This window comes from Culex quinquefasciatus, chromosome 2 (genome assembly GCF_015732765.1).
Source record: "Culex quinquefasciatus strain JHB chromosome 2, VPISU_Cqui_1.0_pri_paternal, whole genome shotgun sequence".
NCBI lineage: Eukaryota > Metazoa > Arthropoda > Insecta > Diptera > Culicidae > Culex > Culex quinquefasciatus.
The window spans coordinates 189,189,171-189,261,259 of NC_051862.1; the positions used below are offsets into that span (position 1 = coordinate 189,189,171).

At 38.1% G+C, this 72,089-nt stretch overlaps 3 protein-coding genes across 14 annotated transcripts in view; 1 reads left to right on the top strand and 2 right to left on the bottom strand.

The window, feature by feature from the left end:
• The first annotated feature begins 552 nt into the window (after nt 1-552).
• LOC6035285 (lamin Dm0) lies at nt 553-2,660 on the top strand. Its single transcript, XM_001845454.2, has 2 exons — nt 553-714; nt 771-2,660. Exon 2 carries the CDS (start codon nt 814-816, stop codon nt 2,515-2,517), a length of 1,704 nt encoding a protein of 567 aa, XP_001845506.2. The 5' UTR covers nt 553-714; nt 771-813; the 3' UTR covers nt 2,518-2,660.
• Nucleotides 2,661-3,179: 519 nt separating this feature from the next.
• On the bottom strand, nt 3,180-28,656 carry LOC6035287 (peroxisomal acyl-coenzyme A oxidase 3). Of its 11 annotated transcripts, none has more exons than XM_038255081.1 (6): nt 28,636-28,656; nt 14,952-15,122; nt 13,966-14,889; nt 13,429-13,906; nt 4,414-4,591; nt 3,180-4,350 (listed from the first exon to the last, which is right to left on the bottom strand). In XM_038255081.1, the coding sequence occupies exons 2-6, from the start codon at nt 15,084-15,086 to the stop codon at nt 3,978-3,980; spliced, it is 2,088 nt and encodes a 695-aa protein (XP_038111009.1). In that variant the 5' UTR covers nt 15,087-15,122; nt 28,636-28,656; the 3' UTR covers nt 3,180-3,977. The 11 variants fall into 11 exon arrangements, with proteins under 11 accessions (XP_038111009.1, XP_038111004.1, XP_038111007.1 ...); XM_038255076.1 differs by lacking the exon at nt 28,636-28,656 and adding an exon at nt 28,390-28,589; XM_038255079.1 differs by lacking the exon at nt 28,636-28,656 and adding an exon at nt 25,073-25,207.
• Nucleotides 28,657-32,633: 3,977 nt separating this feature from the next.
• LOC6035288 (leupaxin) overlaps nt 32,634-72,089 on the bottom strand; it is a 59,198-nt gene continuing 19,742 nt past the window's right edge. The window contains exons 2-9 of one of the 2 annotated variants that reach the window (XM_038255083.1): nt 64,046-64,170; nt 62,558-62,792; nt 62,360-62,492; nt 62,188-62,297; nt 57,458-57,555; nt 44,176-44,586; nt 43,836-44,066; nt 32,634-33,820 (exon numbers count right to left, since the gene is read on the bottom strand). In XM_038255083.1, the coding sequence (XP_038111011.1) occupies nt 33,554-33,820; nt 43,836-44,066; nt 44,176-44,586; nt 57,458-57,555; nt 62,188-62,297; nt 62,360-62,492; nt 62,558-62,792; nt 64,046-64,170 (1,610 nt within the window). In that variant the 3' untranslated portion in view covers nt 32,634-33,553. Of the gene's footprint in view, nt 33,821-42,809; nt 43,520-43,835; nt 44,067-44,175; nt 44,587-57,457; nt 57,556-62,187; nt 62,298-62,359; nt 62,493-62,557; nt 62,793-64,045; nt 64,171-72,089 lie in introns of those variants that run through there. The other variant, XM_038255084.1, reaches the window with a different exon arrangement.

A 72,089-nucleotide genomic window follows, 5' to 3' on the forward strand; every position in this document is an offset into this window, starting at 1 on the left:
TTTTTGAAAAAAATCAGTTTTGATTCAAAAAATCATAACTCGGTCAAAGATTTTTTGCCCATTCTGGAAATTTCTGAAAAGTTGGCATTTTATGTCCTCTAAAACATATCAAAAAATAAAAAAAATTAAAAATAGTGTTTTTTTGCAAATCAAGTTTTAGTGACAAAAAGTTAAATTAAAAATCACCATTTTTTTTTACCGTGTATCATTTTTTTTCAGTGTAGTCCATATCCATACCTACAACTTTGCCGAAGACACCAAATCGATCAAAAAATTCCTTCAAAAGATACAGATTTTTGAATTTTCACATATCATTTTTGTATGGAGCTGCCAAATTTGTATGGAAAATTATATGGACAAACTGATGATGTGAAATGGCTTCTTTGGGCATACCGAAGACACCAAAAAAGTTTTAGCCGGATTAAAAAATACAAAAATTAAAATTAAAGAAAAAAGACCGATTCCGTAGAGAACTGCTCAGCTATAATAAACGCTTCTGCAATCGTTCCATCAGAAGCCATTGCAAAGCAATGCAACAAAGGCTCCACAAAACAATAGCTTTACCCAAATTGCGCGCTGTACTGGCCAAATTGAGAAGTAGCTTAGCTGATGTGCTTATTCTGTTAAAATATTACAAAACACATTTTTGGAACAATACGTACTTACGTACTTAATAACGAAATAAGTTGCTCCTGCAGATCCTGTGCTTGCAGAGTAAGTGAAATTAGTCTTCTAATGAACTATGAAATCAAAATATCTACTATACACAGATCTGCACCTCCCGCACGTGATCTCCCGCAGCCATCTTCAAAAATGTCGCAGCGATCGTCCAAAAAAGCGGCCAAGCCGAGCTCCACCTCCGGCGCCCAGTCGGTGTCCTCTTCGGCCAGCACCGTGTCCAGCATGACCGAGGCATCGGACACGGCCCTCAGCCCGTCCCGGCGCAGCCGTCTGCACGAGAAGAACAGCCTGATGAACCTGAACGATCGACTGGCGTGCTACATTGAACGCGTTCGCTACCTGGAACAAGAAAACTCGCGACTCTCGCTGGAAATGGCCGCCTATCAGGAGACGGCCAGCCGCGAGGTGTCGAGCCTGAAGTCGATCTACGAGGGCGAGTTGGGGGATGCGCGGAAGCTGCTCGATGAAACGGCCCGCGACAAGGCCAGGGTTGAGATCGATGCCAAGCGGTACTGGGAGGAGAACGATCAGCTGCGGATGAAGCTGAACAAGAAAACCAAGGAGCTGACGGAGTTGGAGCGCGATGCCCGAGCCAGCGAAGCCAAGTGTATCGAGCTGACGGCAAACTACAACAGCGTCTGCTCGGAGCGGAAGAAACTGCAGGAGGAGCTGAAGGAGTACGAGAAGGAGTCGACGAAGCTGCGGAAAACGTTTGAGAATATGAGAAAGGATCTGGAGCACGAAACGCTGATTCGGGTAGATCTGGAAAATAACATCCAAAGTCTGCGGGAGGAGCTAACGTTCAAGGAGCAGGTGCACAGTCAGGAGCTGTCCGAGAGCAAAATTCGTCGCCAGAGTGAGATCAGCGAAATCGATGGATTCCTCATGGAGCAGTACGAAACGAAGCTTCAACAGACATTGCAGGAACTCCGCGAGCAGTACGATTCTCAGCTGCGTCTGAATCGGGACGAAATATCCGAACTTTACGACGCTCGGATCCACAACCTTGAGAGTCGCCTGTCCTCAGATCGTATCCAGTACGAAGATGAACGGCAAAAGCTGGAGAACGAGATCACTCGATTGCGTGACGAAATGTCCATCCAGCTGAAGGAGTACCAGGACCTGATGGATATCAAAATCTCGCTCGATATGGAAATTGCCGCCTACGACAAACTGCTCTCATCAGAGGAAACTCGTCTAAACATGACGCCGAACGTGACCAGCACAACGGCCACGGCTTCGGTGCTCAGCTCAACATCCCGCCTCTTCCGAACGCCCTCTCTAAAGCGAAAGCGCAACGTGCTGGACGAGTCCCTCGACTACTCAATAACCTCCACAGCCAAAGGCGACCTCGAGCTGTCCGAGTGTGACCCGGAGGGAAAGTTCGTCAAAGTGCACAACAAGTCCAAACAGCAGTACAAACTGGACGGCTGGCAGATCCAGCGCAAGACGGAATCTTCCGAAGTGACCTTCAAGTTTCCCAAAAACAGCAAAATCGAAGGCAACGGCACGGTCTCCATTTGGTCCTCCGCATGCGGCCAGAAGCCCGATCCACCAATCACGCTGGTCATGACCAAGGGGCAAACGTGGACCACCGGGGACAGTACGGTCACGGTGCTGGTCAACGCCGACGGTGGCGAGGAAGCGCACTCCGAGCGGATGAAGCTACGCACGATGAACATCTCCGGCCACAAGGACAAGTACTTTCTCGAGGAGGGAGGTGCACGGCTAGGGGTGAGCCATTCGATGCCAGTCGGAGGAAGCTCCAAATCACCACGAGGCCAGGGGGAACCGAGCACGGGCGATAAGAACGACGAGCAGTGTGTGGTGATGTAAGGTGGGGATGGAAGTGGAAGGTGTTTAAAAATTTGTTTATTTTTGCAATCATTTGTGGAAAGTGTGTAAATAGCGTAAGATTTGTATCTATGAAGATGAAAATGTTCCATTTCAAAAATTGAAAATAAATACATAGCATTTTATGTTTCTTCAAGTAATCTGCGTTTACTTAAGTGCTCTTAACACCCTAGATATTAATCAATTTTAGACATTCCAAGTGGAATGTTTTAAATTCATCTTTTATTTAGATAAATCACTATAAAATGTTTGCTCCGGAAATTCATTTCCTTTCATTTTTCTGCCGTTCGTAAAGCTGTTTCTTGACCCCTTATCTTTGGTGGAGCAACTTGGCCCCAAATAAGTCGAAAAGCTAACATCAACTCGCTGGCCATAACACACTCAATCGGGACGGGGCGGTTTTTTTCAGCGTTGCAAGCGCGACCAAAAGTAGTCACGATCGTAGAAATTACAAATTTGATCAAATTGAGTTCTTCAAAGCTTTAGGATCATCTGGACAACCTTACAAAACGAATCGTCCCGATTGATTGAGTTATGGCCAAGGTCCAGCAGACAAACGTCAACCAAACAATTACACACCAAAACGATCGAGGGTTGATGACTTCTCTACCCTATTACTTCGGAACAGAAAAAAAACAATAGCCTTCAGTGTACACATCGTTTTATTTGCTTAAGGTAAACGCTCAACATGACATCATAGATATCTCATATCGAAGAACAATATGAGCAATATTTTCACACAGTCAGATTCAGAAGTGCTTTTATGCGTTTAGGTAATATGGAACACATTAATAAAGGATAAGGATAAATTATACAGAGTTTTTCTTTCTTCCTGGGGAAAATCTGTTCATAAAGCAATCGTGTAGTTAAAATATCAATAATCAGCACTATGGTAAACCTCTTGTAGAGGAAGAAACAGGAAAACATTTATTCTGCAGTAACAGTAAGGATGTAATAGCATGTAAATAGATTTGTTTTATAGATTCAATAGTATCATACACACTCGAGCAACTAACTGACAACAAGTATAAGGGAACATTTAGTCGCGCGTTCTCTACGATAAAACATACATTCAACATTAAAATGCTTCAAGTCTCTTTAGGTGTAGATATAGAACGGGGTTTTCTACTCTGGTCACTAATATTTTATTTACGTTCGTATAAATATCTAGGTTTCTTTAAGATAAGACACATGTTTTATGATTGACGCACCATTTCTCAACGGTGCCGGTTGATACAGGAAAGGAAGTCATAGACTTTTCTCGCACAAAGTCGTTGTCGGTTGGAATTGTGCACGTCACTATTGGTGGGGCTGGAAACGGGGGACGCTCGAATACTGTACAAAGGGTTTGATTGCACTATAGACACTCATTTACACACTTGATCGGTTATCCTAGGTTTTCGATTTCTTCGATTTTCTTCTCTCAGCACAGCGCAAACCCCTTACAACTTGGCCTTCATCTTGCTCGGAACGATGTCCTTCCACCAGGAGGCACGCTCCATCGCCCCCGGATTCGTCATCATGACGTTCTGAATGTTCTCGTACAGCCGCCCGTCGGACTTTGCTATGACAGAGTTTAGCACCCAATCGGGTGGGGCGATCGCATCAGCGACGGCCACGGCCGAGTCCTTCAGCTGGCCACAGGCTCCGAGCAGCGCACTCCGAATGGCATCGGCAAAGCGTGGTCCAACGGCAAAGCCACCCGCGTAGAAGGTGGCCAGGTGACGATCGATGCACCACATGCCGTAGATGAGATACACGTTGGACAGGACTGGTTTCAGGTTTTCGGCGATATCTTCGCGTAGGCAGCGTTTTCTAAAAAGAAGAAACAAATTGCTTAAAAATGTCCCATTGAGTATCTCAAAAGGCTCAAAATACCTGAAGCATTCCAGGGCGTAGTATTCGGAATAGGCACGACTCAGATCTCGAGCACGATACACCTGCGAGTCATTTCGTGCCTTAAACCGGTCGGTTCCGTCTTTATCGGCATGCTGAAGCTGCTCGGTTGTCGAATGTAGCAGCCAGCACATGAGCCACTCGTAGCAGTTGGTGATGACTGGAATTAAGTTGAGACACATATTATATTATTCAAACAACTAGAAATGTTATTTAAAAAATACTCATTTAAGAAGAACAAAGGCAAGCTGTTTGATAAACCACAGTATCTCAACCTTCTAACGCCCATGGTTACTCCAGAGCACCACTAATTTTTGTCTTCAAAATTAAATGTCTCTGCAACCATGCATTTTTTCAACCTGGTTCAACCTGCCGTTGTTTAAATAGAATGTTAACTTATAACCATTAAAATTTCATCTAATTTGGTCGATCCAATTACGAGTAATTTAGAGAAACGTAAAAAATCTCGATTTTGCTCTGAGCTCTGGGTTTTCCAAATTAAGTACAAATTTGTCCCTCGGCTCTGATCGAAGTCATGGGGGATGTCAAAAACATACAAAATAAACTAATTTTTAGATTTCAAGCCTGATTCTCGAATTTTGAGACAAAAAATTAAAAAATATCATTGCAGATAGGCTACTATTAAAAATTTGCGGAATTTCAATTAATGATTTGTTTTTTCTTAAACTATCAAGTCTTTTACCGATGTGTGGTCCCAAAATTCAAAATTTGTTAACAAATCTAAAAATCTGCATTTGATTAAATAAGCGTTATAAAATGTTTTCTGAATATGTAGTTTACAATTAATTTTACCAGTTTTTTTTTTATTGCAACATTCAATTTCAGTCAATAATTATTTTTTTGCCGCTTGATTTTTGGGCAAATTTTGAAGAGGGGGAAAAAAAATTTCAGATGAAATTTTCAATGACCTTCCAAAATAATCATTTTATAAAATGTAAATTTGTGTTGCTCTCTTAAAAATATTTACGATTTTTCCTCCAAAACCGACTGACTTGACTAAAACTTTCCAGGGTACTTCCCTATAACCAAAGAAGTCACCGATCAAAGGCTGTGGTGTTTCCCTTATCAACAGCATGTATGAATGCGCTGAAAAGACAAAACACCAAGATTGCTAAAACTAGATCAGTTGCGAATAGGTTACAGTCATTGGCCACCGACGGCGCCCGCCATGTCAGTTTGTAGATATCGATTTTAAGGGACGGGAATGTTAGTTAGCGCAAGTTGCTACTAGGGCAGCTGGTTTACCCTGTTCTTACACCCCACAAGCGCCAGGAACCTGAAAATTTGTTAGTATGGTAGGGTTATTGGTCAGGATTCATCATAGAAGATGATGATGCGACCCAAAATCATACTGTTTATTTTTGAAGAGATTAAATTGAATAATAATTTCTAAATGTAATTTTTGATCTAATTTTTTTGTCCAAATATTGTTTTCTAAGAGATCAAGATTTCTCGAAAATTTATTTTTTGACAATGATAATTGGACTTTTAGTTATTTGGGATAACGGCATTTGTAAATTGAGTGCTGTTTACTGCCATTCTACACGTAATTGTCCCATGTTCAAAAAAGTGCAACTGTGAAAAACGCGATTAAAATTTTCAGCCGATTTCTGTGTTTCTACGCATAAGTGGGATCGAAGCAAACTGTGCCTGTGGTCGGACGTGTTTTTTTTTGCTGTAATTTTTTACCTCCCGTTTTTTTTTTTTTAATTTTCTTAAAAATGTGCGAAATTAGTTAAAATAAGAAGACTTTGTTACTATTTCGGGTGCCAAACACTAACAGCGGAACTGGTGGAAGTGCGTCGGAAATTATTTTCGAGGAACATTGGAAATTCGACTTCCACGACTTGTGTGTCCAGTTCCAGTTCCAGCCACATAAGATCCAGGACGGCGTTGGGGGTGTTTTGGATGGCCTTGCCGTCAACAGCGTCAATCAAGAATGACTGAAGTAGGTGTGGGTGATGTTCATCGTCTGGCCACTTCAGAGTCATATGACGCTTGCCGTATATCGTGGGATGCCATGTCTGCCGCCGGGAGTTCTGTTGATCAAACAGATTCAAAACAAGAATTCAAGAAAAAACGAAGATTCGAGTGGAACATAACGAGACGATTAAGATTGAGCCGTTTTAGAAGAATTCGTGTTTTTGGTGAGAGCTTTCCATTTTTAAATTTCAAATAACCCTTACATCCACTCTAACATTCATACATTTCACTGAAGACAACTACGCCAACCATATTATATACGCGGTAGGGTGTTCCCTTGGTCGTTCGCTGTGAGTTGTGGATTGATTGCTTCTCTAATGAAGGTTCGACTGAGGGGGCATGCTTATTAATTTCTCGTCGCTCCATACCCTCAGTGACGTGATGGGAGCAAGGGCGTCTATGCAAAGTGTCCCTACACCCGCTACAAATTTCTGGCGCTTGGGGAGGGAAGAGGGAAACCATTTTGATACATGCGCCGGTATTTGTAGCACTAAAATTCGTGCAAAAAAACTTATGCACGTGGGTGTACAGATTACGGAGTAGGGGAAGGTGGGGCAAGACGACCATACGGGGCAAGAGGAACGATTGCTCGAAAGGCCGTAATTTTTACAATTTTGATTATTTCCAGTATGAGGAATTGTTGCTAGCAATGCAATTAGCTGATTCTACTACCACATAACCGCCAAAACGACGTAAACGCCACGGGGCATAAGATTTAATGAAGTTTTTTCAAAACCTTTGTTTTCTTATAATATTTGGAAAGTACAAAATAAGGCTTAGGGTTCGTTTTAAGGCTCATTTTATCAAAATGCTATTTTTCCTAGATCAGTAGTGTTCCAACCAATGACTTGCACCTATTAGAGAGTATGATTTAACTTTTGGTTATTTTTGTTGAGAGCTTTTAAAAAATCTTGTTCAGGTGGGGCAAGTGTACCATATGGATTTTTAGTATGGAAAAAATTACGAATTGCTGCAACAACAAATTTTATTGGGAAATAAATACATGAAAGTACTTAAAAACTGATAAACAATTGTTAAAAAAAAATGTCCATACAAAACATAGTGATATTATGAAAATTTACTTTTTATCATCTTAATAATATTTTTTTTTCGTGAAAACGATAAATTTTTTAGTAAAACATTATTATTTAGTCTAAAAATGGAAGAAACCTTTCAAATACATTCTAATCTGATGTATCTAAGTGATAACAGTTCAATTGTTAGCAAATTAACATGTTTTTTCATGCATTGATCCTCTTGCCCCGACGGGTTGTTCGTTTTGCCCCACTAGTTGAGTAGAACGTACGGAAAATCAAAATTTTTATGATCAATTTTTTACATAAAAAAACAGGATTTTTTTAAAACTTGCTCTGACAAAGTCTTAGTCAAGACCTAGAATAAGATGATTAAAATAAAATCCGACAGATTTTTTAACTTTTTAATGGGTTATAACGAGCATTTCCTTAGCTTGTTACACTTACCCCACTTTCCCCTAAAAGATGATCGAATTGTTCACCTAGCGCTCACATGTGTTCCAGGACCAAGTTGCCTGCGGGTATGGGGATCATACATACATACATACATTTCTGTGTTTCTACGCATAAGTCGTCCCTTATGTCCTTAATCGCCCCAGTTAGCAGTTTATCACCCTCTTTTGTAATTATCTTGCTAACAACTAGTGAATATTGCATTATGCTTCGTAAAACTATTGATTTCGTGATAGAAAATATTTGGTTGGACAATTATGCGTAGAAGGGCATCGATGGGACCAACAGACTCGGTGTTGTTTTTGTAGAGTTTCCGAGTACCAAATTTTATGTGTTTTTTTTCTAAAAGTATACATCAAACAAAATTGAAAATGGCAAAAAGTCAAAATCTTCCAAAAATGACATGGGTTAATTATGCATAGAACGGCAGTTTATGTGACACTTAAAAAAACTCCAATTTTTTTCTTCATATTTGAGTTGAGGGGCTGTACCTCAGAAACGAAAACAAAAATTTTCAACAACTATTCAATTTTTAGACGGTTTTAGGGAAGTTTTCTCAGCTTTCCGAAAAAAACAGAAATTGGCACTATTTAGCCAGTACAAATTAAATTTCAAGTTTGTGTCCATGACGAAGGGGGACTAAAGTTGAAATTTTCTTTAGAAAAAAAGGAGGCAAAACTTTAATGATGTTTAAAGCATTTTGTGATACTTTTTCTCTGATGATTTCAAAAATCAGGCTAGGATTTTGAAATTTTAAATATAAAATATCAATAAAACAACTAATAGCTTTATTTTTATTTTCATGCCTCCCTTCAACTTTGACCAGAGCCGATGGATTAAAACTATTAATAACATTTGTACCAACCTTATTAACAATAAAAAGCCGATTTAATCCCACCTGGGGTGAGATAGAGCCTGTCTTACAAAAGGAAGCTAAAAGCAGTTATTTTTTATTTTTTTATTTTTCAAAGAAATAGCAAAATAAATGATGGTCCATTCATGAATCGATTCAAAAATTTGTTTCAGAACTTCGATTATGGTCTAGATTATGGTATGATATGGAGAAAAAAAATTAGATTAAATGCCAAAGAAAATATTTTGAAATTTGGTGAAAAATTGACTTTTACCATTTTTAAGGGGTTTTTTCCCTCACAGTAGATAAGTTAAACAGTTGTAAATCAAGAACCACATTACCGACATGGATGAAAATTTGGGAGAATGTAGGGCTCGAAAAATGCATTTTTCTGATAAATAAATGATTTCAATATTTCAATTTTTGACCGAATCAGGTGAAAAGCATACTCCGAGTCCCCTAAAAAAAATGGATGTAGGGGAAATCTACCCATTTTAATCCTAATAAGCGGTCGTGTATGAATGATGCTGGATAATCTAGAGTCTCCCTTGAATTTTACTAAAACCAAGTACACCAACGAGTAGAGCAAGTTTTTGTGAACATTTCTGTTTATTTTCACTTTCACTAAAAGTTATTCTATTTCTTTACCAAGCAATTAACAAAAAAAAATTCCCAAGGGTATTCTAATCGAGGCGAATGCATTGAGCCACGCCCATTTTTCTAATATCGGCTTAGTTCTTTTTTCTTCCAACACTCTGTCGAGTGTTGCCATTTGCGCTGACAGTTCAAACGAACATTCACGAAAAGTGGCATTTATAGGGAAAGTTTCCTGGCATCGCTGGCTGTGCTGCTGGTCGTGTTGACGGCCAGCCTTTGTTCTTTTTTGCCTTCGTCTCTCGCTCGGTTTTCTTCAGCCTTCGAGTGGAATGCAAAGTGAAAATTGAAACGTCAAACGACTTGGCGCGTTTGTTTTTTTGATGGCGCTTGCTAATTTATTACATTTTTCGGGATTATTCTTCAAGTGAGTGCCTTACTAATGATCAAAAGAACATGTTGCCGGTAGTTGGAAGCAATTTCATATCTTAAGCGCCGTGAAAAAGTAAGCGAAAGTGAAAAGTTAATTTTGACGATATTCATTAAGCGTTTGAGGGATTCTCGTGTGTGTCACTGTGTGTGCCAACAAAATGATGAGAAGTGGTCTCGCAAAATACAAATTATGATCAAAAGTGCATTAAATGTGATCTTTTTGGCCAGTAAGTGGCATACATTTGCGTGCTTACTCGAGGCGGTGCTGTTGCTGGTAAGTTTATAGCCCAAATAGTATTTTTGGAGCTTTAATCAAGCATCAAACTCTCCATATGACGAAGATAGGTGTTTGATTGGAAAGGGTAGATTTCCCCTATTCAAATTTGGTATGGAACTTGTTCAGGTTCAGCACATCCCCTTTCAATTGCGCCCAAGAGAGCTTAAATCCATAATGTGGGCTCTGACAAACCCCCTACCACAAAATTGAGCACTTTTTACCACACACGGACGTCACGCGTGCTCTACGGTAAATTGATCTCCAAAATTCGGATATTGGATATAGACCAATTCTGTCATTGTCAATCGATCGCCATGATTTTTTGCAGATTTTTTGAATCAATATTTCTCGAGAAATGATTTGATAACGAAGCTTGATTTTGAGTCGGAGCCAAAAGCAAACCATGTACCTTTCTTTAGTAAGAAAGGCAAAAATATGTTTTTTTTCTGAATCTGGCAAGAACTCGAAAATGGTGGACTTATTAAAAACGTTAAGCAATTTTACATTACTTTCTAATCTAATCTAATCTAATCAGACCCTAGCGCAGCCAATCTTTCGAAGGGATCCTGGAGAGTGCCTTAGGTTAGATGACGCCTAGCACTCTTCTTGTCATATATTAACATTTGTAGTGCGCCATTGCATTGAAATGCATTGAAACATCACAAGCGTTAAAGCGGCCAGGCCTACTGCGTAAAGCCGTATCGCAGAGATGACTCGTAATTGGGTTGCGTTTGAGCACTGAGTGTTCGAACAACAACACAATTCTGAATCGACAGGGGAGGAAGAAGCGTGGGAACACACCACCATACGCTCCGAGATTTGGTTGTATTCGTTGGGAGCACCATGCTAAGAAGGTTTGGTACTCCGGGACCCTCTGGGATGGGACATTGTATTTCCACGAATGCCCTGGACACTATTTGCCGTGGTTATAGCGCCACAACTCGCTCTCTGTAACAGTTTTTCTAATTCCAGTCCAAGCTCACCAAGTCGTCATGGCCTAGTGGTTAGCATTTTTGCTTACCAATCCAAAGGACGGGGGATCGAACCCCGCCTCGAGCGACTTTGATTTTTCGTTCATATTCATTATTTCAAATTCATGTGTTCTTAACTTTCTCGTTGGGAGCAGATGGGCATCGAACCCAGAACCATTCGCTTACAAAGCTGTTGCACACCCTGGACTAACGAAGCAACCCATTCAAGCAATCGAAGCAACCATCAATCATTCAAGCATTCATTCACCATTCCACTTCTGACACTCGAACAAACAAGAAGCAATAAAATCAGCTCTCACGAAATACAACATTGGCGACGAGGAAAACTCAAAATTTTCAACCAGAGTTACGGATCTCAAGAATGCCGGAAGGGAACAACATTCAGCCCGACGGTAACCTGCTGTACGAGCGACTTCTGCAGCAGAACGAGCGGCTGGAGGCCCAGAACGCGACGATGATGGAGATGCTGGAGCACTTCAACCTGAAAGACGGTTCCAGTCGGACTTCAAACGGTCCGGAATTCATCATCGAAACGCTGGCGTCCAACATCCGGGAGTTCGTCTACGATCCCGACAACAGTCTCGTATTTGACCGGTGGTACCGCAAATACGAGGACCTCTTCCTCCTCAAGGACGGCGCGAAGCTGGACGACGCAGCTAAAGTCCGGTTGCTGCTGAGAAGCCTCAACGTGGCCGTGCACGACAAGTACGTCAGCTTCGTGCCCCCGAAGCATCCCCGTGACATTGAGTTCAAGGCGACGGTGAAGAAGCTGACCGAGCTCTTCAGTGTCCAAGCCTCGCTGTTCAGAAAACCATACCAGTGTTTTCAACTGTCCAAGAGTGAGTCGGACGACTTCGTGACGTACGCTGGCATCGTCAACAAGCACTGCGAGGACTTCGAACTCAAGAAACTCACGGCGGACCAATTCAAGAGCCTGCTGTTCATCTGCGGTTTGCGCTCTTCAAGAGATGCCGACATCCGCACGAGACTCCTATCCATGCTCGAGGTCATCGCGGAGGGCGCATGCACTTTGGAAGCACTGATCACCGAATGCCATCGCCTCCAAAACCTCAAGCACGACACAGCCATGGTGGAACACAAGCCGGTAAGCTCAGTCTGCGCGGTCAAGCAAGATCGGGACAAGCCTTGACCGACGACGTGTTCCAGCTCCAGCGACAGCCAGTCAACGAAAACACAGTCCGCCCTACCACCATCACCCTGCTGGTGCTGTGGCGCCATGCATTTCGTTCGAGACTGCGCCTACAAACAGCATGTCTGCCAGGACTGCATGCAGACCGGCCACAAGGAAGGTTACTGCAGCTGCGTGTCCAAGAAGTTCAAGAACAAGCAGCAGACGAACGTCAACAGCCTGTATGCCGCCAACCGGGTCAACTCTACCTCGAAGCGTAAGTTCCTGACGGTGAGCATCAACAATTCTCAAGCATCTCTGCAGTTCGACACCGGCTCGGACATCACAGTGATCTCGCGGAAGCAGTGGTACGACAACTTGGATTCACCGCCGCTGTCTCCCACCAAGCAGATTGCCAGAACAGCCTCTGGTAAGTCACTGTCCCTACTCGGTGAGCTCCGATGCCAAGTCACACTCGGAGGCGTCACCAGAACCGGAACTTTCTACGTGACTGACAAGCAGATCAACTTGTTCGGTCTCGATTGGATCGAGCTTTTTGAGCTGTGGGCCACCCCGATGTCAGCAGTAAGCAGCAGCGTTCTCTTGCAGTCAAATCGCAAGGGGAGGCAAACACGAAAACAGGTCTAGGCCCGACCGATGCAGTTTCCAGCCCGTCCGAATCCACGGCATGGCACGAAGAACATCTCCGCTGGTACTGTTCACAATATCTCACCGCATGAAGATGGCGAGCGATCCGGATCACACCAAGTCGCACCCTTTGCTGGTCTTAAGGGGGAGATGTTGCACACCCTGGACTAACGAAGCAACCCATTCAAGCAATCGAAGCAACCATCAATCATTCAAGCATTCATTCACCATTCCACTTCTGACACTCGAACAAACAAGAAGCAATAAAATCAGCTCTCACGAAATACAACAAAAGCGAACACCGTAACCAGTCAGCCACGGCCGCTCCTCTACGTTAAGCAATTTTACATTACTTTACATTAAAAATTATGTTATCAAAATTGTATGCTTGAAATTTTTTTAGAGGAACATTTCAAAAATCAATTGTCCTGATTGCTCCAAAAAGGAACATCACTCGCGAGCCGTACCATGTCCCCTTCAATGTATTTCAATACGGGTAGCTTAACCTTAAAATAACACCGCCTTTATAAATGTTAGCCAAAAAAAAACATTCAAGCATTACTCTCAGCAAAACTACTCACATTCCGCACTTTCCACCGCGCCCCCACTCGCCCGAACAATCGCGTCAAAGCTGCTCCCCAGAATAGCCTCCCTTCGCTCGATAAAGTTGGCCGTTCCCACCGGACTCTCCACCTTGGCCGCCTTCCACTGTCGCAGCAACCAGTTGGACGCCTGCTGGCCGAGCACGTTGTTATCGCCCTCGTAAGTACAGCTGGGATCGTGGTTGTTGCGCAGCTCGCCGAGATTTGCAGCCCGCAGGTAGCCGTGACCTCCGCAAGCCTCCCTCGACTCCTGGATGGCATCCCGCGCGGTCCACGTAACGAGTGGTTTGGAGGACGAGACCAGGGCGTGCAGCTCGGACACGATTTGCGACAGCAGCTCAAACCCGTTGGAGTCTTTCTGGGACTTTTGCACCGTCGCCAGGTAGATGTCGGTGAGGGAAAAGACTGAAGCCTTAAGTACGCAGGCTGCGGCGAGGTAGGGGAAGATTCGCCATTGCTGAAAGGGGGTGAGATGTGTTTAGAAGGGGTTGGTAAATTTGAGGGAAGAAAGCTTACATGCAGTTGATACTCCATGATTGACTGTTCCGGTCCGTCCTTTTCCGGGCCAAACTGCTTGCGAAGTGCTGCATAGCGGACGGCAATGACGGCGGCGTGCGACAGCGTGTTGGACGATTCCTGCATGATGCCCAGCCGGCCCGCGGAGAACGATTCCAGTACGGCGCCCAGGATCTTGCCCGGCTCAGTGAAGGTGCTCTCGTAGGTACCTTCCGGCGTTACGTCCCCGGCTCGGTTCAGCATGTTCTCCCGCGGTATCCGGTAGTTGTTGAACATCACGAACCCGTTGTCGATTCCGTTGAGGCCAATCTTTTCGCCAATGTCGCCCACGATGACCCCGGGGTAGGGTTGCAGGGTTGTTGGATCCCGAATCGGAACTAGAAATCCTTGCAGTCCGTGATTTTGACCGTCACTTGTGTGCAGAATGGCAAACAGCAACGCCATCGAACCAGTTTTGCCCAGGTTGCCAACCCAACACTTGGCGGCTTCAAAGTCTGGCGTGTTGATGATGAATTCTTGCGTCTTTGGGTCGTACGTGGCCGTTGTGCGACATCGCTTCGTGTTGCTACCGTGGGAAACTTCAGTGATGGCGAGGCAGGTTATGATCTCCCGATTCCACGCTGCATTGTAGATGGCCGAGTGCCGTTCGGAACCCATCGCGAGTAGCGCGTTCGTGAACAGTCCCACTCCGAGGGCGATCTTAACTGACATGCTGGGACAGACCGCGTGCAGCGCCTCGTTGATGCTCATCAGATAGCGCACTCGGTACTTGTAGTCCATCGAGTAGATCTCCTGCGGGTCCAGCTTGAGCTCGGCGATCCGTTTGACCTGCTTTGCGGCCCGTTCCTTCTGCTGGTCGACCGGCAACGTGTTGGTGAGCGGAGCGAACAGCGGTTCGCGTTCCAACTTTTGCCAAACATCGTACTAAAAATAAGAAAATAGCTAATTTCACATACTGTACAACACTTGTGTATTTTACGACGAACCTTAATCCGAATGACGTTGGGATCTTCCAGGACTTGTTTGAGGGCCTTCCAGCTGAACTTTGCCCGCTGGCGATACTCGCAGAGCGGTCCACGCGGCAAGTCCGGGATCGGACTCGGTTTGTCTTCCTCTGGCATTTCAGGACTGAATGGTGGCGGTTACGGTGAATTGATCTGTGAAAAATAAATTTAATTGAACAACTTTTGACTCAAATCCACCTCCGTGTACGCACGAGAGCAAGCAGCAGTCAAGTGCTCTGTGCTCTGCCGTTTTTTCGAAATTTTTCGCCGTAGTTGATTGTGATTACCCGCGAGTTTGCTTCTCCAGCATGCCAAAGGCCGGCCGTGGCAGTGGCAGTTCCGTTCCGGTACTTCCGGTGCCACGACCAGTGGCACATCAACATCCGCCAACATCCCCATCAGGAACGAGTTCCAGATGCTGAGCGACGACGAAGAAAACAACAACACCGACGGTAGCAGCACTACCGACGACGACGACGATGACGGGCGTGCACGGAAGAAAGTGGCAACGCCAAAAAAGAACAATTCTCCAAAGGAACGTAGACCACCTCCAATTTTTGTTTTGGACACGTTGGCGGACGATGTTGACGAGTTGCTGGAAGGCCTCGGATATTGTCTGAAAATCAGTAAGTCGTCAGTGCAAGTTTACACATTTGACGAAAAGAACTTCGACCTGGTTGTGGAGAAATTGAAGCGTCAAAACTTCAAGTTTTACATATTCGACCCCGTGCAGAAGACTGCCGTTAAGGTCGTTTTGCAGGGGTACCAAGACCGCCCGAACTCCGACCTCAAGAAGGACCTCTCGGGTGCTGGCATAACGCCGTGGGACATAAAAGTCCTCTCGCGGAAGACAACAGAAACAGGTACACACACACTGTACCTGTTGTACTTCGACCGCGGCACCGTCAAAATTCAAGACCTGCGGCGAACTAAGGCGTTGGACGGGTTTTGGGTAAACTGGCGGTTCTACTCAAATAACCCGTCGGACGCAGCACAATGCCACCGTTGCCAGAAATTTGGCCACGGCTCGCGGAACTGCAACCTCCCGCCCCGCTGTGTGAAGTGCGGTGAATCACACCTCTCTGAGGCGTGTGCATTGCCGTGCAAAGCGGACTTGGGGGACAAGGCAGAGCAAACGAAGGCGCGCATCAAGTGCGCCAACTGCGGAGGTAACCATACCAGCAACTACCGTGGATGCAGCGCACGGAAAAACTACATCGAGGAGCAGGAAAAGAGGAAGAAGAAAGCAGCAGCGTCCCACCCTCCTCAGCGAAGCACGAGCGCAACCGTGCCGGCAGCTGGTCATCGTACGGTTCCAGCGGACAACTCAGCGTTCCCTCCTGGATGGGGGCGATCGTTCGCCAGCGTGGTCGCTGCCGGTAGCGGCAATGCGGCCCAGCAAGAAGTTACCGGGGAAGATCTCTTTACCCTGCCAGAGTTCTTTGCTCTCGCAGGGGAGATGATGACGCGGTTTCGGACTTGCCGTAACAAGGCGGAGCAATTCCTGGCCCTTGGGGAGCTGATGATCAAGCACATCTATAAAGGATAAAAAACTGTGATCTAGTTTTAAGCTTTTTCTATTTCTATCCCCTTTCGCTTGCAATTTTAGTAAGTTTTTTTTTAATTTTTTTCTTACTCTTGGTGACACCTTTATTTACAAGCAATAACTGTTCCAAAATGGATTATGATGTAACACACAGCTGTAAGGAACTCCAAAACTCTGTTATGTACCTCAAAAGAACTTATTGTATCTTGATCATTCACCAATAAAACCGAATTGAATTGAATTGAATTTTGACTCAAATCCAACAAAATGTTTTGAAAAAAGAACCGGTCATGGTAAAATTCTTTTATAAATGTTTTACACAACTCGTCAATTTTGGAGTTGATGTCAGTAAACGCTTCAGTTTCGTTGAGGTATGATAGATTTTGGCTCCCTGTTTACGTTACAATCGACAGAATTGAATTTTAGTGAATGCCCTGCCAATAAGTAAAATTGTAAATTTGGGAATAAAATCTATGGAAAAAAAACGGAATCGACGTAACACCTTATAATGTGGCCCTCTTAAACCTTGCGGTTTCGTCAACGGTTCCACAGGTGTGTATCGTTCTTTTTGCGACAAGACTCCGCCTCCCGGGTCTCCTAAGTGTGAAGGTATGGCACGGGGAGAAGGCACCGAATACCTATATTTACACTTAGAATTTTTTGCGTCCGCCTCGGGATTCGAACCAGCGACCTCTGGATTGTGAGTCCAGTGCGCGGTCCGATTGATCCACACAGGCAGACAGTCTGTGGAACCATCTTAATCACCCATGCGCACCCCCTTATTTTTGCTGCCCCTTAGAAATCCATGGGTGCGCATGGTTGCTTAAAATGATTCCGTACCATTTATACCCAAAATTTACAATTTTATTTATTGGCCAGAAAATCACTAAAATACAACTCTGTCGATTGAAACGTGTTCATGGGACCCAAAACTATCATACCTTGCCGGAATTGAAGCGTTTCCTGATATCAACTTCAAAAATGTCGAGTTGTGTTATAGTCAATCATTTTTAACGAGATCATATACAGCTCCAAACGGTGTTGTATTCAAGTGACACAAAAACTTCAATTAAAAACAACCAAAATTATTAAATTCGTAAATCACTTAGATAACTACGGTGACACTACATTTTGTTGCATTTCAAATTGACTCTTCGCGAGAGTCTTTCAATAACCTCTTGAAAGCCATTTCCACCTTGACCGCGCCAAATTAGAGCACATTCCCGCGCGTGGCCCAAAACTGTACGGTCATGCCGGGCCGGACACGCTCTTTGCGCGCACAAACCCGTGACGAAGCACCGTGAAAGCGCTAATATAATGTTAATTTTCAGGTTACTTTGTAGAATCCGAAGCCTGTACGGTGAGCCCTATGGGAATCGGCTTGGGAGTAACTCGATTCCGCTGAATGGTTTTTAGACTTGAAACTGTGAAGCAAAATCACAAAAAAAAATATCGCTTCAACTCCCCCGCAGACAATCGTCAGGTCTGTAATAACGAATTCGTCACACGTCGCACTGAATATAGCTAGAAATTTGAGTGCAAGCAGCCAACGAACCAACTAAACGTGGCCAGCGATATCAGCTGCCATGTCGTACACGACGGTGAAACCATACGAGACACTTCAATTGTTTCAATGAAGAATGTAAATTTTCCATTGAAACCTTCTCCAAACTTTCTAGAACTTTTATTTCACCAGACTGAAAGTGCCCTCGTCCATTCACAAACAAAGGTTAATCTTTATGGCCATCAATCAATTTAAACCCTAGCTTAAATCATTTCAACCTAGACTCGATGGCGCCCACAAAAAAAAACGACATTTGTCATTCTCACGCGAATTTCTGATTCAGCCACCGTAACGCTACCTGAAGGGGGGCGATTTCCAAATTGTCTATCACCCACAAATAACCCACGATGCCGGTAACTGATAAGATAAGCAACACTCAGTCACCATTAATTGTAGCAGATAGTATTCCGCGTGCAGATAAACACTCGCGGTGTGTGCTCGTATTTGCTCGTCACATATTTACAAATTACGTCACATTTGCCGGTGGAGCAGTAATAACGGTAACCGAGCAGCAATATATATGGAACGGGGAAGGCGGGGTGCAATTTAGATCGAATGACTGATGCCCGCAGACCAAACACAGATATTGGATCCGTCAATTTGTGCGAACCTGACCGCGTGTGTAATCGATTTGATGGGTCGAGAAGGTGTATCACGTGGCTAATGGATGTGGTGTTCCCCTGGCGTCACATGGGCCCAGGGGAGATCCATCGGTCCAGTTTTGATCAATGAATTGTTTAACTCACATTGCAAGCATGTGATTTCTGCGTGATTTGAAATTTGCCAAATTATTGAAAATAATCCTATTCCTAATGGTTAGCCAAAAACTTTGAAAACCAGTTTACATGACCGAATATCCATGTGATGCCGTGTTCTTGTGAGCATGCAGTCTTGCATTAGAACCGGCTTGATATATTGGCCGATCAACTCTTGAATCAACTTTTTCGGATTTTCATTTTCATTTTTACGGCCGTGAACAAAGTTGAGTTGCTGACATTGAACATCGAGTTTACTTGAGTATTTGACACAATTTATCAATTGATGTTATACAATTCAGGCCGTTGCAAATATGTTTTTAAGTTTATGTCTCTCGACTCTGATCGGGGTCGAGGGGGGAACAAAAAAAAATTGAAAAATCAAGCCATGTTCTCAACATTTGAATGAAAAAGTGTTGTAAAGTGCATTTTACACCTGTCTAGTTGTTTTGCAATCATTAGTTTTCAAAATATCCAAGTATTGAAGAGATTGTTTTTTTTTTCTTTTGCGGTGCTGTACATTGGAACTCCACAAAAATTCAAAATATTTTTGATCGATCCCAGACATGCTAAATATGATTTTAAACGCAGAAAAATGCATTGCCAATTGTTTTCAGTTGGTTAGACTTCTATTTACTTTAAAATTTCAAAGTTTTTTGAAAAAAAAAAAAATTGTTTTGCCCCCCAATTTTTCATAAACTTTAACAAATATTTCAAACGGCCTCACGCAAAATGAAAAAAAAAGGAAATAAAAACATCGGGAAATGATAAGATATTAATTTATAAAAGAGGTTTAACTCGAAGCTAATTTTGCAAATTGTACTTCAAAGATAAATATTAGATTAAAAAAACGATTTTAACATGAGTTTGGCACCATTTGTTGTGGTATTTTTTTTTGCAGATGTTGAACTTAATTCATTTTAATTAGAGCAATTCCAGCTCAAATCAGAAATTTTTCTGGTACTTTTGTACCCAACCCTCTTCGATTTCAATGAAACTTTTTAGACATGTTATCCTAGGTCTATATAAGCCAATTGTGTGTATATGGAGCCAGTTGCACTCGATAATGACATTTGAGAAGGGCGTAAGTTATTTAAAGGTGTTTGTAATTCGTTATTTAAATATTGCTGAATCTTGAAGCCGTTGCATCGTATCAAAAAGTGGTCAAAGACTTGTAGGAAATTGGACGGGCTTTCTGTAAAAATACATTGAAAGAAAAATAAACGGCACTTCTATGAGAATTTTCAATATTTATGTTTAAAAGTTAAATTTAAAGGTGATGTCACGATTTTTTTTCGTTCAAAATTGTTGAGAAAGATGTAACAAAAAGACTCACGAAAAATGCAGGATGGTAAGTCTCAAAAATCCTTTACAAAAACTATTTTCTAGAATAGTGATCTAAACGTCAAAATTTTCTAAAATCGATAGTCCAATCCTTGTGAAAATATAGCGGTTTTAAAAATAAATATGTTGAAAATATAGGGTTTTTGGTGATTTTTGGCAATTTCTATATAACAGACTTGATTTTTCAGTCTCGAAAATATTTTTATCGGAAAGCTCGTCCAATTTCCCATAAGTTTGCCTTTGACCACATTTCAAATTGATGCTCAATAACATTGCTCATAACTGAAAATCGAATATTTTTTTCAGTGTGGACCTGGATAGTAAATAAACTAACATAAAAATTAGAACGAGTCAAATTGAAAAGCTGTAAAGGCAAAATACTGGGAAATCAGACGAGCTTTCCGGCAAAAATATTTTCGAGACTGAAAAATCCAGTCTGTCATATATAAATTGCCAAAAATCGCCAGAAATCCTATTTTTTCAACATATTTATTTTTAAAACCGCTGTAGCTTCACAAGGATTGGACATAAGACAATGGTCAATATGGAGACCTGAATGTAAAATTGTCTCAGAAATCGATTTCCACTATCGGTTTTTGAAAATTTTGATGTTAAGACCACTTTAAAAAAAACTGTTTTAGTCAAGGTTTTAGTAAATGAAATTGTATTTTTTTAGGAGAAACATACAATCCTGCTATTTTGTGAGTCTTTTTGTTACATCTTGGGCAAATTCCTAAAAAATCGTGACATCATCTTTAAATTTAGCCTTTAAACATAAAAACTAAAAATTCTCATAGAATTGGCGTGTTTTTTATTTCAGTGTATTTTAACAGAAAGCCCGTACAATTTCCTAAAAGTTTGTCTTTGACCACTTTTTGATACGATGCAACGGCTTCGAGGTACAGCAATTAAAAAAAAAATATTTAAATAACTTACACCCTTCTCAAATGTTATTTTCGAGTGCAACTAGCTCCATATACACAAAAATGGCTTATATAGGCCTAGGATAACATGTCTAAAAAGTTTCATTGAAATCGGAGAGGGTCGGGTACAAAAGTACCAGAAAAAATCCAGATTTTAGCTGAAATTGCTCATTAGTTAAACTTAGCTTAAAAGTCATTTTAAATATTTTTCCAGATGTTTGATTTGTGTTTGTGAGTCTGGGTGAATTACTACTTTAGAATAAAATTGGTGGTAAAACATGGAGTCCCATTAACCTGGACCAACCATTGAAAAAAAAAACAAGATTTTGAACGAATTCTTAGATATTTTAAAAGAACAACAACTATCATCATTTTAAAAGCATTATTTGATAAAAGTAATAATAAAATTAAGGATAAAATATGAAATTAAATTATATTCTGTTTAACTCGTTTTATCCCCTTCAAATTTCCTTTCCATTTCCAGTTAAAGGTGAAGCCGTTTCGAAGAAAATTGATCATCACTATAAAATATTCTGTATTAAATTCAATTTAACGAATTTCTGCACCAAAATGAATCAAAATGTGCCGGTTGTTGCCTTCTTGAAGCCACTGAAGGAATTTTTGATCTAAAGCAAGTGTGTTTCAAAATTTATATATTTTTGTGGTACAATCATTGACGTCCTAGTTATGTAGCGGCCGTGGCTGACTGGTTACGGCGTTCGCTTTGTAAGCGAATGGTCCTGGGTTCGATTCCCATCCGCTCCCAACCAGAAAGTATAGGAAATATAAATCTTGAAACTCTAAACATGTACGAAAAATCAAAAGTCGCTCGAGTCGGGGTTTGATCCCCCATCCTTTGGATTGATAAGCAAAAATGCTAACCACTAGGCCATCTCGACTTGGTGAGCTATGACTGGAATTAGGAATACTGTTACTAACTATATACGCGCTGGGTCCTTGTCCATTTGACAAGGGTTCGGAAGTTCTAAATAACGTTTGAATCCGATTGGTCCAAACGTTCTTCAGAGCGGGGCTTGTCGACAAAGCTGAAGTACCTCGCGCTCGGCTAGCCAGCGTAGAAATGGGTCACCGAAGCTCGGCAGAGCTAACACCTTCCGAATGCCTATGCGAGTTATTTGCACACACACACACACACACACACACACACACACACACACACACACACACACACACACACACACACACACACACACACACACACACACACACACACACACACACACACACACACACACACACACACACACACACACACACACACACACACACACACACACACACACACACACACACACACACACACACACACACACACACACATACACACACACATACATACACACACACACACACACACACACACACACACACACACACACACACACACACACACACACACACACACACACACACACACACACACACACACACACACACACACACACACACACACACACACACACACACACACACACACACACACACACACACACACACACACACACACACACACACACACACACACACACACACACACACACACACACACACACACACACACACACACACACACACACACACACACACACACACACACACACACACACACACACACACACACACACACACACACACACACACACACACACACACACACACACACACACACACACACAATCATTGACGTCCTAGTTGGCAATCATTGATTAATGACGATTTCCATAACTTTACAAGGAATGGGATAATCGTTACCAAACGGAATCAGCATGTGTATAGGGAACTATTCTAAACAACTTGTTGAAGCAATTTTGACAAAATATTCAAAGCAACGCAAAATTTATATCTTTGAACGAAAAATTATGACAATGATGGAAGTCTTCACGTTAAAACCGAGTAAAAAATCTTTTTAGACAATATTCAAAACAAACATTGAAATAATATGTTGTTTTAAGGGTGCACAGCAACCAAGGAAGTTGCTGTTTTCTTATACCAGAATTGTCAAACTTCTATGAATGTCAATAATTTGTTTAGTTGTTATTTAGAAATGTTGTTCGATAGCTGATATTGATTGTTTTTCATTTTTAAATCATTCTCTTTTTAGAAATATATTTTATCAGAGATTCTGAAAAGTCAGGAATTAGAAAATGGGTTTTGAGAGGTTACCGCGTATTGATGAATTTTTATGCTGCTGTATTGTGGTTCTTTAAATCTTAAATAAATTACCATGAAAATTCTATGAAAAAAAAATAGCTTGGAAGTTTACGTGTCATTGAAATATAATGCAGCTTTTTTAAGTCATTATTCCAAAACTTCCTTGAAATTTAAAATTCAATTTTATTGTTTTTCATAAAACTGAACCTTAAAAATGTAAATTCACTTACATTTTTTAAAGTTAGACGAAGCAATTTTTATGAGATTGCAATATTTTGAGAAAAAATAAAAATAACAAGCTCTTGTAGACTAGACCGTCCGGACTTTACTTCTGAGTTCAACTTAAATATATATAAAACAAAACATTCAGGGTTAAATTTATCACAATTTAACAACTTTATTATGTTTTATTTCGATACAAATGTTAAACAATTGAAAAATGAGACTAAACAAAAAACAAAAATGAAAAATTACTGAATCCTCTTTTGATTGATCAAAAACTGATGGTCTAAACAAAGAATTAAGTTCAAGGTTCCGAAATTTGACCTAGGACAATTTATACGCTTCATAGCAGTGTTGATGTCACTAGCCAACAATATCAGAATCTATATCTATGGTGAACTGATTTGTTCTAGTCCGTCTACCAGCCGTGCAATATTAGTTCGACCACAAAAAAAAAAAAAACAAAAATGATTTCACAACATTTCACACAATCACACTAAAATGTATACAAACTATCGCGCCCCGGTCGAGCCGTATCTCCAAAATGAAATCACTATGAATGGGGTCGGCAACCGAAACCTAAAATAACTTTTAATTGCTGTTTTCTTTCTGTTTCTCTTCGTCGCAGCAAAGGATTTGGGTGAAGAAAACTCACCGGAAATGGTCAGTCGATATCACCTGGGAATGTAGCCACTGAATCACACTGCCCGTACAATACCTTCATTCAGCTCAAAGAGCTCACCTTTTTGCATAATTTATGAATGAGTATGACTTTTCATGTTTGTTTTCAACACATTTTCTTCAGGTCTGGGCGAGGAAAAACACGAATAATCAATCGACGCGAGTTCTAATTATTGTAATGGAGAGAACATTCACAGCTACAGTAAGGATTCGATTTTAGCAACTTTTTTGGCTGCAATTAATATTGTAGAGTTGATACCCGATCTGCTAATAAAAAAAAAACTATTTCATCACAGAGTCACAAATTCCCACCTGACACTGTATAAACTTCAATGATTCGAGCGTGCGCACTCGGGCAACGCTCTGGTTCCGGACTATACACAAAGAATAAATTCAACACAAAAACCACTTGTGGCAACCAAAACTCACTTTCCCATTGCCATGGCCGAATTTTCCCCTCGACAGGGGGCCCCATGATTAAGCCGTTCCCAGCTCGGAAGCCTTACAAATTGATAATCTCCCTCCAGAAAACCAATTATCATACGCTAGAAGCACAAACCCCTGCCAAAAACAAAACCAACAAAAACATCCAAATTTGCCAATATTTTCGCAAATCAAGCTTGCGAGAAAGAAGAGGCAAAACGAGTTTTGCAAGAATAACTTCCGCAAATTCTCAGAAGTTCAAAAGTTCTAGCGACCACCACCTCTAAAGTTCTAGTTCGGTCCAGTTGGAAAATCTACATCAATTGAGCTGCGGCCAGAAAGCACGTGAGTCACACCAAATGTAAATTTAAACGACGATATCAATTTCGCACAATCTTCCAGAACACTCTGGCCTGAGGAAACCAACCCTTTTTTTTGAGCACCAAACTGTTTTTAAAAAAAAATACACGCACCAACGAGTTGTCACGACCGGAATGGAAGAAAGCCTTCGGCGAACTGAAAATTGTTTGACAGAAAACACCCGCTTCGGGGGAGTACGATATACTTTTACAGAGGACGCACACACTTTAAAGTGGTGCCGCCACAATGTTGGAACAAGGTGATAGCATGAGGAGGAGAAGGAAGCAACTGGTGGAAGTTTCATCAGCAGTTAGAGCTGGTCAGAGCCAGAAGGAGCAGAACGGGCACACCAAGAACGGAGAGAAGTCAAGAAGAGATGAGTGTTGGGAAAAGTTGGGCAGTGGTGCTCAAGTGATTGTTTTTGAAAATAGTTTGAATTGCCAAATCAAATTTTATTTACAGCTTTTGTTTCTCCCTATCGAATTATCCCAGAAACTCAAGTGGTATTGTAAATTGAAACTAAAAAATTCTTGTTGAGAAAAAAATATTTCAATTATTTTTAAACATTTTAGAACTGAACTTTCCATAAACCACGTAGACACTTTTAGGGGAATCTGTTACTCACCCCCCCCCCCCCTCCCTCCCTCGTGGACAATTGTCCAAACAAAAAAAAACTTTTTTGTATGGGTCGTGGACAATCGCCATTACATTCGTCTATCTCCAACCCTCGAATTTTGAGAAAATAAATTCCGTGGAGATCGAGTGATGTTCGTATGTGGTAAAATTTTGCCAAATTTTGTGTCGCGCCGTTCTCAGCTCCCCTGAATCCGATTTTGATTCTTCTGAATGCAGATGAAAGCTAGTGTGCTGAACCTGGGCGAGTTGCCGCTCAAATTTTGAAATATCCATCTGTTTTCGGATGTGGACAGACTTTTCAACAACATACACAGTTTTCAAATGAAAATATGGTCAAAATTTTTCATTTTCATATCTTTTATTTATCTCAAAAATTGCATTTTTCGAGTTCTACAACCTCCCAAATTTTTATCCAGATTCATAATATGGTTCTGGAGTTAGAGCTGTTTGATTAACCTACTATAAGAAAAAAAATCCTGAAAAAAGGTAAAAGCCCACCTGGTGACCTTCGCCAACATTTTTCGTTTCTAATTTTATCTGATATTACTTCCTACATTCATAGTACAGACCATGAGTGAGCATCTGAAACAAATTTGACATCGATCGGCAATCCCGAACAACTTTTAGAACGATTTACTTTTTGCCTTTCTTACTAAAGAAAGGTATAGGTTTTACTTTATGGCTGGACGTCATTTTCATCTTCGTAAATAAGACGATACAGCATGAATATTAATCGGAAAAATCGCCAAAAAATCACACTGCATTGATTTTCGACGCCATGTCGCCAAGTTGTCAAGTTGAGCTTCGAATACTGGCGCTTGAATGCTGGCGCACATATGTTTTGGTTCGACTTATACTCGTTTGTAGTAGCTTGTCTACCGATGTTTCCTTCAACATGTAAGATATCGTAGCTTTTCGGTTTCTTTGGCTCTGTCCGTTTTTGCATAACTGTCCAATGTTTATGCAAAAACTTTTTTGACATAAATCGCCTTTAAGTAGGCTTCATTTGTCGTGTCGTTTTATTTAACAGAGTTTTTTGGATTCCAATAGGAGCTTTCGAAGCTTCTAAGCTTTATATCGTTTTCAAAGTTTTCAATGCTTGCGACGCCAATTGCTATCTACCTAAGGTATTGCGATTGAGTGTGTAGTGGTGCGGTTGTAAAAATATCTATCTCTGACTCTCTCACTTTTGTAGATGCTGAATGGCAAGCTTCCCACTGTGCGGTTAACTCGGTTTTGCTTTGCGCCTGCTTTGTTCGGTTTTTGGGCTCGTACCAAAACTAGAACACCAAAACCGCGGTGTGTGTCGTCACTTGCGCATTCGAAGCTTTATTCTATTGGTGAAAATTGCGTTTTCAATTTCTTTTAGAAAACATATCATTAATAATACCTTGCTTTCATCATAAGATTTTTTGTATCAAGTCGATGTTGTGAATTGACGAGCTTCCGTGGCCGTGAGGTTACGGGTTTCGCCTTGTAAGCGGAAGGTGATGGGTTCGATTCCTGTCTGGCTCGGCAAAGTCAGATCCCTTCAAAGAGTAAATCTGCTCACTGGGAATACTGACCGGTAGGGGATGGGTTTCGACTAACGGCGTGCTTGTTTTCCAATCCAAAGGTCGTGAGTTCGATTCTCGTACCGGGATGATGAAAGAAAAAAGTTATATTCTTAAGTAAGAAAGGCTCCATCTCACCCCTGGTGGGATTAAATCGGTTTTTTTGGGTTGTACAGCCGCACATCGTTGATGTCGAAACCTCTTAACTGGCCCCCATACTGTTAGGTCCATCAGTGGTTTGGCCGTACATTACAACTAGAAGTAGATCTATTGATTTGTTTATAATCATCAATTATAAATAGATCTTTTCATTTGAAATTTTAGATGAGAAGATTTTACAAACCACTGGTTTACAACATGCATGGAAATGCTCTTTAATGTTTTTGCCAATTTCTTTGGAAAAAGTTCTTGTATAAATTACCGAATAGCAAATCTTCCACAATTAGCAATTAAATTTTGCATCAATAGCTTGGCCCTTAATTCAACTTAGAATTTAGGAGGCTGTTCATACAAAAATGTTACAAAAAATCGATATTTTGAAAACAATTTTTCTTATCGATTTTTTACCTCTGGTAAAATTCTATGAGTTGATGAGAATTCTAGAAAAAATTACGGCTGAAAAAGTAACCCCTTTTCAGTTCTGCCTTCCCCACTTAGGAAAGGCTACAAAATCATTCGGAAAATGCGCTTTTTCAAAAAGTCTGAAGGAAGGTTGATTTCTTTTGTTCATAGCTTATTTTTATTGGGACCTCTTAGGTGAGCCTTCGTCTCACCAACCACCTAAAGGTAGATTATCGTTTGTTTCACATGAAAACAGAATTGCGCAAAATAATATTATTTGGATGATTTTAATAACTGAAAATGCAATCTTTTAAGTTATAACAAAACATCGTAAAAATTCAATAGATTTTCTTTTTTCTACTTTTTTGTCAGTAGAAGTTATGATTAAGCTAATTAATTAAAAAATTATAATAAAATCGTACTACTATTTTATTTTTTGACTTCGAAATCAAAATTTCAGTTTCGACAACCCTGTATCCTAATAATCAAATATCCATCTTCGTGGCCATCCAATACATTCAAAGCTTCTCACTAATTGCACCACGTTCGGCTAGAATATCGACTCTCTTTCTCTCTGATAAAACCAAATGTTATTTTTTCCCTGTCAAGAATATCATCTTAGCCCACCCAAAACAACACTATTTAGAAGCCTGGGAAAAACATCTGGAAACGATATTTACTTTACAGCTACTGTTTTCCCTCTACACACGGGAACGGAAAATGCCGGCACTTTTTTGTTGCAACACAAACACTAAGCAGCGATAAACCACGCGGCGATCAACCGAATTTCGCAACTTAACAAAAGCGTCCTCCCGGCGACGTGTCGCGACTGCGGTGCGATGTGAACGAGAAGAGTGCACAACTCAAACTAAACCAACACACTTCAACACAAGCGATGATCACGAGGGAGTTGCTCGGAAAATTACCAACAAATTCGACGTTCGGCGACGTCCGATGTGCTGCAGACTTTCTTCAATGATATCGGGACGGTAGCCTCTCTTTCATACACACATGGACAGGCAGTAGCATAAACACGGAATGAATGAATCATATCGCTATGTGGTGTGGGCATTGGATGTCAGATCAGGCGGCCGGCTTCTATGCTACGAAGGAACGAGGGAATGGCCATACCAAAGGGGAATGATATCACATGAGAAACATTTGTGCTGCTAGCGGTATCTAGTTGTGAGTAAGATAACTACTGGCAGAGGGGATGGTGGAGTGATATTCCGGTTCATTTTATTCAACGAGCTAAAATCATGGAACCAGCAAAATTGAGAAAATTTTAGAAGGTCAATATAGTAACGTTATTCTACAAATGATCTTTCTACTAAGATGGCAGGGATGGAATAATCGAAAAAAAATCAATTTCGCTTGCGAACTTTCTTCACCCGCGAAAAAGAGAGGAGGCAAATCACGTAAAAGAAAATCGCTCCCGAAATTCTCCAAGAAATTCAATCTGCTGATGATTTTTTGTGAATTTCCTTGTCAGCACCACTTAATAATATTTATTTCACTTTGTTTACACACATTGCCCATCTACAAAATGTGACAGGTCATTTCTCGACAAGTGACGTTACACTTGCAAGTATAGTAGTGAAAAGGATATTCCACCGAATAATCAAGATGATGATTTTTTTTAGATTCTTTTTACCGATCTTTCGTGCGCGAGAGAGGAGAGCCAAGCTCCTTTCGGATTTTTTCTCTTGATGAACGTCCAGAGATTTTCTTTTGATGATGATTATTCCATCGCTGTAAGATGGTATATTAATATTGAAGCTCAATCTTTTAAGTCAGTATTTTATTGCGTAAATTATTAAAAAAACTGATTGTACAGAGAATCAACCTAACAATCATTCTTGAAAATCAATTTGACCATCAAACCAAACAATATAAACTTCAAAAGATTAAATAGGGTTCTAGAGGGCTTCAAAAAACAAAGAAGCTTTTATTTTATAATAAAAATTTCTATTCAAAACAATCAATGGACATATTTTCTGGAACCATCTTCACCTCAGAATACGGCCACTTTCATTTTTTGAGTATGAAATTTCAAAATAGGAAAGGTTGGACTTTCATTGTTTTAAATCTATGGATGGTTATGGATTTAAATAACACTTTCCTGTACAAGATGATATTAAATCGATTTACAGGACTAACTTACCCGGCTTAAACTTAACTTAGGTGACTTAAGAACTTTATTTTTCTTTTTATACCTAAATATTGAAAAAAAAAAAAACTACTCAGTTAGGCTATTTCCAGGTTCAAGGAAAACTAGATAACACAACAATATTTTCAAATGGGAAACTGCTGTTCTTTTAATCGCTGTATCTCCAATCTGGAATGTTTCTCAGGTGAAATTTTAAGGAAATTGTCTGAACTTTCAGAAAAAAATAATTTCACAATGGGCACTATTTGAAAAAATCGAAAAACTGTTTTTTTAGATTAAATCAAACTTTAAGTGGCCATATCTCTTAAACGGAACACTTTATCAACATCTGCAATGTTTTATTTTCGATTGCTAATGAGCAATTCCAGCCCAAAACAGGATTTTTTTAGGTACTTTTTTCTCGACCCTCTCCGATTTCAATGAAACTTTGTAGACATGTTATCCTAGGCCTGTAAAAGCCATTTTTGTGTATATGGAGCCAGTTACACTCGATAATGACATTAGGTTTTTTGATGGTTTTTGTCAATTTCTATATGACAGACTTGATTTTTCAGCCTCGAAAATATTTTTACCGGAAAGCTCGTCCAATTTCCTATAAGTTTGTCTTTAACCACATTTCAATTGGATGCATGGGCTTGCAGATATAATGTGGTCAAAGATAAACTTATAGGAAATTGGACGAGCTTTCGAGACTGAAAAATCAAGTCTGTCATATAGAAATTGCCAAAAACCATCAAAAACCCCATTTTTTCAACATTTTTATTTTTAAAACCGCTGTAACTTCACAAGGATTCGACTTAGGACAATGGTCAATATGGAGACTTTTATGTAAAATTGTCTGGAAAATCGACTCTCGTGTTCGGTTTTTGAAAATTTTTACGTTTAGAGCACTTTTGAAAAAAACAGTTTCAGTAAATTATTTTTGTATTTTTTTAGGGGAGTTGCTCCATCCTGCATTTTTTGTGAGTCTTTTTGTAACATCTTAGGCTATTTTCCCAAAAAAATTGAACGAAAAAAAATCGTGGACTCACCTTCAAATTTGACTTTTAAACTTAAAAATCAATAAATCTTATATAAGTGGAGTGCTTTTTTCTTTCAGTGTATTTTTTTTTTCGGAAAGCCCGTCAAATTTCCTACAAGTTTGTCTTTGACCACTTTTTGATACGATGCAACGGCTTTGAGATACAGCAATATTTAAATTACGAAATACAAAAATATTTAAAACACTTACGCCCTTCTCAAATGTCATTACCGAGTGTAACTGGTCCCATATAGACAAAAATGGCTTTTATAGGCCTAGGATAACATGTCTACAAAGTTTCATTGAAATCGGAGAGGGTCGGGTACAACCGATTCCCTATTTGACATGGAATTGCTCTAATTCGATTTTACATCAAAAGTGTAGTAAAAAACATATGGTCAGATTTCATTTTTTTTTTTTTTCATTTAAAAAAAACGTATCTCTGCGGCATGGTTTTTTGGCCGTACTATGAAAAAGTAGTGCGTTTTGTCCCCAAAAATATATCAAAAAATTTAAAATTACAGAAATCGGTTTCTGGGGGATTGATTTTTTTTGTGATAAAAAGTTAATTTTAAAATCGGCAATAAAAACCCTTTGTACCTATTCTGACTTCATATCTGTCTTCATCAGTATCAACAACTTTGCCGAAAATACCAAATCAATCAGAAAACGCGTTCAAAACATAGAGATTTTCGAATATTTACGTACATTTTTTGTCAAAATTGTATGGAGACTGTTTTATTTTATTTTCTAATATATTTTAGGGCACATCAAATGCCAACTTTTCAGAAATTTCCAGTAGGGGCAAAAAAATGTTTGATCGAGTTTTGAATTTTTAAATCATTTTTTTTTTTCAAAAAATCGAAATATTGGTCGCAAAATTTTTTCAACTTTATTTTTCGATGTAAAATTAAATTTGCAATCAAAAAGTACTTCAGTAAAAAATGTATTAGTTGACCTTTTCAAGTTATAGCAATTTTTAGGTAACTTTTTTGAAAATAGTCGCAGTTATTCATTTTTTTTTGAATTAGTGCCCATGTTTGCCCATTTTTGAAAAACATATTTTTGAAAATCTGAGAATATCCTCTATATTTTGCTTTTAAGAACTTTGTTTATACGATCGTTAGTTGCTGAGATATTGTCATGCAAAGATTTAAAAACAGGAAAATTGATGTTCTCTAAGTCTCACCCAAACAACCCGCCGTTTTCGTTTAAAATATGAAACATTCGTGAAATTTTTCGATCTTTTCGAAAACAATATTTTGATTATTTTTTAAAATCAAGACTAACATTTCAAAAGGGCGTAATATTGAATGTTTAGATGCCAAATTTGCATGGAAAATTATAGCTAAACAAGCTAAAGATGCAAAATTGCTACTTTGGACATACCGAAGACACCAAGAAAGTTTCAACAAAAAAAATAAAATTGAAAAAAAGACCGTTTTCGTACAGAATATCTTAGTTGTTAAATTAAAAAAAAAGACCGGAGTCGGAGTAGAGGACAGAAATTCAACTAACCAATCATTTGCCTGTTACAAATTTTACTTAAAGTTTTTGTAAAGCCTTATAAATTATTTTTTAATATTGAGATGTTGCCTGAAACGTAAAAAAAAACTTGATCTTAAAAAAAGCTCTTAGTTCAGTGTCATTCCCGCTGACGATACACAGCTTTTTATTAGTTCAGTTAGAAAGACAAGGGAAGGAACTTTCGGATCAATGACAACACCACTTGATTTAGTTTCCAACGCACGGTCACCGTTTCTGGAACGCTTCCTTAAAGACGGGATTTTTTTTTGCAGTTGCTGTTTATTCTAAACTGTTAGCGAGTAATAATCGTCTATTACATATATTGGCTACACTGTTGGCTGATTTCAAAAGGTGTTTGCTAAAGGATGAAATACGGGGGGCGATCTTTCTAAATATCATCTGTGTTTGCTCTATGTTGTAAAGATTCGTTTTGTGCTGCATCGATCAAACGTTTCAATAATTGTAAGTTTTTAGTTTTTATTTTGTTTTGCAATTTTGAACTTTGGATAGTTTTAAACGTTATTCGTCGTCTTGTGTTATCAACTCTCTTTTTTTTGCTTATCCAAACACTTTCAGTTTTTGGAGATTTTTCGTTATTAGATTTTGCTACAATGTTTTCGCTCTAGATTGACTGCTGTTTGAAAACTCACGATCGGTTACGTCCAAATAGTTAAATACTTGATAGGTTATATAACATTGCATCAGTTTTCATGCCGTACGGTGGCGATAAATGGCTGACCGCCCTATTGCGCAAAGTTAAGCTTAAAGTTAGATTATACAGTGTTTATCTGTACTCTGAGTGCTGCTGCCCAGAAACAGTGCAATAGAATTAAATAACTAGAAGAGTGGGACTCTTGCTGGAAAATGGTTTATCGCTACTGTTAAGTAAACATTTCAATAAGAACAGAGTTGAACAGAAATTAAGGATAAACAATGTGTAAGCTAAACGACCCGATTCGAACGGACAATCAATTGAAATACTTTGCCTATGGTTCAGATATGGAAGTGACAGTGGGACACATAAAGTATAGAAAAGAAGAAACACGTAGGAAAACGAAGAACTATTCCCACACATACAGAAACACACCTGCACACGCACACACAGCACGCTCACACGTCGTCTGATTTATCCAAACAGCTTGTCGAAGCACTGGTGGCAGTAGGGTTTGTCGTTCTGCTCCTTGAAGGTGCCCTTGTTCAGCTGCTTCAGGCAGAAGGCGCACACGAAATGCTCCGGGTGGAATTTCTTAAACATGGCCGTGATGCACCGTCCGGTGATGGGCTTGGAGCAACCCGCGCACAGCGATCCCCGCTTGGCGTGGTAGTGGGTCTCGCAGTACGGCAGACCCTCGTGGTCGAAGAACGAACCACCGAAGAAGGGCTGACGGCAGTCCTGGAAGGGAGGAAGAGGGGAAGGTGTTAGGAAAATTGCCTTGAAGTTTTTTTTTATTTTGATCCCAAAAACAATCCATGATTAAAATTTCAATTTAAAAATTTAAAAAATTGGTTCCACAATCCAATTTTTTTAAAGCTTCTTGTGCATTTGCTTTTAAAGAAAAAATCATGTTGAAAAACTATGATTAACTGCAATATTTTCTTAATGAAATTATTCCATGAGTTGAAAACATTAAGAACATACAGCTATTTAATATTTAATTAAAACAGCTCTTAAAGTCATGAAAAGTGTTGTTGAAAAATATGTTAAGTAGGCTGTTCAAAGTTGAGCTTGTTTACAAAAGCTTCAACTATGCTAAAGGAATCTATGTACGGAAAACCAAACCAGTCCATTAAACTAAAGGCTGGTTTCAGTGACTGGAAAAATGCAGATAACTACATATCAAGTCTACCTAAAACTAAGTTCTGAGAAATGTCGAAGTTAACAGTTCGGTTTGAGCGCGTTGGGAGCTGCGCGCGCTTGGGATTTGAAAATTTTAAATGGTAAATAACATAACGAAATAAAACATAAGCTAAAAAAATTAAGAAAATAACAATTTATAAACTGAAAAAATAAATTAAATTTAAAAAATCCAAAAACCAAAAACTTTAAAATTTAGAATCTGTAAATTTTGTAATTATAAAATTCTAAATAAAAAATTTGAATGACAAGCCATACTTTCAAAATTAGCATGAAAAAAGGGTTTTAGATGCAATTTACACTAATTCAGTTGTTTTGCAATTTTTAGTTACAAAAACTTTAAGTAAAATTTGTACCAGCCTTATTACATTATGTAATTACGAGATTATATATTTAGAACATTTTTAACTGTTAAATTTTTAATTGTCGCCAGAAAATCAGACATATTTGAAGTTATATTCAGCTTAGAAACTAATTTGCTGATTCAAGAATTTTTAATTTCGAAATTTTTAGAATTTGTAAAATGTGATTTATGATTTATTACGATGATTTTTATTTTTTAAATTTTTCAATTGCAGCATAATTCAAAATTTGAATTTTGGATGTTCTGAATTTTCTCATTCTGCATTTTCAGTTTTTTTAATTAGTGTTTTTTGAATGTTTTAATTTAAGATAGTTTATTTTTCTATGTCTGAAATTATATATATATTTTTTAGTTTTTGTTTTTTTTTATAAATTAGTTTTTTTCAATTTCTCAATCTCTGAATATAAATCTGTAAAATTTGAATGACTGATATTTTTTTTTATTTTTTTGCCAGACAATTTAATGATAATTGTTAGGCTTTTCCATCTCCCTGATATTGCAAATAAACACTGCGGTAACCTCTAAAAAAACCATTCCGTGACCCTTTTCTTGACCGTTTGTTGAACGTATTTTTAAATGGAGTTTTACGTTCTTTTCTAGCTCCGGATTAGCCTCAAAGGCACGCATTTGAAACCTTCCAATGAATTTCATGTAAAAAATATTCAACTTATAAAATTAACAAATTTGAGACCTTTGTAACATTTTGTAAGCATGGGTTCATAAAATCAAGAAAATAATATTGAATTTGATAAATACTACAAACATTATGGATGGACAATCCACGTGATTTTTTAAATCTTCCCTCCCTCTTCAAAAATTATGAAAAAAAAAATAATTCAGGTCCTCTATTCAATGATTTCTGGCTGTTATCCCTGATATTTTGAAGGACTTTTATGCAAATGACGTATTCAAAGTTCAGTTAAAACTAGTTTCAAAAGCACTGCCATTTCCACTTTCTCAACTGTAAACAAATGAAATGGAAATTGAATGTACTTTTTAAATCTGCAATATAGAAGAGATGTATTTTTTCATTTAGAACAAAAAAAAATAAATTATGTCTGGAGTTTTTCAGTTAAAACTAGTTTCAAAAGCACTGCCATTTCCACTTTCTCAACTGTAAACAAATGGAATGGAAATTGAATGTACTTTTTAAATCTGCAATATAGAAGAGATGTATTTTTTCATTTAGAACAAAAAAAAATTATGTCTGGAGTTTTTTTTAAAGGTCCAATAAACCAAATTTTCAGTTTTAGCTTTTTGGGTGTTTTTTAATACCCCTGACTCAAGGCGGTTTCAAAAACACCCAAAAAGCAAAACTGGAAATTTGGTTTATTGGAACTTTAAAAAAAACTCCAGATGTGTTTATTGTAACTTAACGGGTTGAATCCCATTTAAACTTCAAAAATGGATCGCCAGGTCCTGTAGAACCAATCAGGCTTTGGGAATGATTTTGTTACATCATTGTGTTTAGCTTAAATCTTAAATGACATGCAATAATATTTTATAAACTCTTCCATCGTTTTTTTCTTTGTGCCCAAGCCAGGCCTGGTCAAATGTCTCTTTACAATTTTTTGTGCACCTTGTTTTTTTCAGGAAGACAAAACAAAACCAAATATTTACTACCAGACCTCTCCGCATTTCATTAAACATGAACGATCATAAAATAAACATTAAACTCGGCAATTAGGTCATCTTGAAATTGGTTTTGCTAAAAGCTATCCATCAGCTCTCGAGCGGAAATATGACAAGTGCGTCCAAAAGTGCCCCCGTTGATTGAGAAGTATCAAATTTTGGTCCATTATTAGCGGTACGGTGCTTGAAATAGATGATTTGGTCATCCAGCAGGCTGGTTAAATTTAGAGCGATCCCATGACAGAATACGACAACAACACAGCCAAAATCCGAAAGCATAAAAACATGGACCAACCGCGAGCGTAAATTTGCGATGATCTAATTAAAACAAACAAGCAGTGCATGGCCTAGAATTCCCACCATTTTCCGGGACAACAGCAAGCGATTCCAAGAATGTCACCCACAAATTACACACCAGATGAGGATCATCGCCAAATGTCACCGAGAGAATGCATGAAATTTCAATCATTTGCCCGTAACAAAACCGCAGACAGTTTAGAACCGTTGCAAATTCTACCCAACCCACAGAAGACACCTCTGCTGAGGAGGAGCGGCTATTTTTAGGTAAATTTCCGTACATCAAATCCGTAAGGCAAATTTAAACACGTACGAGAGCAGTGCACTTCAAATGTTTAGATCAACTCGCCACGGCATGGAGTCAACGGAACGGAGATTTGTTTTTGGAACGAACGCTCGATTTGTGACCCCCCGCCCCGTTGAAAGGTACAGCAGGTACCTTCAACTTTTCGCAAACTTGCAACGCCGATGACAAATGTCAGCAACGACTGCGCGCTGTCAGCGAACATGGTAGTGGATGTACGAGGAGATCGTGGGACTGTAAGTGCATTAAAAGGGTGTTTAATTTGTTGTAAGGCATCCTAACTTGGCAGAGATTAGGTCAAATTGCACGTTTGAAACGTGATTAATTTGTGTACTTGCTAGGAGATGATCTCGTTCATCGTAAATCATTTGAAAGAAAGGAAGAAACACTTGTTTTTCATGATTTCTCGAAATTTAATAATCATTTGATGATCTTTTGCACAAAAAAAAAATAAAGTTAAAAACATATAATGAAGTTCTCAAAAAATCACCAAATTAACTTCAGCTGCCCGCAGTTCATCCATCATTGGGTCCTACAAACTTAACTAACCACAACAGCGCTAGAGACATTCAGAACAACTGCTGCAACCGTCATCAACCATGGCGAAGCCGCGGTGGCGGCACTATAATTGGGTAATAATAATCTCGTACCCGTCACCACACTTGACTTATTAAATTTGCTCATCTCATTTTAGTGCACAACGACGAAAACAAACCAGAGCAACGTCTCAAACCCACCTGACGCGCTGCTGCATCGCTCTTGTAGCCGTAGCAAATTAACGCCCCGGTACAACACATGTCAGGTCGCACCGAAAGCTGACGACACTTTCGAATCCTTTCACCTTGAGGCGCAAATTCGCGATTCTCAACGTGGCGGCGATGGTTAAGAACCAAAAGTACAATTCTTGCACGCAACCAACTTTTCCGCTTAACGATCCCACAAAATTGCAAATCGTAAATCAATTCGTAAAACTTTGAAAACAACCGCGCGGTCTGGTGTTGTGGATGCCCTTGAAAAGTTAGTTCATTACCAGATAATCTTTCGCGGGGAAATTTGCACCAAAGTCGAAGCAAAATAAAACGAGAATCGTACGCTCTTTTTCGAATTGAGTCGAATCACGCGAACTTTGGCAGGACTACATGTTTTCCAATATAACTAAGCTAAATAGCTATTCGTGCATGAGGAAAAGGAGAGAGTGCAGCGCCAGAATGCCGCCACGCTACATTGATTAAAACGATGTGGTGAATATGTCTTTCCACAAGGCACCTGTCATTGGTTATTTATAAAACCATTTGTTTATCCCCTTTAGAATGAAAAAAATGTTAAGCACGTGATATTTGCGTTACACAACACCAATCATTATAAAAACTAAATTTAAAAAAATGATTTAGGGTTAATCAAAAAATACCTTACATGAGCAATTCTCTGAGATTTCGGTCATTCGATTTTTTCTGTATTTTTTAATCCGGCTGAAATTTTTGTGGTGCCTTTGTCCATATAATTTTCCATACAAATTTGGCAGCTGTCCATACAAAAATGACATGTGAAAATTAAAAAATCTGTATCTTTTGAAGGAATTTTTTGATCGATTTGGTGTCTTCACTTTCACTTTTTGTCACTTAAACTTGATTTGCAAAAAAAAACTATTTTTAATTTTTTTTATTGTTTGATATGTTTTAGAGGACATCAAATGCCAACTTTTCACAAATTTCCAGAATGGGAAAAAATCTTTGACCGAGTCATGATTTTTTGAATCAATACATTTTTTTTCAAAACATCGAAATATTGGTCGCAATGTTTATTCAATTTAATTTTTCGATGTAAAATTGAATTTGCAATCAAAAAGTACTCTAGTGAAATTTTGATAAAGTGCGCCGGTTTCAAGTTATAGCCATTTTGATGTAACTTTTTTTTTAAATAGTCGCAGTTATTGATTTTTTAAAAATAGTGCCCATGTTTGCCAACTTTTGGAAAAAATATTTTTGAAAAGCTGAAAAAATTCTCTAAATTTTGCTATTTCGGACTTTGTTGATACAACCCTTAGTTGCTGAGATATTGCCATGCAAAGGGTTAAAACAAGCAAATTGATGTTTGCTAAGTCTCACCCAAAAAAAAATAAAAAAAACAAATTGGCGTTCTCGATTGCGAGATTCCTACTCGAAAGTAGGTGTCCGAAGGCTTGATTGTTGAGGCAATTGCAAACCTATTTTTACATCTTAGCTTCCATCCATGGATCCATTAATCTTTTCGAAAAAAATATTTTCAAAATTTTTAAATCAAGGCATCATTTAAAAAAGACCAAACATTCAATATTACGCCCTTTTGATATGTTAGTCTTGATTTACAAATTCTGAAAATATTTTTTTCGCAGAGATCGGAACATTTCACGAATGTTTCATGTTTTGACATTGTAAATTGGACAATTAGTTGCTGAGATATCGACAATAGAAAATGGTGGGTTGTTTGGGAGAGTTAGAAAACATCAATTTTCCTGCTTTTTAAACCTTTACATGGCAATATCTCAGCAACTAAGGGTCGTATCAACAAAGTCCGAAAAAGCAAAATATAGAGAATTTTCTCAGCTTTTCAAAAATATTTTTTTCAAAGGTAGGCAAACATGGCCGCTATTTTTAAAAAAAATCAATAACTGCGACTATTTTGAAAAAAGTTACATAGAAATGGCTATAACTTGAAAACGATGAACTTTATCAAAATTTCAATAAAATACTTTTTGATTGCAAATTCAATTATACTTCGAAAAATGACGTAGAAAAATTTGAATTTTCATGCATCAGCCATTCCACGTCAAACAGGAAGTCTCCAAATCAAAAGTGCTCCGATTTGGCTCAAATTTGGAGTGGGGGTTCTTTGGCCAAAATAATTAGACCCGTATTTTTTTGTTTGGCGATTAGGATGGTCCTATCCGAAATAGGGTGATCCAAAAAATTGCGTTTTTCGTCGATTTTCGCAAAAACCACATTTTTCAAAAATCATATCTCCGGAACGGCTGAATCAATTTTGGAGCGCCACAATTCGAAAGAAAGGTTATTAGTTGGGCTTTTAAGGAAAAATATGTTGAGGTCCAACAAAACTAGCTGAATATTTGAAAAGGTCATATGAAATTTTTTTATTTGCCGATTTCAAGGTCTCGGGACCAAAGAGCCTATGTCTGAAAATATTTTTCCCTGATTCCTTGTAATATTTTACATAACATATAAAAAAATTGCGAATATCCATTAACACGTTTCGGAGATATGATTTTTTGAACATAAAAACTGGGTTTTCCGACGCGCCGCGCGCTGAAACTGAAAAATGAGGAAAACGGGTAAAAATCAACTTTTTTCACGAAAACTAAACATTTATAGGTCATCGCTGAAATTTTTGAGTTATCACAGAACCCCAACTCCAAATTTGAGCCAAATCGGATCAGTTTTGATTTGGAGACTTCCTGTTTGACGTGGAATGGCTGACATCATTTTTGTATGGAAAGCTGCCAAATTTGTATGGAAAATTATATGGACAAACTAATGATGCAAAATTGCTTTTTTGGGCATGCCGAAGGCACCACAAAAGTTTCAGCCGGATTAAAAAATACAAAAATTAAAATTAAAGAAAAAATACCGATTCCGTAGAGAACTGCTCACATATATTTAATTTTTAGAAAAACATAATTTTTATCAACCATTTTTCAGTTTTTTTTTTATGAAGTCCTAACTCTTGATGGTTACGAGCAAACCCCTTAGGGACCATCCATAAACCACGTGGACACTTTTTTGGAAATCTCCCCCCCCCCCACATCACCCCTGCGTGGACAATTTTTCATACAAAAAAACCTTCAATCGTCATACCCCCCTCCTTAAAGTGGTTTATGGATTGCCCCATCATTTTTTTTGCAAAATCAAAACATTGTTACACCCTAAAAAAATACGAAATTTTATAATTAAAAATTGTGTTCAAAATGAAAAAATGACCCTTCTGGGTTATTACAGATTAAAAAAGAACATTAAATTTCCGATAAAATTACAATTGTTTTACAGTTGAGAAATGAAAAATATGAATGGTATTTGACACCAAATTTCCATCACCGTTCACCATTTCAGGCTGCAATTTTTTGAAAAGCACATTTTTTTTCGAGTGTTCAAAAATGAAAGGGGTAGTACCGCTCATCCGTAACGAGATATCGAAAAATGGACCTCGGATTCGTGATCAAGGACCAAAATTATCCATAAGGGCGAAGTTTTTCTTTATCGAAGAGGGGTCGAAGCAACTCTGTGAGTTGTCGAAAATGACTTATACTCTTTTTATAATGTATTGTAAGGTATTTTTTTACTACCAAGTTATTTTTTGTGAGTTGTTTTTGGATGTGAACTTTAATTTACAATTGGGTTCTAAAATTAAGCATTAATTGCAAATATTATTTTAACCCAACGCTAAGGCTTATTTTTCCTTATTTTCGTAATATTTTGATTGTGTAATTGTAATTGTAAAGAAAGCTTGTTTTGAAAATAATTACAGTCCAGAATCGATTATCCGAAGGCCTTGGCAAACTTTCACTTCGGATAATCGAATCACGAATTTTTCTTTTCGTTGTCTTATTAATGATTGTTGAGCTTTAATATGACCCTTAAACCACTCATAAGAGATTTTGAATTTTGAAATCCAAAATGGCGGCCAAAATGGCGATGATGAAACATTTAAAAAATGCATTTTTTTATTTTACAGGCAACCATTCAAGTTTGACTAAAATGGGGTCGCAAAACTTGAATTAGATGTTTAAAATAAGAACATAAAAAATACATAAATAAAACATTTTTTTGTTCGTGATTTGATTATTCGAAGTCCCATACAAACCTTCGGATAATCGAACTTCGGATAATCGAGTCTGGTCATTTAGAAATACTGGATAACTATGATAGTCAGGGCTGAATTGTATTGTGAAGCTAATCCCGCGATTAGACGAAAACTCAAGCATTTTAAATTAAGTAGATTTTCCATACGTATAGAAAAAGTCACTTTTTCAGTTTTAAGGCAATTTTTGAGCATGATGGCCAGTTGATCTACAACCTATGATGTTGATATTAATCAAAAAATGGCTAATATCCTTGAAATGTTCGAGCTTAAAGTTCAAAAAAGATACTTTTAACTTTAAATTGAATTAAATCACCAACAAATAATTTGGTAAGCTTGGCTAAACCACATTTGTTTACTTTAAAAATATAGATAACAAACAAAGACCGCAATCACTGCAAATCGCAGCTTAAACCAGTCGATTTCGAGTACAAATTTCACGACCACATAAAAAAGCCGATCGATATCAAAACAGGCACACTTTAAAACCCAACGCTACCTCGCATTAATATAGAGATAGATAACCGCAGCGCGAGTAAGCACTCCAAAAATAACCACCATACCGTCGTCAAAACGTTGGAAAATCCGTTGTTTACATTTCCCTTCAAGGGCACCACCGCTGTGCGGTGTATCACAACTGTCACATGTGTCAATAGTTCCCAGCGGCTAGACACCCTGTCGCGCCGTCACCCTGATTATCGTCGAGACTTTTAATTTTAAATTGCTCTGAGTAATTGAGCCGAATGAAGGAATATCAAAGGTCGAAAACAAAACCACAATTTTAATTATGTACCGAGCGTCGCGACGCTCCCGCTTGACGTCATCGATAGCTAGAACGTGAAGACGCGCAATTCGATACACTGTCAACGCGCGGAATGATCTCATTCGAAGCGCCCGCGTGCGATATCGCGCAAAATAAGAAGACGTTGCAAAATAGAGACATATTCGCGTGTGCAAACAGTCTCGCGCGGGAAGGTAGACATGCGTGGAACAGGGGGTGGTGGGAGAGGGGATACGCCAATTACGTAACGCGTCCCCTCTCAAGCATGACACCATCCTGCACCCCGCAACAATGGCTTAACTTTGGTTTGTTTGTGGTTTTGTTTGTGTGTTTTTTATTTTCTTTTTTATTCTTTATTTACAATACTATCTTTGTTTTACAATTAATAAGTATTACAATGTATATAGATAAATCGGTCTCTTTTTAGTAATAAAAACAATCTTAAAATATTCCTTCATTTCTCAAATTTGTTTGTTTGTGTGTCTTCAAGTCCGTCCGAAGGTCTGTTTTGTGTACTCGAGAACGGGGGGGATTTCGTTCAGTCTGAGACCGCGCGTCTTCAGTAAGTCAGGGGGATAATTAATGGTTAGTCAGATGGGGGACACCTGTAAGAAGAGGTCAGAAAAGCGAGAAGCATACATTTGCGTGGGTGGTTCTCGAGACACCGGCCATCCCCGCAGGGGACGGGGGTCTCTTCACCGCGCAGCTAAACTAGGTCATTGTTGGGATGGTCCTCCCAGAAGGCGTAATTTGCTTAAGTAGAACCGGAAACGGGTCGTTTCCTAATCTTTCTCCCTACAGAACAGGTGTGAGGCGTGAGTAGCAACGGCGACATTAACAAGAAGCCTGGTGTGACTTTTGGGGAGTAAAATGTTGTGGTTGGTTCTCCGGACTTCGGCTATTTTGGACGCACCCTCTCTAGTCGTCGTCATCGCCTCCGGCGCACGAAGGACAGACGGGCTTGCCTTCCATCGCATAGAACGACTTGCCAGTGACCGCTTTTTTGCAATCCTATAAATAAAGCTTGATTATTGCTCTCTTTCATTAAGATTGGGGAATCTTTTTTTGGCGTCGACCTTCCCTGAAACCCATCAATACCGCGGAGATCCCACACTCTTGTCGAAGTTCTGCGGAATTCGCGCAGGGTAGTAAAATAGTGAATCAAGTAAATATTTACACGCTCCCGGCTCCATGTTGTCTTAACATTGGCCAAGGGTGTGAAAGCATGACTCGCATTCCAAAACAACCCAGTCAGTAACGATTAAGCTCGTGCAACCCTTTGATCTTGCTCCTCTCGAAAACACCAGATAACCGTCGAAGCACTTACCCTGCACACGAAACAGTCCGGATGCCACTGGCTGTTGAGCGCGGAAATGTAATTCTCCATGATGGCCCGGTTGCACCCGTTGCACTTGGGCGCGAACATGTCGAAGTAGTCGTTGCGGCAGTACGGCTTGCCGTCACGCTCGTGGAACCCGTCCTCGCCAAACTGCTGGCCACACTGGGCACAGAAGAAGTGCTCCGTGTGCCAGGTCTTCTCGAGCGCCGTGACGCATTTCTGAAATCGAAATTATCCCGGTATGAAGTGTTGTACCGACGGAGACGCCCGGTACTCTGTAGAACTACAAAGCACCGTGCGTTTCCACCAGATCCAAGCTCTGCCTTACATCCAAAATCGGCCCGTTGCAGTACGCGCACCGCGGACTAAACAGGTTGTGGTAGTCCGTCTCGCAGTACGGATTGCCGTCCCGCTCGAAGAAGTTGCGCGTGCCCAGCTCCTGCGAGCAGTGGTTGCACGTAAAGTGCTCCGGATGCCAGGTCTTGCCCAGGGCCGTAATGACCTGGCCGACGATCGGCTTGTCGCACGCGTTGCAGCATCCCTTCTGGGTCGTGTTCACACCCTGGCGGCTCATGTCGGCCTGCAGATTCCCAAGCATAGAGTCCAACTGGTCGTTCGGCGGAGGCAACTGCTCGGTCGTCGTTACCGTGGTCAGCGTGCTCTGGTAGTGCGCGATACCCTGGTTCGGCTTCGCGTAATCCGTCACCGTCGACTGGAGCTGCTGCGATCCGGCGGTGATCTGTAACAAACGAAAATCAATCGATCAATCTCTCCACTCTTCAACCACTAACCAATCAACTAAGTACACGTTAAAAACTTCAAAAGAGTCAAGAGTCGGTCTAGCCACCGCGACGATCCAAACGAAACTGACTAGCGTTCTCAAATAAACGCTAGCTCGTAGCCGATTCTCCCAGCAGACGGACGCGTGCGTTATGTGCTGCACACACTCCAACACCAGTGGGTTCTCAATTTCACTCACGTTTTCTGGCGTGGTCTAGGTCATCCCACCTTCCGGTTGGAGCGCGCCGTTTTCAAGTGCACCCCCACCCGGCTCTTTCCTGATTTTTTTTTTCTTTCCGTTAAATTTCCATTAAATGGAAAAAGGATGTTTGTGTGGGGAAAGCAAAATCCCACTGTTTGGATGGGAAGAGCAACGCGAAATGCAAACAATGTCTTGAGAATTTTAAGCTGACTTTATTTTTTTTTCGTGGAAAGAGCAGCAGAATAAGAAGGCAACTTAATTGCAGTGAAACTCCAAATTTATGAGGGTAATGGATTGAATATTGAAACCCTGAATTTCGAATAAAAATGACAATTTGCTCATCAATTAAAAATATGGAATAAAAGTCTTGTTCACAATTTAATATTTCGATCATTCTTATACTTGCCAAAAACAACAAGATACAAAACCTTCCATGGAGATCCAATTTCTTGATTTGAAAATTTTTGCTTGGATTTAAAAAAAAAAACAATATTTTATAATTACAGTCAACACATTAGTGACAGTCATAACGTCAATTGCCCTACATTAACCGACTTTGATTTACGTGAAAGCGACTAGAAAAAGAACTAAGCACGGTGCTCTCGTGTATCGTCATCGACAAAACGGAATCTGTAAGATGTGTCAAGAGAAGGGAATCAATCAAAGTTGTCAAATGGGTAGATTTATAAATTTTTCAATGCGTTATTCAATGAAATGGTTTAATTTTAAATTAAAGAATCACGTCAAAAAGTTACTTTGGCTAAATACTTAGTAGGAATCCCTGGTTTCATATATTTATTGTTTTATTTTAATTAATGATTAATTTTCCAGGCAACACGATTTTTTTTAATTTGTTTAAAAAATATATAATTTAGCTCTTCAGCTTTTTTTGAAAAGGTCCTATTGTGCTTCGTAGGTTTATGGGACCTGATAAAAAAAGTCTAGAGTTGATAAAAAAAGTCAATCAACTGATTTTCTTTAAAATAAATAATGACTTGCTCCGGATTCATAAAAAGAGAGAATTAAATTTGAGGTTTTATTATTTAAAAAAAAAACAATGTATCAAAAATCAATATTGTATCATCAAAAGGTGTTAAAATATCTCAAAGAAAGAGACCAAGTTTCTAACTGTTTTCAATCGGTGCTAAAAAAAATCAAATCATTTAGAAATAAATAAGGATGATTAAAAAATAACGTGAGACCAAATATTGTGATTTCCACTAAACAAAAAATAATAATTCAAAACATATTTAACAAACCTAAGGTACACATGAAATCTAAGATATTTTGACAGTGTTTAACTACATTTTTGAGATAATTGTTTTTGAGAGAAAAATTTTTGGTAAATATTTTGAAAAGCCAAGCTTTTAAAACCAAGAGTTTTGTTGAAAGGTCCTATAAACATATGAAACACAATAGCTTATAGGACCCTTTCAAAAAAAACTCTAGAAATTAAAAATGGATAACCTTTAAAAACATTTTTTTGCTAGATTTATTGTCCCTCAAAATTTGAAAAAACCTAAAAGATTTTTGATTTTATTTAAAAAACGTTACTTAATCCATCCTTAGGTGGTTGGCGCCTTCCTCACATTTAAAGGGTGCTATCCAAAATGCAAAAAGTGCGTAAATAACACTTAAGTGCTTATAACTTCTGACAGGGTTGTCAGGTCTTCAATGTTTTGGACGCGTTAGAAAGATATTTTGAATACCTATCCAACGATAGGTCGCATGGGAGATCCGGACAGCATTTTCATCAACATATATGAGATCTGGCCTCCAAAAAGTGCATAAACAACTCTGAAGTGCTTATAACTTTTGATAGGGTTGTCAGATCTTAAATGTTTTGGACGCGTTGGAAAGGTATTTTAAATACCTTTCTGAAAATGTATAGCATGACGGGTTTTCTTGCAAAAACCACCCTTTTTACAATCTTCCGGACTTTTGCTAAAATTGTTTTTTTTAGCATAACTTTTGAAGTACTTAACTAAACTGCATAATTTTTAATAACGACTTATGGGACCCCAAGACGGATCAAATGACGCCAAAACGGACAATATCGGTTCAGCCATTGTCGAGAAAATCGAGTGACAATTTTTTGATCAACATCCCACCACACACACAGACATTTGCTCAGAATTTGATTCTGAGTCGATAGGTATACATGAAGGTGGGTCTAGGAGGTCTAATTGAGAAGTTCATTTTTCGAGTGATTTTATATCCTTTCCTCAGTAACGTGAGGAAGGCAAAAAATATGAATGAACCATGTACAATTTATTTCAAATAGATGAGATATGAATTTGTTTTGATTTTTTACATGGTTTATTTATGCCACCATGTTAAGAAAATAGGCAATACATTTTGGCTAAAAATATTTTTTTTTAGTCCAGCAAGTCATTTTTTTTTTTCAATACAAAACATACAGATTGATTTCAAGACATGAGTTTAATTTTCCATTTTTCAGACTTTAGAACACATTTTGACACAAAAATCGCCAACAATAAAAATAAATTCAATAATCCGTTGAAAAAAGCTGAAGTTAAAAAAAAATGAATTTTACAAAAATAAAAATAGATGATAAACGGATACTTCACTATATTCTACTTTTTGACACTCAGTTATTACTACCCACTGAGAGCATTGTTGTCTCGTGCCTCCACTCACTTCAGGCTCGATCTTGAGACAGATCAGGTCACATATCTTTTTTCAAAAGTGAAATAGGAATAACACCCGCATCTCCTTGAATTGACCTTGGCATCATACCCAGAAGATCTACCAAAGGATCAAGAAAGACCAAAAAATGCAATTTTATATCTTTTAAATGTAATTTTATTTATTCCGCATGAATTGAAGAAAAAAAATTACACATAATAAGAGGTAATATTGAACTTTAAAAAATTAATATGAACAGCTATACAACCCGCACAAGAAATCCTTGTTATTCAATCAAAAATCAAATTATTCGCTCTACAGCATTGCCTTGGCGTTCTCGATTGCGAGATTCCTACTCGAAACTAGGTGTTCGAAGGCTTGATTGTTGAGGCAATTGCAAACCTCTTTTTACACCTTAGCTTCCATCCACCCCGGGATTCGAACTGACGACCTTTGGATTGTGAGTCCAACTGCCTACCAGCGACTCTACCGAGGCAGGACCCAGGGAGACGACTCCTACACCTGGACTGAGCTAACGACCTAACCTTTTTTAGGTTAGTCCGGGACCAACATTTACTTCCTTTCCGACGGAAGGCGTGATCAGACAAATCTCGTCTCGAAAAATGCCACCGGGACCGTCTGGGATCGAACCCAGGCCGACTGGGTGAGAGGCAATCACACTTACCCCTACACCACGGTCCACGGTTATTCAATAAATGGTAATTTCAGGCAATAACACAATTGACAATACCGTCATCAGGGGTGACATTGGGTCATACAAACTTCAGCATTTTCTGTATGATCCCAATCTCACCCCCAGACCCATTGTCACCCCTGATGACGGTACCTTTAAACTGCACTTTATTTTTAAATTAAAAAATATAGATGGAAAAATATGATCAGTTAGAAGGAATACATAAAAATTAATATGGAAAACAAACAATTTCTCTTTGTAACACAAAGTCTCCCAACTACCAAAACAAAAACACACAAACAACCCTCCTCCCCCTTGGACGTGGTCAAGATCGTGTGCGAGATCATAATCTTGCGTGGCGTCGCGACGCTTTCCGACTATTCCCGTCCCGTTTTCCTCGGATTGGATTGTGCCAAATTTGAGCTGCGCGCCGTGTGCAAACACACACGCGGAGACTCTCCGACGAAGGAAAATTCCTCGTAAAAGCAGAAAGCGAAAACTCCCACACAATTTTCCACTACCAACACCGCCAAGGGTGGAGATGATGCAGAGGAGAGACGAATGCTGGTGGGGTTTCTGCTTGTGCACAGGTTGCCCGTATATTGGATTTTTTTTTAAATTTAATCAAACATATATTATTTAATGCATTAATAATTTTTAAGATACCTTAAAAAATGGGTTTCTCGAATACTTCTTTAAAAAAAAGTGTATTATGTACCTAGGACGCCTGTACCTTCCACAGGCAACCAAGTGTCTGTCAACTCTCCGTGGCCAAAGTTTCACCCCGGTTTTCCTCAAAATTTAGAACGGATATCACACAGGCGAGCGAGAACACGGTATGCTACCAGTTAATAACGGGCAAGAAAACGAGAGAGCAACTAGTTGCTTTGGACTAAGACTGACTAACTGACTACATTTAGTATGAGCTAAGGCAGACCGATTAAGAACGGTACTTAATTTAGCGCTTCATAAAAAATCACAAAAAAAATAAGTTTTGTTTTTTCGTTTACTCGGAAAAGGTATTGAAGGAGATTTATGGGCATGGGTTTGTTTTTTTCTTGCTTCTATTTTTCCTCGTCCAAATGAGTGAAAAAAGCCAGAAAGCCGGAGGCGGGCCGACGTTTGTTTACGTGATCTCTTAAGGTGTGTACTAAGTGCAAAATCACGGTCCGTCTAGCGTCTAGCAGTTGTTTCCTGTTTTGTTTTTTCGCTTATTTTTTGACGATTGTTTTCCAATGGGACTTGGACTCGGGCACCGTGTCCGGAGGGAAATTAGCTGTCACTAACGTTTTTCTTGCCTAATGGGTCAAATGATTGACTTTTGTGGGACTTACTCTTGAGAAAATAGAACAAAATATAATTAGTAGGTCAATCAATGATGAATAAATAATAGCTCTAGATTTATGAAAATTACCCAAGCAGCATTTATTGTCGCCAGGCCTTATTTGCAACTAATTCAAAACAATTCAATATTGCTCAGGCAACATGTACGCAACACTCCTGGTGATAAAAAAAAGCGCACGACAACAACGCGATTGGCAACAAAAGCCAGATAATTGTGAACGTGTTGCGGCAATGTTTCCTATGCGATGCTAATATTTGTAAAGTTACTCAACAACTGAAATAATATTATGAGAAATGCATTTAAATAGAATACGTTTCCATAATAACCAACCATTCATTTAAATCTTTGAATTTTAATCTGATGTGACCGCCCAGCCATATTCTCATTAGTACAAATTATGAACCATAAAATGCTGCTTTCTCTCTCGAGTATTAAGATCATTTACGACACGCGGGGCAGTCTAGATCACACACTTATTTTTATTTATTATCTGTTTCATCCGTCATTTGATGGAGATATATATAAATAAATCAAGAAGGACCTTCAATGGAACGGAAACATGTGGAAGCTTAGATTTAACCCGCTACTGCCCATTTTTTTTACTTCTTTTTCCATGTCTTCAGAAACCAACTTATCTTTCAACGAAAGTCTTTTCTTAGTGATCGTGTATAAACCACGTGGCAATCAAATGTAAAATTTTGAACCTAATCTCCCTATCTCCTGCGAGGCTTTTCGTCCATTTTAAATTCAATTATTTCAAAATTTCAATATTTTGAAAAGATAGAAAGATTTTCTACATTTTTTCTTTGAGACTTTGTACAAATAGTTTCTGAAATATAGACTCACAAAGCAACTATTAGCTTGTAATTTTGCAACTGATGATATCTCGGAAACTATTCACAATTTTAAAATGAAGCATAACGTTTAAAAAAGGTTTTAAAACATATAATTTTCGTTAGAGCGTTCAATTTTCCCGGAACAAGGAAAAAACAGTCATAAAATTTATGTTTTAACTATATTTGTTAGGTTTTTCAAGCTTAAAATTAAAGAATTAGCTCAATACTATTCATTGGTAAAAATCGAAACTTCAACCTAAACAAGGACAGCATTTTTAAGATAGCTTAAACGAAATTTAAAATGTATTTTTGTTCTTTGCTGTACATTGGATTTTAAATGAACCACATGTTTTTATCGAATGTGATTCAAATATAAATAATTCTTATAAATATTTATCATATGACATGGAAAATCATTACTAAATTATTTGAAAATGTAAAACAAAACAAGACACGACAGCGAAAAAAATTATGCCAGCCAATGTAAATTTTTAGCTAGTTTAGAATTTCATTTTTTATTTAAAACATATTTTACAAATTATCTTCAAGTCACTACCGCCATCTGGGGAATATAGAGACTACAGTGCGAACAGGTACAGTTAATTTTAGAGCAATAAATTATAAATTATTTAGTAATAGTACTGATTGTTTTGTTCTGATCCTGTTTTAACCGAAATAAAAAAAAATCAGAACATCAGGCAAAAAATGGCTCAAACAATTTGTACATTTGTCCTGAATGACCCCACATGTCGGTGTTTTATGAAACAATAATTAAATATGATATTTTTTTCTTTTAAAAATATGTAATATTGAATAAAAAAATAAGCGTTATTCATTTTGCGGGTATGTAAACTAAAATTTAAAAATAAATTCAATATTCAGCCGTATTAATTGTGATGCATGCCGAATACAAATAATAATGCTTTAAAATTCAATTGATAATGATAAAAATCTGATTTCTTTTTTTTCAAATTTGGGAATTCTCGGGACAAAATATCAAAATTCTTGGGATTGATAGGAATTCATCAATCCCAAGAATTTTGGAATAATCCCGGAAATTTTCGGGATGGACGCACTTATTTTCATCATTTAAATTTTTGAAATTATTTTTAGGTTTTAGTGGTGGCTTACCTTCATAGAGTATTAAAAAATAAAAATAAAATCGAAAATTATAACTTAAAAGTTCGCCATTTTTCAAAAATCACATTATTTTTAAATCCATATCCCTGGAACCTGATTTTGCACAATAATGTATTATGGCTTAAAAGATAATATCTTTTTGAGTCGTATTTATTTAATAAACATAAAAAATAATGCAAAATACTTTTTTAACGAATCCAACTTTCAGCGCCCAAAAAAATTGTAGGCTCCCAGCGATGGAATAATCATCATCAAAAGAAAATCTTTGGGCGTTCATCAAGAGCATGGCTCTCCTCTCTCGCGCACGAAAGATCGGTTAAAAGAATCTAAAAAAATCATCATCTTGATTATTCGGCCGAACATCTTTTTCACTACTACACTTGCAAGTGTAACGTGACACGTCGAAATGTGTGTAAACAAAGTGCAATAAATATTATTAATTGGTGCTGACAAGGAAATTCACAAAAAATCATCAGCAGATTGATTTTTTTTTTGAGAATTTCGTGGGTCTCGTGGCGCAGGGGTAGCGGCTTCGGCTGCCGATCCCGATGATGCTATGAGACGCGGGTTCGATTCCCGCCTTATCCACTGAGCTTCTATCGGATGGTGAAGTAAAACGTCGGTTCCGGTTTCTCCTGTCTCGTCAGAGGCGCTGGAGCAGAAATCCCACGTTAGAGGAAGGCCATGCCCCGGGGGGCGTAGTGCCAATAGTTTCGTTTAGTTTCGTTTCGGGAGCGATTTTCTTTTTTGCGATCTGCCTCCTCTCTATTTCGCGGGTGAAGTAAGTTCGCAAGCTAAAATGATTTTTTTGCGATTATTCCATCCCTGGTATACTGAAACTATTTTTTTTAACGGTCTTGACAGTCTTGGTAAAAGCTTCATCCAAATAAAAAAATACAAGTTGGAAATCTCAAAATAATCTGCAAAAATCTACAGAACTACTCGCTTCGTTCCAAATGTAAAATTTTATCTGCAAATCATTACAATTCAAATGTAGTTCGGTAGTTAAATATGCTGCGGACTTCAAAACACCAAATTTAATTATAATAATGGCCACAGTAAAAGTTCTACGCAGTGACATTCATTTCAGCCTGTAAACAACTAACGTGAGATCACTAGCGGTAGATAGTGTCTAGCCAGAGCCAGGCTAAGTTAGTAGGGCTCGTTCGAAAGTGCAAATGGTTATGCAATAAAGTTGCAAGTTTTATTGACGCTCCTTAGGTGTCATGCCCCGGTCGTTATTCTTTTCTCTGCCAGAGAGGTAATAACAGAACCGGTGACGGGTGATAATCGGTACTGTAACGCTTGATGACATGTGACAGTAACAATTACAATCATCACCCTTTGTGAATTGAGCACCAGCGATTAGTCATCGATTAGCGTTGGGTGGTCAATTGACTACTCTAGTACACGTGACGGGGTAGAGCTATTTTAGATTGCAGTTGAAATAAATATTTTTAGAAGATGCTTGATTTTTAGGAAATTTAATTTCTCGAATTTAGCGTACCAAATCGATCTTGAATGTCTCGCCTCATTTGTTTATCCTCTTTGACTTCCAACCTACCTGGCTCATATTTTGAGTGAAATGACACTAATTTTCTCGCCAGCCAACTTCTAATACCTACATTAAAATATTACACCTTGCGGGATTGCACGGTCCGTCACAAGACTGTCCACCACCCATTGCGGATGATAAATGGGCATCATTTCAATTAAAGTTTGTCGCCACGTACGCAAAACAAACGTGACGAAAATGTTTACTGGCTGATCGCGGTCCCGATGTGTATCTTTAGATGTTCCCCCCCATAAGCCCGAAGGAGTATCAACACAAATTAGTTCCGCTGGGGTTGTTTCGCGGCGTCTAGCGGACATATTCGATCACTCCAAGGGTGCCACAGCACCCCATCTGAGAAAATATTGCCGCTCTAACCCGCGTACATGACCGTCACCCACTACCCTACCCTTCTTTACTAACCTTTTGATTTTCAAATGACGCTCTTGTTGGAACAAAATATACAACGTCGAGCGTGACATTGGCAGTTTAAAAATAATACACACGCGTTAGTGGATCCTCGGAGCACCATGAAGGTAAAGGTCAAGACTGATTTGGAGAAAATTAGTTCTTCAAAATCTCACCTAAAGCTTAGTTTTGTAAACATAAAATTTAATAAAAAGCATCGAAATTTTCCAAAGACATAGTGAATAAAATTAGAAGCAGAGTAGTCAACGACTTCGCAAATCAACTTTTCTTTGAAGATATTTTTTGATTCGGTTGAATATTTATTCCTACTTTCCCTATGTCGAAAGAAGCAATTATTCATCATTAATTTTTCCCTTTTGTACATGTAGGACTTCCTACATTTGAAATCACTGAATAGCGAAAGCTACAATATTTCATGAATAAATGAAAGTTGCTAGTATTTAAAATTGAGGTGAAAAGTCATCGTTTGTGATTGGACACTCAATAATATTTTAACTGAATGAATGTACATGGAAAAGAAATTTGAACAAATAAAAAAAAAAATAATTTTTCCATACAAGCCTCCATATATTTTTGCGGGTTGGTCATACAAAATGAGTACAGTCATCCCACATATTCGGTACACCCACAAACTCGGAACACGTTTGTGGTAATTTGTCAGTAAGATACCAAATACGACTTTTCTATCGGCCCTGCTATTTTTAGGACATTTATTTGGACATTCTCTTGTTATTTCGCTAGCAAAAGTAGTTCTTTTCAAACAAGAAACTGCATTTCAAGACTATTTTATCCAGAGCAGCAAACCACTGCCTAAAAATTGCCTGTTCCATAATTGTGGGTTTTTTAGTGTGCCTCCCACAATAGAGGAGAAAAGCAACTCGCGACAAAATTTTGAGGCTAGGAATTTTGACAGGTATGATTTTCATGAAGTATTCGCCTCCTTTTCTCTCCCACAGAAAACTGGGGACAATGTAGCTGTCAAACTAGGCCAAAATGTTAAAGTCACTCACAAAATGAACTTAGAGTGATTTGAGTTCATTTATGAAGCCACGATTTTTTCCTCGATTGTGGACTACCGTCAGTGGGGGTGACATTGGGTCTGGGGGTGAGATTGGGTCAAAGTGATTTTTTACGGATATTACCATTTCTCAGGTTCTTCTCAATGAAAATGAATTCTGTTCAAAGGATTGTGTAGGGGACATTTTAAGATGACTTCGCAGAAAAATCTCGTTCATAGGACAAATCCTGTTATTTTGGCAGCTGTCTAAAGTTGGGGTACGTTTTTGGCCAAAAATTACCTCTCGAAAAATCATTTTTCTAATATTTTTGTTAGAATAGCTCGAAAACTACCCAAATGTTTGAAAATCTCCACTTCAAACATTGTAGCGTGTCAATACGATTCCCTCGAACAAGAAACACTGTTGGATGAATTGTTTTTACCATATCGTTGTACGACATTATTTCTCAACGCATACAGTCAGCAGCATTATTTTCAGAAATACGCAATAGTATTCATGAACCAAGCCGTACTCTTAGACATTCCCCACTTTTTAGAATAACTGCATACACGACAAATTATTTAAAAAAATCTCTATTAAATCAAATGATGCGCTTTTATAATGAAAATTCACAGTACATACATTTCGACATGTCTAAACCGGAACTACGAAAAAATCTGTACAATAGAAATAATATCTAGTATGTAAGAAAAATTGTAAGTAGTCTACATAAGCTTGACGAAAAAAAATTTTTTTTTTTTGAGCATCATTTTAGTTTCATTTGACCCAATGTCACCCCCTCTAAGAGGTGAGATTGGGTCAATTTTCAAACAATTGGCATTTGAGGTAGTGTTCATCAAAATCCACCATATTTTGGGAAAATGTTAGTTAAGTATCTAAGAACAAATCTACGTTGAAAGATTTTCGATGTTATTTAAATTGTTTTTGTTATTAAGAAAATACGAGAGGTGTATCGTTTTTTGACCCATAGTCACCCCCACTGACGGTACTTCAATTTTACTGATATTAAAAAAATATATCAGACCATTCAAAAAACATAACTAAACTTGAGTTTCATTGGTTTTAGTGTATGAAGTCATTATTTTGTGAAAAAAATCCTGGAGAGAACTTAAGTTTGTTTAAATCCGTAAGAAAAACATGTTCCGAATTTGTGAATTTCAAGGGCCAATGTTTTTCTTTAAAAACAAGGTATAAAACAAAAATGACAGTGGATCTATACTGCGTCGTCATCATTATCTTTGTTTCGATAATTCTATCGGCGTTCATTTTATCGCGAATAATGGACAATAACTCATTTTTTTAATAAGTTAAATTTTCAATGCTTTCAGTAAGAATTTTTTTTGAAAATGTTGAAGGTTTCAAAGTCTAAATACTCAAATACTGGTCTTTTGAATAATAATAACTTCAAAATTGTAAAATCAAGCATTACTTTGTAAATGGCTTTGAAATTATTTGTATTGAAACATTTCACTATAGAATTTTTTCAGCATTTCAAGAACCTTTTTTCAGGGGTGGCTTCCTTCATAGCCTTAAAAAAATATGTTGAAAATGTCTTGTAATTAGTTCAAAAATATGCCATAAAAGAAAATGTAAAAGAGCAAATTAAAGAACGGTCAATTTTGTTTGAACAACTGCAATCGAATGTATTAATCCATTACGCCAGTCACGCTACAATGAACTTGTAAACGCTAAATTTTAAATTACCAAACCATCACATTTCACTACTCAAATGGGCAGACCCTTCATCTCTCAGGCCAAACCCGTTCACCACTAGCTGGCGTCGTTATAAATGGTTTTTGGCACTAATTTCACGACTTGTTGTATAAAAGCCATTAATTTTTGGCTGCATATGGACACACACACACACATCTTCATACTTGTCCACAGGCCGACATTTGTGGGTTAAATATCAAACGTCGCTGCAATTTGCACTTCTTTTCATTTTTTGTAGCGATTCCCGGCACGTTTGATGATTGAGTTTACTCCTGTCAACCTCCCGGTGGCCACAGCAGTCGCGCTTCGGAATAAGATATTTGGACCATTTCCCTATGGAGGGCAAGTACCTGTCAACGTGGCCGTCGGCATCCCACAAAGTAAGCGCAGATTGCACCTTGCACCACAGCGATTTCGCGTGCTTGGATCGGAAAATGCAATTTCCACCAGCTCCGTGCTAAGAAAAAGTGATTTAAAGTACGCCCACGGGGGGAGACGACCATGCGCTGCCAATGATGGTGCTCTTGAATTTAGACAACCTAGCAATTTATGGCCAGAAAGATTACATTAAATAATAAACCACCGTGCGCCAAACGCCGAATTAATACGGATTTGTGTTGGCTGGAACAACGTTTTCTTTGGCCTCGCTAGGGGAAATGCTAAAAATAACCTCCTTTCTCGTCAGTCGTAAATGATGCTGTTTTCTTTTCTTCCGAAAATCGAAATCGTTCAAAGTATGGCGCGAAATACTAATAAATGGAGTTCATGACTTTTTGCAACAATCAGATCATCGCCACTGGACGGCGAAACGACCGTCACTCAAATTTTCATTAACTTAAATTCCTCCATTTCCCCCACCCCGCATAACAAGATCGACTTTTAATTTCCCAAAATAAAAACAAAAATCAATCACAAAATCGACCGGTCCGTGTGCACACTACATAGTACACTCCTCCAAGCCAGACTTCCGTCGGCAGAACCGGGGAAAGTTTTCTGCACAGATCAACCACACACATCCAAAAAAACAGCGTTCTAAATTTAATAATTTCCCACCAAAAACGATGACGCCGCGTTGCCTGACAATTTTGTAATCCAGAGTATTTTTAATTCCACGCTACACACCCAACTGGTCGGCACCAGATTTGGTGATTTCGAGCATCGGCGGAAATCATCTGCTTCAAGGTTGCGTGGGATTTTGTTTTTTTTTTCGTTGTTTCATTCATGCTCGGTTTCTTCTTCCGCAGGGCTTACCTTGAAATCGGACAGTGATGCCATCAGATCGTCCAGCTCCTTGGTGGCGGACGACGTGTAGTTGCCCTGCTCGTTCTGGGCGAGCTGCTGTTGGTACACTGGAACGAGAAGAGAATAAGTTTATTTTGAATCAATAATTTTGCACAGTAATTTCAATATACTTAGATTATTTTTTAATTTCTTGAAAAGAAATATTTGAAATTTGTTCAACCATGTTCATTTAAAAAACAGTCCACTTAAACCGTGTGATACAAGCACCATTCGATGTGTTTCTGCTTGCATAAGTATCGGGCGCACTCACAAGTTTACTCCTCATTTCTGTGCAAAGCTGACATCGGTACTAATGAAAACCGATGGTTTTTTAATTCTGGACTTTGAAAAAACATAAAAAATAAAATTAAACAAACTTTTTTTTTCTAAAACATCTACAACATTTTATATAGATGTTTTCTGCAGAACTAGTTTAACTAACTAATCAAGAGTTTTTTTAAAGGACCTATAAGGTATTGTCTTTCATATGTTTATTAGGGTGTTTCAGCCAAACAAAAAAGTTCTCAGAATCAGGCAAACCGAGGTTCCCCTAGTAGAGGATACCCATAGGGACTCTCATGCCAAATATCGGCCCATTTGGTTGAGAATTGGCCTGTCCCCAGCGGTTTAAAGTTTACATGGAAATTACTATGGGATTTTTATGCTTTTCGTTCAATCGTTCCTACAGGTCTGGGGACAACATGGATTCACTCGGAATAAAGACAGGTGTGTAGGGGATGGTCCAATGAACACATTCCAGAAGGAATTAGGGTTGTCCATTCTGTCCCCAAGGTGCGCATTGGATCGACGTCCGGTGTCTCCAGAATCATCGATTCACCCTTCAAATGTACGCATTGTCCTTAGTATGCTATGACGGCTAGGAGAAAATTACGACGCTCCTTGTCAGACGGTGAACACGTGGCAGAGCATCTACTCGAGTTTTGGCTTAGAAACATTCTTTAAAGTACTAAAATTATAATTATTGATGTTCCTGAAAGAATTTCAACTATTCTAAATAAAGTGAAATGATGATTTTGTGTTAATAATGCAATCGATGCCTCTCCACGTGTTCACCGTCTCATATGGGGCGTCGCGGTTTCCACCTAGCCGTCATAGCATACTAAGGAAATGCGATGCTTTTGAAGGATGAATCGTTGGTTTTGGAGACACCGGACGTCGATCCAATGCGCACCTTGGGGACAGAATGGACAACCCTAATTCCTTCTGGAATTTGTTCATTGGACCATCCCCTACACACCTGTCTTTATTCCGAGAGAATCCATGTTGTCCCCAGACCTGTAGGAACGATTGAACGAAAAGCACAAAAATCCCATAGTAATTTCCATGTAAACTTTAAACCGCTGGTGACAGGCCAATTCTCAACCAAATGGGCTGATATTTGGCATGAGAGTCCCTATGGGTATCCTCTACTAGGGGAACCTCGGTTTGCCTGATTCTGAGAACTTTTGGTTTTGGATGAAACACCCTAATGTTTATGAACCTTAATTTGAAGCTAAAATCGATTTATGGTTAAACCTTGTGTGAACTGCTATATTTAGTTTTGCTAAAATGAGCCTTTATGTAATAATAGATCTATACCATTGTAATCTGTACATACTACTTTTTTCAAACATTTTTATAACACTCAAAACATTGAATTTTCGACCATTTTGCAATGTTTTTCTTGAATTAAAAAAAATCATATGATTTTTTCAAACAATTTAACGAATGATTCATCTTTGGACATAAGAATCAGACAGTTTGTTAGAAATGTCGCCATTTTAAAATTGATGACACTTAAAAAACCTCAATTTAATTGTTTCTTCATAATTAGAGTAGGTTATTCCGAAAAAATCGCAATTTTTTCGAGATCCTTAATTTTGATTTTTTTTTTTTGAATGAAACTTTGTCTATTCCAATTTCAAAACAAGTTTGTATCTTACATTTTTCATACATTTGTGTGGGCTGTTCATACAAAATGGGCATTGGGGTGGTCCAAATCCGGGCTTACTCAGGGCTACCCGCTGAAATCCAAGATCTAGGCTAAATTCCTAATTTAAACATTTCTGACCCCGGCACCCACCCTTGTTAAGCCCAGGTACGCAAAACAAGTGGAAAGTTTTTCCAAAATTAGTGATGATCTTAGTTCCTAAAATTGTTTAGAATTTGATAGGGTAGAGGACCCAGTTTTCGCCCACCTACTGGAATTAATCTGTATTTAGCTAAATACATAACACCATTTTTTGGTTGAATTTATTGTGTAGGTTTAAAAATTAATTCATTTCTAGCTCTTATTGAAACTTTCCTAGTGAACTATGAACTATTGTTTATTAAGTTTTTATAAGCATTTCAAAATAAGCCTTATTGCAGCCGCCATATTTTTGTCAATTTCGACTACAGCGGGTAATAATGTTAATGAGGGAAAACAAATCATTTTGTCCGAAAGTAATGTATATGAATAGTTCATAGCTTCACTGAATGTCTGAATTTCATGAAAATCTAATGATTTACCTGTTTTAAATGTTTACTAAAGGTTATTTCAATAAAATAAAGTGGGTGATTTCTGGGGTCATCAAAAATCATGAGATCCAATTTTCGCCCAGGGTGAAATCTAATATAGTGTTTTCAGATTTTATCTAGAACCAGTTTGCGTTAACCATAAAAACTTATCTAATCGCAGCGAAATGTGCTTGAAAATATATATGGATCATTCATTTCGCGAAATCGTGAAATTTCACTAACCCTAGTTATAACATTAAAAATACATTGGGGTTCTCAATTGGTGTGTAAAAGTTCAATTCAAAAAATATATTGCTGAAAATTTTGATCTATAATCACTCCTTCATCTTTAGGAATAACTGTTGGAACATTGTAGCAATTTTTTTTTGGCTGGGAAAAAATATTTCAATAAGTTCCTACAATTTTACTTTTTTTACTTTATTGATCAGACTTGCTGGTTGCTGAGATGCAGATTCTGACATTTGAAATTTTGTGAAAAGTGCGTTTTCTCAGTGTCAACTAAGTAACCCTCATTTTGCAACTCGCGATGTCTTGGAAACAACTGTTGGCTCGATTTTAAATGTTAAAAAAAATATTTTTCTGAAATGTTAGGCTATTTTCTTTAAATAATTTCGAAATTTTAGAATCAAGATAAACTTTGAAACAAACGTTGATTTTTTAAAATGTATGGTAGAAATTTTCAAACAAAGTTGAAGTTTGAAAACCAATTAAAACGAAACGAAACTATTGGCACTACGCCCCCCGGGGCATGGCCTTCCTCTAACGTGGGATTTCTGCTCCAGCGCCTCTGACGAGACAGGAGAAACCGGGACCGACGTTTTACTTCACCATCCGATAGAAGCTCAGTGGATAAGGCGGGAATCGAACCCGCGTCTCATAGCATCATCGGGATCGGCAGCCGAAGCCGCTACCCCTGCGCCACGAGACCCAAAAATCGATAGTAGCATAAATTTTTGATTGTAGGTTAAAGAATAAAAGTATAAGCTTAATGTTATGTTATGGCTTTAGAAACAGACAGTAACTATTGCAAATATATATGGTGAAGGAAAATGATAATCGATAAGCTTAGATTAGTTTAAAAACAAATTATATGGCAGATAATTTTTTTTGTATTATAAATTATAAGTAGCATAAATTAATTGGCGGATATTTATTTTTTTGTAAATACATAACTAAATAAATTAAATATGGAAATCACACAGAATGTTACAGCAGTAAAATTTTCTGAAACAGAGTGGAAAAGACTTGAGAGATAGTTGACACAATAGTTGATAAAATAAAATCAGAAGCAAATGTTGGGTAGTAAACAAAAGTCGTATTAGAACATCAAAAAACAGAAAATAGCTGGTAGATGAGAAAGGATGAAAGAGAAATGTGTGATGGTCCAGGTAAGTCAACAGCAGTTTGTTCAATATGCTGCGAATCAAAACAATACCATCTACAATCAAAAAAAATCTTTCCATTCCCACATTGGCACGCCTCTTTTTTAGCCGTCTCAATTCTGTCCCTCGCTAGATCATAACATTCTATATAAAAGGATTAAAAAAATCAAATGAGAACTTTTTGTATCCCTAACCCGGAATTTGTGCAATTTTTCAAAAAAGTAGTTGTTTATGGTTGCATATTCGATTTGTTATTAAAGAAAATAGAAATAAAATATTCAAAAAATCATGTCTTTGCTGCAATTTTTTCGCCCAAAAGTTAATAATATTTTTTTGGGGCCGCTCCCCCACCCCCTTCCAAGTCGGACGGAAAATCGAGGGATAAAAAAACATTTTTTTTAAGAAAGTAGAAGTCCAATCAACTGAAAACAATTGGAAATGCATTTTCCTACATTTAAAATCAAATATAGCATGTCTGGGATCAATCAAGAATATTTGGATTTTTTGTGAAATTCCGTTGTACAGCGCCGCAAAAAGTTTTTTATCTAGGCGAAAAACAAAATTCGCCAGTGCTAAAATATTTTGAAAGCCAATGAATGCAAAACAACTGGAAAGGTGTAAAATGCAGTTAAAAACGCTTTTTACATTCGAATATAAATACCATGGCCTGTAGTTTAATTTTTATATTTTTTTATTTCAATTCCAAGTAAAAAAAAACCATTAATATCAATCAATCCAATATGCTGATAAATGTACAACGATTTTTTTTTCGCGAGATGTTGCATAGTCAGTACTTACTCTGGTTCTGATAGTTGGCACTCGGCGTTCCGGTCAGTTTTTCCGTGGTCGTTTCCCGCACGGTAATCGTAACCTGTCGACCAGGTTGAGTCGGGTTGGGCGATTGATTGCTAAAACGATAAAACAACATTAGAAAATTTTTGTGGCAAAAAAAATCACCGATATTTTATACCCATAAGGAACCGCATAGATCGGATTCTGGTTGGCATTGCTCAGCTCGTCCAGCAGACTATCGACCGAGGGCCGCTTGATGGAGTCGTTGATGGCATATGGCGAGGGACTAGTGGTTCCATTGTTGGGAGGATCTACATTGAAAAGTAGAAACTTTTATAAGAATCGTTAAATTTAAGACCAAGGCTGAGGAACTCACGCTTCTCCGCGATATTTCCGTAGCGAGCGCTGCTCAAGTCCTGCAGCAGCGAGTCCAGCTCGGACAGGTTTCCGGAGGCGGATCCGGGCAGTTTCTGCTGCTGCGGTGTGCTGGACCGGGGCAGCGAGTTGTTGTGATGGGGCGTGGTGGACCGCGGAAGGGAACCATTGCCGTACCCGTTCGCGCCACGTGTCTCTGTGATGGTTTTTGTCGAGGACGTCTGGTAGGCTGCTTGCTGTAATTAAACCAGGAGAGATTTGATGAGTAATGGGATTATTTGTGTTTTGTATGGAATTCTAGGGCAGTTTCGCAAATATTTACATTATTGGGTTTTGATACCAAACACCTGTTCAAAACGCAAATCATACCAAAATAAACATTATTCTAATGCAAAACAGCAAAGCGAAAGCCTTGGTTTGAAGATTTTCCGATTCAAATTGATAATTAAGTGTTGCATCTGGTCAGCCTCAGTCAGCAGAAATAGCACGATTCCGAGCAGGATGGCAAATGTGCAATTGCTGCAATTTGGCGCACTTGGGAATTACTCGCGTATAAAAACGCCTAGCACTTTAATGCTTATTTTTTTAAAATACCATATTTTGACAAAGGTTCCTGTCAAACGACTACGGTAAGTAAAAACTAAAAAGCAAAATTATATTTAAAAATAATAAACACAAAACAGGAAAACAAATTTAAATAGCTTTGAAATGCTTAAACTTAGGTGCTCCAATTAAAAAATGTCGTACTAGCAGAGTCTTACGTTACTAAGTTGGCCAACACCTGAGCGCGTCGTCGTCTTCTGACCTAATTTTAGAAAAACTCTCTCTGTCCAAGTCACCAAACGTAATAAAATCATCAAAGAGTTGGATCGATCCCAAACAGACGAGGTCGGCGCCTGCAGGTAGACAAACATCAACGCGCACGTTGCACGCCAAATTACGTCCGAAGCCAAACATTGATTCATGGTCAACACAGAGTCCCCGTCCGTCAACGGGCGGAAATTGGTCAACCGCCATGCGACACTCGGTGAGTCATCCTGTTACACAAAGTATCCTTTGGTAGTGAAGAGTACAAACCACACTCTTTTTTGCGATTTAAAGAAGTCACTGAAGTCTGCACCAAGAAATCTGGCCGTAAACGTGTCATCGGAAGCGATTAACGGCTTCTTTACGGCCACTTTAAAACGCATTTCGGCGCGATACGGAGATAGCGAAGAAGGGTCGTCCGGCGTCTTCGAAGAGTCGGGTGTGATTTTGCAATCAACGCAGATTTCACTGTCACCTCGTAAAAGTTTAGCCCTGCCAGGCTAGGAAGCACTTTCCGTGCGGCAAAAATGTTTGTAAACATTCAACGCCACGGGAGAGATACCGTGGTTAGAAGAATGTGGTCTACGTGGAATTGGTGATGAAACAGCATCCCGTAGCGAAGATGTCGTCAGTTTAAGCTTTGATGGAATGGTTCTTGCCCCACCAAAGTACATCAACTTACCGGACTCGAAGTCTGTTTGTTCCGAACGCCGTTCAGGCTGCCATAGCCAGGAACCGACGAGCCACCACCGCCAACGTGTTGATGCTGCCCCGGCACCGTGTTTTGCAGGTCAGCGAGTAGAGCATCTAAAAGAGAGAACGCAAACGAAACGGTGTTGAGGTTAGTAAACTGACTAGTGCTTAAGGTTACCGATTACACCGCGTTGGCTTATCAGTCCAAACGCGAAGAATTGCGCGGTGACAAATCGTTTCCAGCGAACGTCATCGCTCGATGAGTTCTTCGAATTTTGCCAAACTACCTAGAAAATCTTGACAATTTTCCTCGACACTTTCGTACGTGATAACCTCAGCTTCTGACATAACTTGGAATAATTAAACCCTATTTGGACGAATCCCAAAACAAGCAAATCTCAGGTTTTCCAAATATTTGCAAACGTTTTGCAAGCCTCTGCTGCTGCTGCTCCGAAACTGGTAATGCCGCGTTTATCGTTGCAAAAAGACTAAACCCAAAGCGACACACTCTCCCATATAGAGCGCGCACACGTTTTTCCAGCGCCAGCGACGGGTGGTGACGATGAATCAGATGAGTACCGTTGGTCGATGGAGGTTTAGAATGATTGAATTGAACAAAGATCACGAAAGGGCTTTGTTTCCAAATTATTAATTCAAGCCTTTTCCTTTCTGGAGTTTTCTTTCTTTCCTTTTATTTTATTTTTTTTTTTTGAAGAGGTCCAATAAACCAAATTTTCAGATTTTGCTTTTTGGTTGTTTTTGAAACCGCCTTGAGTCAGGGGTACTAAAAACACCCGGAAAGCAAAAACCGAAAATTTGGTTTACTGGACCTTTTCAAAAAAAACTCCAGATTTGCACATTAAAATTGCATTGAAATGAATAAAAAAGAATGAGTGATAAGTTTTTCACGATTTCGACGCTTCTGTGCTTTCTTATGCTAACTAGATAGGAAAACCGAAGTCTTTGTAGATAAAAGGAAGACACTAGTGGTTGGTACTAGTAATGGTGGCCGACAGCTATAAAGTCAACTTCGTTTTTTCGTTAGATAGGAAAACCAGCAAGCTTAGAACAAGATAGCACACTTAGCATATTTTTGCATTTTAAACATTTATCAAATCTGGAGTTTTTTTTTTTTTAAAGGTCCTATAAACCAAATTTTTATTTTTTGCTTTTTGGGTGTTTTTGAATACCCCTGCCTCATGGCGGTTCTAAAAACACCCAAAAAGCAAAAATTGAAAATTTGGTTTATAGGACCTTTTCAAAAAAAACTCCAGATATAAGTTCGCAAAAAATCATAATCTGCTTTTCAAAAAAGTAGATTTCTTTCTCTAAAAAAAAAAGTTAAACGTATCGAATTAAAAAATATCTAAGTATCTTCTACCAAATCAAAAACCTGGTAGTTTGACATGAGCTATACTGCACCTGATCGCATAAATGTCCCATATGCATTTTCAACAATTTAGAGTTTTTGATGCAGTTTGGTTCAAAATCGTGTGCTCTCAAAAGAGCCCATAACATCCAGAACTTTGTTCTAGAAATCAGGAGGAAATCCAGTTTATCGCGAAAACTTAAAACACGTAGCTTTATGTATGGGACAAACTTCAAATCTGGAGTTTTTTTTAAAAGGACCTATAAACCAAATTTTTTTTTTTTTTTTGCTTTTTGGGAGTTTTAAGAACCGCCTTGAGTCAGGGGCATTCAAAAACACCCAAAAAGCAAAAATGAAAATTTGGTTTATAGGACCTTTTCAAAAAAAAAAAAAACTCCAGAAATGCATTTTTCTCAGCTTGCTGTTTTTGCATATGAGCAGTTCTCTAGGATTTCGGTCATTCATTTTTTTGTAGTTTTTAATACGACTTTTTTGGTGTCTTCGGTATGCCTAAAGAAGCCATTTTGCGTCATTAGTTTGTCCATATAATTTTCCATACAAATTTGGCAGCTGTCCATACAAAAATGATGTATGAAAATTCAAAAATCTGTATCTTTTGAAGGAATTTTTTGATCGATTTGGTGTCTTCGGCAAAGTTGTAGGTATGGATACGGACTATACTGGAAAAAAAATAATACACTGTAAAAAAAAATTGATGATTTTTTTATTTAACTTTTTATCACTAAAACTTGATTTGCTAAAAAACACTATTTTTATTTTTTTTATTTTTTGATATTTTTTAGAGGACATCAAATGCCAACTTTTCAGAAATTTCCAGGTTGTGCAAAAAATCATTGGCCGAGTTATGAATTTTTAAATCAATACTGATTTTTTCTCAAAATCGAAATTATGGTCGCAAAAAATTTTCAACTTCATTTTTCGATGTAAAATTAAATTTGCAATCAAAAAGTACTTTACTGAAATTTTGATAAAGTGCACCATTTTCAAGTTAAATCCATATTTAAGTGACTTTTTTGAAAATAGTCGAAGTTTTTCATTTTTTTTTTAAATTAGTGCACATGTTTGCCCACATTATTGACAAACATATTTTTGAAAAGCTGAGAAAATTCTCTATATTTTGCTTATTCGGACTTTGTTGATACGACCTTTAGTTGCTGAGATATTGCAATGCAAAGATTACTTTTCAAAAGGGCCAAACATTCAATATTACGCCCTTTTAAAATGTTTGTCTTGATTTGAAAATTTTGAAAATATTTTTTCGAAAAGATCGGAAAATTTCACAAATATTTGATATTTTAACATTGAAAATCGGACCATTAGTTGCTGAGATATCGACATTGAAAAATGGTGGGCTATTTGGGTAAGACTTAAAAAACATCAATTTTCCTGTTTTTAAACCTTTGCATTGCAATATCTCAGCAACTAAAGGTCGTATCAACAGTCCGAAGAAGCAAAATATAGAGAATTTTTTCAGCTTTTCAAAATTATTTTTGTCAAATGTGGGCAAACATGTGCACTAATTTAAAAAAATGAAAAACTTCGACTATTTCCAAAAAAGTCACTTAAATATGGATTGAACTTGAAAATGGTGCACTTTATCAAAATTTCAGTAAAGTACTTTTTGATTGCAAATTTGATTTTACATCGAAAAATGAAGTTGAAAAATTTTTGCGACCAAAATTTCGATTTTTAGAAAAAAATCAGTATTGATTAAAACATTTATAACTCGGCCAATGATTTTTTGCACAACCTGGAAATTTCTGAAAAGTTGGCATTTGATGTCCTCTAAAACATATCAAAAAATTAAAAAAAATAAAAAAAGTGTTTTTTTTGTAAATCAAATTTTAGTGATAAAAAGTTAAATAAAAAAATCACCAATTTTTTTAACCGCGTATTATTTTTTTTCCAGTGTAGTCCGTATCCATACCTGCAACTTTGCCGAAGACACCAAATCGATCAAAAAATTCCTTCAAAAGATACAGATTTTTGAATTTTCATACATCATTTTTGTATGGACAGCCGCCAAAGTTGTATGGAAAATTATATGGACAAACTAATGATGCAAAATGGCTTCTTTGGGCATACCGAAGGATCCAAAAAAGTTTCAGTCGGATTAAAAAATACAAAAATTAAAATTGAAGAAAAAAGACCGATTTCGTAGAGAATTGCTCATATGGGACATTTATGCGAATTTGGGCAGTATATGACTTGAATAATGTGTTGAACTCAAATTTATTTAAACTTTAAAAAAACTCACTATAAAAGTCTCATGTCAGAGAAAAAAACAAACTTTTAAAGCAAAAATGAAATATAAACAAAACTAACATGTTAAAGATTGTTTCCACCATATGTTTCCAAATCAACTCTTTTCAACAGTTCCGATCCACATAAACTCCTCGACAGCAAACAACTACCAATCACGGTTCATTACATTGCCAGTGGTACCGTTTATCTAGCGAGTACAAGTACAAGTCGCGTTCTAACGCCGTCCCAATCAATCGGTTTTGCTCGCTTTAGGAGGTCGGTAACGTCGGTGACGTTCTGAGTTTTGCCTGCCTGTGACAACGATTGATGACGACGCGAACGAGACAAACATCGACAGCTCAATGCCAAAGTGCGGTTTCCCGCCAGTGCGCGAAAGACGATATGCCTCACAGAGATTAGCCGCTCGAGTGGGGAGGGAGATTTGTCTAGTATGAAGGGTTAAGTTGATTAATTTGAGTACTTTTGTAGAGTACTGCTCGTGTTTGCAGTTCGAGTAACTTCAAAGTGGATTGAATGTTTAATGGTAACTTTTTTTGTCATACCATCAGTCTTTGGAATAGGTTTCAACCTCTATCTAAGCAAAATGAAAAAATAAAATAATAAAAACAAAGTCTATGTCGTGATCTGCATCTAGATTGCAAATAAATGGATATCGGATTGCATTTTTTATTCGCAGAATTTGGCAAAATTTAGCGTTTTAGCTCAAGTTGCGCTCTGAATACAAATTACTGTTTTCTAATAATAACATCCGAAACAACATCAAACGTGACATCTTTACAGCTACGAACCACAAATCACGTTCGCCTCCCACGTGCTCCTAACCCACTTTGAACAAAGAGAGGGAAAGATCTCGTTTCATCAAATCAACATAAAACACTGTCACCACATCAATTGAAATATCACTTTTTACGCGAGAAAATAACACATGACTCATTTACGGTTCCCATATTTTCATTGTGTGACACGTTTCGCGAGCGGGCGCCTTTTTGGCGCCATCAGAGGGATGACATTAAAAAATTTTGCTGATGAATTTTACAAGACCCAACCGGCATAACTAATGTTAACCCTCTGCTGCAATTTTTTTTTTTTTGTTGTAATATGCATTTATCTATGTTGTTTGATTATTTCATTCTAATAACATAAAGGCCTCATAAACACGACCAAATATTTCCCCCTTGTAAATTACATGTTATTAAAAACATTGACAAAACACATAAAACAAACCTAAAATATTGAATGCAGGGTTAACTCACTTAGATAGTCCTCGAAAGGTTCCGTGTGGCCTGTCTTCAACGATGCCGCCTTGGCCATGTTTGCCTCCTCTACGAGATCCTTTCCTGAATTCTCGAAGAAAATGCTTACAAGGAAAGCCTTTTACCACGACGAGACGTCAACAAATCATCCCAGCACGATAGCAATTTATCACTTTATTTGCACTAAGGTAAGATTCTCAACAACTGATCACTGTACAAAAAACACCATAACAAAAATCCAACAATTAATGGCACTACCCTAAATACAACATTGTAACCATTTCATTTCTCTTTGACAGCATAAATATCGCGCGCAACATGACACCTTCCGTCACGGTCACGATCACGAACTCTGAGCCTTTAAGATTCTTGCAAAGATTCTGCATCAACCGCGAAGCTGCATCCAAAGAGTGTGATGTCAGCCAGACACCACCATCCTCTTCGACAACAAAAGTTCAATGAGTTTCACCCCGAGGCAATTAGTTGGAATTAACGCGCGCACGCCTTCCCTTGGCAGTTGTGGCAATATTGCTCCTTTAAGTGTATGACACAAGTTCGGTTTCTTTTGCGGGACAGGGAATTTGGGTTGAACGTTTAAAAATTAATACGCGACGATTGTCGTTAACTTAAGCACCTTAACTACTGCTCAGCAAGCTGTCAGAAGACAGACTGGCTGGGATTACCGTCTACCTAAGTCCTGTTTCAGCGGTAGGTAGGCGGTTATGATAGGTTTCGTCGTAAAAAAAGGTGTTAAGGTATCAATTCGGGGACATTTCAGCAAATCCCAATCTTAATTTAACAGGGACATTTATGCAAATACAAATTTAACAGCTTGCAATAAAATGTTTAAAAATCATCATATCGAATAAAATTCGCAATCCAACGCGATAGATTATTCAGACAGGTAAGCGAGACCTGCCCAACACAGTAGTACGACACACATGTGCTAGAAACGGATCTAAAATTAACCTTCCCGTGCCGCTTGGGGGAACAATTCATCGTCCGGCCAGGCGGCGGACACACGGTTATTAGTCTGTGAGATGTGGTCCACAAACGTAGTATACTCGTGTCAGGTTGGGAGATGAATCTTCTAGTAATGTTTAGGGTGGTCTAAATCTAATTTTCAATAAGGTTTGATTAAGTTCAACTTTGAAAAATACTATTTCTAACAACTTAATTGTATTTAAAAGTAAATAAAAACGTCAACACTTCGTCGCCGTCGTGCTAACTTGTCGTACGTGCATTTTGGGCCAAATTGAGTTAAGAACGACATTTTGTGCAGCTCACAATGCCTCACCTTTTGACCTTCACAGATCCCCAAAATTCGATTTCAATCCTGAGATATTTAACAAAAACCGAAAAAACTCCGTGCATTTTTGTCACTTTACATATGAAAGTAGTTTCAATCTTGTCGTGCTATCTTGTCACTCCTGAAAATTGATGTAAGTGCGACAAAAGGCCAAAGGATTTCAGGCCAGGAAAGTCAGGATGCGTTTGTCGCACGTACAAGCTAGACTATCGTAAACATTTGTAATTATAACTCAGGACTCCAGCAACCAACTTCAACCAAACTTTGGGACAATGCACAGAATGGTGAGCCAAACAAAACGTGTTTGTTATTGTTTACATTGCGTGCTCTCGTTTTTGAATATTCAAGGTCAAACATTAAAACGCGTTTTTCTCGGAACGTCAAAATGGCGGGTGCGACAAGATAGCACGACGACGTCGACTTAACCACAGCATGTGGTCGATAGTAGAATGACCTTGGTTTTGTTCGAAAAGTTTTGGGTTCGCTCAAGAAAAATGCAAAAAAATGGATCACCAATTTTGTTGCGGCTACAAAGGTTGAGATTTCAGAAATCCTTGATATCTGGTTTTACCTTCATTTAAAAAATGTTTCCGTGTTACTAAAAAAAACGATTAATTTAAATTCAACATACAATTAAAAATTCCAATAAACAAGTTTCTGCATCAACTATATCAATTGTGCATATTAATGCAAAGTTACTAAAATATTTCAATATCTTGAAAATGTAACCAAAACATTTGAAAGAAACTATGAATTCTTATCAACGGTATTTTTTTTTTCAAATTTGCTCAAAATCATATAAGGCCGTTACAACAAATAATTTTTGAAGTTTATGTCCCTTGACTCTGGCCAAATTCGAGGGGGGGGGCAAAGAAATAAAAAAAATATTAAAATTACAAGCCATGGTTTTAACATTTAAATGAAAGAAGTGTTTTAAAATGCATTTTACACTTGCCCAGATGCTTTGCAATGTTTAGTTTTATCAAAATATTGGTGAAATATATTTTTTGTCAAAAAAAATGCAGTACTGTACAACGGAATTTCACAAAAAATATTGTTGATCGATCTCAAATTTACTAAATAAGATTTCAAACGCAGGAAAATGCATTTATTTTTTTTTTGTTCGAATTCCTTCATTTCTTTGTTTGTTTGTTTTTTTTTTTTTTTTTTTTTTTGATGTAACATATTCGTTGGACCAAAAAGGTAAAATCGGATTTGCAAAAAATCAAATTTTGCAATTTAAAAATACAAAGCTGAAAATTCTTCGAAAAAAAAAACTGCTTTAAGGGTTCACTTCAACCAAGGAAGTTGTTTTTTTTCTTCTAAAATTTTTAAACTTACGAAATAATTTGATTATAAAAATTGACAAATTTTGTTGCAAAAGTTTATAAAAATAGCAGTTAAGGGTATAAATAAAAAAAATATATCGATTATTCCTGTAGGTTTGAAGATACTAAAACGTCTGTAACAAAAATCTGGGTTTAAAAGCTCTGGTTGGAGCGTCCAATTTCCCGTCCCGGGAATTCCCTGGATTTCCCGGAAAAAATATTTCCCGTTTCCCGGGAAATTTGTAAATTTCCCGGGAATTCACGAAATACAAGCGGAAGTAAACATTTTCCTTCCTTTTTGGCATCAATGTTTTGAAATTATACAAAAAATAATTATGAGAGAATTTAATTCATTTCAATCTTCATATTCATATTGAACTAATTAGCTTTTCTGTAAATTTTATGTCAAGGTTTAATTCAGATAATATTTATTTATTATTTAGGAATATTGTTTGCTTATATGTTGGGTAACAAAAATTACGCTATTA

Coding starts and splice junctions, on each gene's coding strand:
- LOC6035285 (XM_001845454.2), top strand. CDS start 814: ATGTCGCAGCGATCGTCCAAAAAAGCGGCCAAGCCGAGCTCCACCTCC.
- LOC6035287 (XM_038255081.1), bottom strand. CDS start 15,086: ATGCCAGAGGAAGACAAACCGAGTCCGATCCCGGACTTGCCGCGTGGA. Junction 13,907..13,965: donor TCATGGAGTATCAACTGCAT/GTAAGCTTTCTT, acceptor ACCCCCTTTCAG/CAATGGCGAATCTTCCCCTA. Junction 4,351..4,413: donor TACGCCCTGGAATGCTTCAG/GTATTTTGAGCC, acceptor TCTTCTTTTTAG/AAAACGCTGCCTACGCGAAG.